Raw genomic sequence first — 71144 nt, forward strand, 5'->3', positions numbered from 1 at the left:
TATACTTGTTCCTTTTGTGAAAATCTTTAGAGAGGGCCAAGGTAGACGAGGCTTCTTTTCAGTCTTTTTCTATGAAGTCTCTGTCCTTCTCTCTCCTTGCCCTCTGGCTCTATCCTGTGAGTGGTTTGTCCTAGACTTGTAGGCATTGGCAAGGCAGAGGTGTGCCCACCCTTGAAGGCAGCAGAATCCTGATGCCCAGATCTATGACAGTCCCACAAGACTGAATGTTAGGACTTTAGGATCATTGACTAAAAACGATAAGTCTTGGGAAAAGGTCCAGGGTGACCTTGATGAGCACCTTGCAATGGAGGTGCTCAGTGGACAGAGCCCAGGGCTGGGGGCCATGTGAACTGAGTTCTTGCGCCAGCTCTGCTCCTAACTCTGGGCCAAGTCACTTTCCCCGGAGCTGGCTCCAGCTCACAAAAAAAAAAAAAAAAAAGTGATACATGCATCTGTTAACTCTGAGGTCCCTGATATTATTTGGTAGCTTGAAATGGGCCATGGTGGGAATATTTACACCACAAGAATTGACGATGCTACAAATCAGGGTTTTATTTCCTCTAGAGAACAAATCACAGATCAGGGCTGTTTTTCTTTTCTTTCTTTTTTTTTTTGGAGGACTAGCTTACCAGCACACTACCACCTCTAGGCCTCAGTTTCTTTGGCTATAAAATGGGGGGTGGGGGGGGACTATGGTTTACATTGGTTGTTTGTAACTGTTCTCCTTAGGTCCTCAGGAATCAGTGGGGGGTCTCAGAGGCCACCTTGATTAGGAGAAACAGGAAGGGGCGGCAGGTAGGTCCCTGAACATCCTTCTCCAACTTCAGTCATAGCAGCTGTTTCTCTGTTTATATATCAGTTTCTTGTAAACTTTTTGTCTGAACAAAATTTTTTTTAAAAAGTTGAAAACCATGGACATCTCTATTGGCCTCCTGGTTCTGACAGCTACTCTGGTCGTAATTACCAAGCCCCTGCCTGGGGTCAGGGCTGGGACTAGGGTCTGGCAAGTGAAGCACTCATCTCAAATGCAAAATTTAAGGGGGTGCTGAAGAGCTCAGTGATCAAGATAGTATAATTAAACACCATATTTAAAAAAAAGAACAAAAATAATGTCAAAAAATTCATAATGAGAGGTGGGGCCGAGATGGTAGAGTAGTAAGACGCTTTCTGTAGCCCATCTTACAACAAAGACCTGAAAAAACAAGTGAATTGATTATATATGACAATCTAGGAGCCCTGAACATCAAAGACAAAGTTGAGGAGTCAGACTAAGCAGAAGGGGGAGGGAGAGACAGTTCAGAAGCACCGAGGATTTGCTAGACCTGACCTGGCCAGCACCCTGCAGGCTGGATTGGCTGGCACGCGAGGGCTGAGGCAAGCGGTAGCACTCGGGACGGTTTTTCCACATCGGGAGAAACCAAGCAGCAGAAAGTCAGCTAAAACCTCCAAAACCCAGGAAAAGTGGCACTGAATCAGCGAAAGACAAGTACAAGCATCTAACCTACTGCACAGATCAAAAAACCTCTTTTCCCCCCTTGGGAAATGCTTCTTTCCCATTTACCTGCCCCCTCCCTGCTCTGCTCCAGGTCCCAATCCAGCTTCAGCAATGGCTGCACCCCCGGGGGCCAGAGGTAGGACTAGTCACGTGCTCCGAGCCATTCTCCCCGCTTTGGAGAGGGAACAAATTAACAAACAGAAAAAATAATCTGCCAGCTTCCCTAAACTGGGAACTCAGGGCAGGCACAGCCCCCTTGCGTACACACAGACATAAGAGGTACATGACCTTTGAAAGCCATTCACCCCTGCCTAGACCTGTGTGGGCCCATTTCAACAGTGTAGACCCTCATTAGCACCGTACAACAGGGTATACACCTGAAGCCTATTTTCAACTGCAACAGCTAAGGGGAAGTGGCAGATTCATGACATTTGACACTGTCCTGCCCATTAAGCAGGGTCCTCACCTACTCACATCAGGGGCCTAAGGACTGGTGGCTCCACCCACTCCACCTAGCCACCCCCAACAGGGATCTGAGAATAAGTGGTGCCTCCCGGTCCTTACAGCCAACAGCACTGAGTGCCCAAAATCTGGCTGAAATACCCACCCACCTATGCACTCTAGGGACAAGGGACACATCTTCCACCCAGGCACTCAGGGGCAGCTGTCAGCCCCCTGCCTTGCTCAGCACATGACCCCCTACTGCAGCAGATACCTGTGCCTACTCCTATCACCCCTGCCCATCTAGGACTGTAGGTGAGAGCCTGCACCACACACTTGGTGACCAACCACTTGGACACCTGAGCTGAATCCACACAAGAAAAGTAAATGGACTCCTGGGCTTATGCCTAGTAACAGCTCTAACCACCTGGTGACAGGATATGAGAGCTTCAAAGACACCAATAATCAACACAGCTCACACAACCAGCCTATTTGGGTGTATCAAATCAAAACAAAATAAGAAGCTAGGACACAGTAACAAACATAAAATTAAATATGATAACTTATTGATGGCTCAGAGACAACGGCCAATACCAAATCACATAAAGAGGCAGATCATGATGGCTTCAGCAAGAAACCTCCCAGAGGAAGATAATTTCTTGGAATTACCAGAGGTAGAATTCAAAAGATTAATATACAGAGCTCTGCAAGAGCTCAGGAAGGAGATCATACAAGATGCAGACCAAGCCAAGGAACACACAGACAAAGCAAGAGAGGAACTTAAGAAAGTTATACAAGAGCATAATGACAAATTTAACAGGCTGCAAGAATCCATAGAGAGACAGCAAACAGAAATCCAAAAGATTAACAATAAAATTTTCAGAATTAGACAACTCAATAGAAAGTCATAGGAGCAGAATTGAGGCAATGGAAGTCAGAATTAGTGAGATTGAAGAAAAAGCACTTGACACCAACTTATTTGAAGAAAAATCAGATAAAAGAATTTAAAAAATTGAAGAAACTCTGAGAATTGTGTGGAACTCTATAAAGGGGAATAACCTACAAGTGATTGGAGTACCAGAATGGGGGGATAATGAAAATACAGAGAGCACTATTGAAGATTTGTTGGCAGAAAACTTCCCTGATATCGTGAAAGATGAGAAGATATCTATCCAAGAAGCTCATCAAATCCCACACAGGATAGATCCCAAAAGAAAGTCACCAAGACACTATAATCAAACTTGCCAAAACCAAAGATAAAGAATTTTAACAGCGGCCAGGGATAAATGAAAAGACATCTACAAAGGGGAGTCAATAAAACTAAGCTCTGACTACTCAGCAGAAATCATGAGGGCAAGAAGGCAATAGGATGACATATATAAAGCCTTGAAGGAAAATTACCCATCAAGAATTATATATCCAGCAAAACTGTCTCTCAAATATGATGGCGAAATTAGGGCATTTCCAGATAAACAGGAGTCTAGGAAATTTGTAAAAACCAAACCAAAATTACAATAAATACGAAAAGAAGTCCTCTGGTTAGAAAATCGATAACATCAGATAAAAACCCAAGACTAGAACACAGGGCAGAAAAAACAAGTGAACAACAACCAGATATCAACCCAGATAGAGAAGTCACAAAAGAGAATCAAAGCTAAAACACTGAAAATAGGGAAACAGACATCAATATGTAAAAGATGACAACACTAAAACAAAAAAGAAAGACTAAATAATGTAGTCATAGAACTTTCATATGGAGAGGAAGTCAAGGCGATATCAAGAAACAAAAGATTGGTTTAAACTTAGAAAAATAGGGGTACATATTAAGGCAACCACAAAGGAAACTAAAAATCCTACACATCAAAACAAAAAAGAAGAAAAACATAAAGACTCAGCAAATACAGAATCAAAAAGATGAAAAGAAAATACATGAAGAAAAATGAATCAGCACAGAAAATTATATGGAAAAAAGAAACTGTCAACAACAACAACAAAAAAAATACATGAAAATGGCAGCACTAAACTCCTATCAGTAATTACACTGAATGTAAATGGACTAACTGCACCAATAAAGAGACAGAGTAGAAGAATGGATTAAAAAAAATATTATCCATCTATATACTGCCTACAAGAGACACACTTTAGACTCAAAGACGTAAACAAACTAAAACTCAAAGGATGGAAAAAAATATATATCAAGCAAACGGCAATCAAAAAAGAGCAGGAGTGCAATACTAATCTCTGACAAAATAGACTTTAAAGCAAAATCCACCACAAAGGATAAGGAAGGACACTACATAATGATTAAAGGGTCATTACACCAGGAGGATATAACTGTAATAAATATTTACACAATAGAGCTCCAAAATACACAAAACAAACTCTAACAGTATTGAAAGAAAAATAGCTCCACAATAATAGTAGGAGACTTCAACACACCACTTTTGGTGAAGGACAGAATATACAGAAAGAAGCTCAATAAAGACACAGAAGATCTAAATATCACAATCAACCAATTTGATCTCATAGACATATACAGAACACTCCACCCAACAGCTGTCAAGTATACTTTCTTTTCCAATGCACGTGGAACATTCTCCAGAGTAGACTACATATTAGGCCACGAAGAAAGCCTTAACAGAATCCAAAACATCGAAATATTACAAAGCATCTTTTCTGACCATTAAGCCATAAAATTAGAAATCAATAACAGAAAAAACAAAGGAAAAAATCGAATACATAGAAACTGAACAATACCTTGCTCAGAAACTACTGGGTTATAGAAGAAGTTAAGGATGGAATAAAGAAATGCACAGGATCAAATGAGAAGGAAAACACATCCTACCAGAACCTTTGAGACAGCAAAAGCAGGGCTCGAAGGTCAATTTATGTCAATAAATGCACACATCCAAAAAGAAGAAAGGGCCAAAATCAAAACATTAACCCTACAACTCAAACAAATAGAAAAAAGCCCTCAGGAACCAGAAGAAAGGAAATAATAAAAATTAGAGCTGAATTAAATGAAATAGAGAATAGAAAACAATTGAAAGAGTTAACAAGACCAACAGCTGGTTCTTTGAAAAGATCAACAAAATCGATAAACCATTGGCCAAACTGACAGATAAAAAACAGAAGAGGAAGCAAGTAACCCAAATAAGAAATAAGATGGGCAATATCACAACAGACACAACTGACATTAAAAGAATCATAACAGAATACTATGAAAAATTATACTCTTACAAATGTGAAAACCTAGAGGAAATGGACAAATTTCTAGAAACACACTACCTACCTAAATTAAAACAAACAGAGGTAGAACAATTGAATACACCTGTAACAAAAGAGGAGATTGAAGTGGTAATTAAAAATTCCCAAGAACAACAAAAAAGCCCTGGCCCTGACAGCTTCACTGGAGAATTCTACCAAACTTTCAGAGAAGAGTTAACATTACTACTCCTAAAGAGATTTCAGAGCATAGAAAAGGATGGAATACTCCCTACCTCATTCTATGAAGCCAGCATAACCCTGATACCAAAACCAGGTGGAGACAACACAAAAAAAGAAAATTACAGACCAATATCCCTCATGAACATAGATGCAAAATCCTCAACAAAATTCTAGCCAATAGAATTCAACAACATATCAAAAAATAGTTCACCATGACCAAGTGGGATTCATACCAGGTATGCAGGGATGGTTCAACACTAGAAAAACGATCAATGTAATCCATCACATAAATAAAAAAAAAAGACAAGAACCACATGATCTTATCAATTGATGCAGAAAAAGTATTTGACAAAGTCCAACACCCATTCATGATTTTAAAAAACTCTCAGTAAAATAGGAATAGAAGGCAAATTCCTCAACATTTTTTTTTTTTTAATAAAGGACATTTATACAAAGTCAACAGCCAATATCATCCTTAATGGAGAGAGTCCCCCTTGAAAATGGGAAGCAGACAAGCATGCCCTTTATCACTACTCTTATTCAACATTGCACTGGAGGTCCTAGCCAGAGCAATTAGGCAAGAAACAGAAAAAAGAGGCATCCAAACTGATAAGGAACTGGGCAGTGTTTCATTCTGTTGTGCATAGGGTCACTATGAGCCAAAACTATGACTCAACAGTACCTAACAACAACAAAAAATTGGTAAGGAAGAAGTAAAAATATCCCTATTTGCAAATGATACGATCTTATACACAGAAAACCCCAAAGAATCCACAAGAAAACTACTGGAACTATTAGAAGATTTCAGCAAAGTATCAGGATACAAGATAAACATACAAAAATCCGTTGGATTCCTCTACACCAGCAAAGAAAACTTTTAAGATGAAATCACCAAATCAATACCATTTACAATAGCCCCCAAGAAGATAAAAGACTTCAAAATAAATCTAACCAGAAACATAAAATGCCTATACAAAGAAAACTACAAGAAACCAAAAGAAACCTACATTAGTGGAAAAACATACCTTGTTCATGGATAGGAAGACTCATCATTGTGAAAATGTCGATTCTACCCAAAGTGGTCTACAGATACAATGCAATCCTGATCCAAATTCCAACGACAGTTTTTAAAGAGATGGAGAAACAAATCACTAGCTTCATATGGAAGGGATGAGGCCCTGGATAAGTAAAAGCATTACTGAAGAAGAAGAACAAAACGGGAGGGCTCACACTACCTGATTTTAGAACCTATTGTACCACGACAGTAGTCAAAACAGCCTGGTACTGGTACAACAGATACATCAACCAATGGAAGAGCACTGAGAATCCAGACGTAAATTCATCCACCTATGAACTGCTGATACTTGAAAAAGACCCAAAGTCCATTAAATAGGGAAAAGACGTCTCTTTAACAAATGGTGGAAACCCTGGTGGGGTAGTGTTAAGAGCTGTGGCTGCTAACAAAAAGGTTGGCAGTTTGAATCCACCAGGCACTCCCTGGAAACTCTATGGGGCAGTTCTACTCTTTAGGATTTTTTTTTGGGGGGGAGGGGGTGGGTTTAACAGACTGTGCTGGCATAACTGGATATCCTTTTGCAAAAAAAATGAAACAAGACCCATACCTCACACCATGCACAAAAACGAACTCAAAATAGGTCAAAGACCTAAATATAAAATCTAAAACAATAAAGACCATGGAAGAAAAGATAGGGAAAATGCTAGGAGCCCTAATACATGGTATAAACAGAATATAAAACATAACAATGCACAAACACCATAAGAGAAACTAGATAACTGGGAGCCCCTAAAAATCAAACACTTACGCTCATCCAAAGACTTCACCAAAAGAGTAAAAAGACAACCTACAGGCTGGGAAAAAAATTTTTGGCTATGACATGTCTGATCAGGGTCTAATCTCTAAAACCTACAAGATACTGCAAAACTTCAACAACAAAAAGACAAATAACCCAATTAAAAAAATGGGCAAAGGATATGAACAGGCACTTCACTGAAGAAGACATTCAGGTGGCTAACAGATACATGAGGAAATGCTCACCATCATTAGCCATTAGAGAAATGCAAATCAAAAATACAATGAGATACCATCTTATCCCAACGAGACTAGCATTAATCCAAAAAACACGAAATAATAAATGTTGGAGAGGTTATGGAGAGACTGGAACACTTATACCCTGCTGGTGGGAATGTAAAATGGTATAATCACTTTGGAAATCAATTTGGCACTTCCTTAAAAAGCTAGGAATAGAAGTACCATACGATCCAGCAATCCCATTCCTTGGAATATATCCTAGAGAAATAAGAGCCCTCACATGAGTAGATATATGCACACCCATGTTCACTGCAGCACCGTTCACAATAGCAAAAAGATGGAAACAACCTAGGTGCCCATCAATGGATGAATGGATGGATAAACAAATTATGGTATATTCGCACAATGGAATACTATGCAACGATAAAGAACAATGACGAATCCGTGAAACATCTCACAACATGGATGAATCTGGAAGGCATTATGCTGAGTGAAATTAGACAGTCTCAAAAGGACAAATATTGTATGAGACCATTATTATAAGAACTCAAGAAACGGCTTAAACACCAAACAAAACATTCTTCGATGGTTACAAGAGTGGGGAGGGAGGGAGAGGGGAATTCACTAACTAGACAGTAGACAAGAAGTATCTTAGGTGAAGGGATGGACAATACATAATACAAGGGAAATCAGCACAACTGGACTAAACCAAAAGCTAAGAAGTTTCCTGAAAACCACCAAACACTTCAAGAGACAGAGTAGCAGAGGTGGGGGTCTGGGTACCTTGGTTTCGGGGGACATCTAGGTCAATTGGTATAACAAAGTTTACTAAGGAAACGTTCTGCATCCCACTTTGGTGAGTGGTGTCTGGGATCTTAAAAGCTTGTGAGCAGCCATCTAAGATGCATCAATTGGTCCCAACCCACCTGGAGCAAAGGAGAATGAAGAACGCCAAAAACACAAGGAAAATATTAGCCCAAGAGACAAAACGGGCCACATAAACCAGAGATTCCATCAGCTTGAGACCAGAAGAACGATACGGTACCTGGCTACCACCAATGACCACCCTGACAGGGAACACAACAGAGAGTCCCTGATGCTTCAGGATAAAAGTGGGGTGCAGAACCCAAATTCGTGTAAAAAGACCAGACTTAATGGCCTGACTGCAACTAGAGGAACCCCAGAAGACATGGCCCCCTGACTCTCTGTTAACCCAGGACTAAAACCATTCCTGAAACCAACTCTTCAGACAAAGAGTAGATTGGACCATAAAACATTAAATAATACTCATGAGGAGTGTGCTTCTTCATTCAAGTAGATACATGAGGCTAAATGGGCAGCTCCTGTTCAGAGGTGAGATGTGAAGGCAGAAACAGACAGGAGCTGGTTGGATGGACATGGGAAATCCAGGGTGGAAAGGAGGAATATGCTGTCACATTATAGGCAGAGCAACTAGGGTTACATAACAATATGTGCATAAATTTTTGATGAGAAACTAACTTGAGCCGTAAACTTTCACCTAAAGCGCACACACACACACACACACACACACACACACACAAAATGACCTGGCTTCTTGGCCTGACAGAGATTAGACAAACCACTGAGAGTATGGTCCCTGGACCCCTGCTAACTCAGACCTGAAGACACTCCCAAATCCCCTTTCAGCCAAAGATTAGACAAGTCTATAAAGCAAACAATAACGTATGTGAGGAACATGCTTCTTAGTTCAATCAAGTATAAGAGACCAAATGGGCAACACATGCCCAAAAGCAAAGATGAGATGGTAGAAAGGGACAGGAAAACTGGATAAATGGACAGGAAAACCAGGAGTGTAAAGGGAAAGGGGGAGAGTGCTGACACAATGGGGGATTACAACCCATGTCACAAAAAACTTGTGTATAAATTTTTGAATGAGAACTAATTTGCTTTGTAAACTTTCACCTAAAGCACAATAAAATAATAATAATAATAAAATTTGTAATGAACAAAAAATACCAAGATTTTAAAGACAGGATCAGTGTTATTAGTATTTCCTTTTGCTTCAGCCTCCAACATGGCTTTCCCAACATGGCCTGGAGGGACCCTGTGGAGCATCCAGAGTTACTCTGCCCACCCAAGCCATCACTGCTACAGCGATATCACCTGAGATGCCAGGGCAAGCTCATATTGTTCTTGTTAGGTGCTGTCGAGTCAGTTCCAACTCACAGGGACCCTATAACAACAGAACGAAATACTGCCTGGTCCTGAGCCATCCTAATGATCATTGCTATGCTTGAGCTCATTGTTGCAGCCACTGTGTCAATCCATCTTATTGAGGACCTTCTTCTTTTTTGCTGACCCTCTACTTTACCTAGCATGATGTCCTTCTGTAGGGACTGGTCCCTTCTGATGACATGTCCAAAGTACATGAGATGAAGTCTCACCATTCTTACTTCTAAGGAGCATTCTGGCTGTACTTCTTCCAAGAGAGATTTGTTCGTTCTTCTGGCAGTCCATAGTATATATGATATTCTTCACCAACACCATAATTCAAAGGCATTGATTCTTCTTTGGTCTTCCTCATTCATTGTCTAGCCTTCATATACATATGTGGCAACTAAAAGCACCACGGCTTGGATCAGGCACGCCTTCGTCGTTAAAGTGACATCTTTGTTTTTTAATACTTTAAAGAGGTCTTTGGAAGCAGATTTGCCCAATGCAAAGTGTCGGCTGATTTCCTGACTGCTGCTTCCATGGGAATTGATTATGGATCCAAGTAAAACGAAGTCCTTGACAACTTCAATCTTTTCTCCTTTTATTATGATGTTGCTATCTGGTCCAGTTGTGAGGACTTTTGTTTTCTTTATGTTGAGGTGTAATCCATACTGAAGGCTGTGGTATTTGATTTTCATCAGTAAGTGCTTCAAGTCCTCTTCACATTTAGCAAGCGAATTTCTATCATCTGCATAACGCAGGTTGTTAATGAGTCTTCCACCAATCCTGATACCCATTCTTCTTCACATAGTCCAGCTTCTCAGATTATTTGCTCAGTATACAGATGGAAATACGGCCTTGGTGATAGAAACAATGCCAGAGATCGAATGACAGAATTTTGCAAGACCAACGACTTCCTCATTGCAAGTACCTTCTTTCACCAACATAAATGGCGACTATACATATGGACCTCGCCAGATGGAACATACAGGAATCAAACTGACTACATCTGGGGAAAGAAATGATGGAAAAGCTCAATATCATCAGTCAGAACAAGGCCAGGGGCTGACTGTGGAACAGACCATCAACTGCTCACAAGCAAGTTCAAGCTGAAACTGAAGAAAACCAGAGCAAGTCCATGAGAGCCAAAATATGACCTTGAGTATATCCCACCTGAATTTAGAGACCATCTGAAGAATAGATTTGACACATTGAACACTAGTGAATGAAGACCAGACGAGTTGTGGAATGACATCAAGGACATCATACGTGAAGAAAGCAAGAGGCCATTGAAAAGACAGGAAAGGAAGAAAAGACCAAGATGGATGTCAGAGGAGACTCTGAAACTTGTTCATGAATGTCGAGCAGCTAAAGCAAAAGGAAGAAATAATGAAGTAAATGAGCTGAACAGAAGATTTCAAAGGGTGGCTCAAGAAGACAAAGTTTTATAATGACATGTTAAAAGAGCTGGAGATAGAAAACCAAAAGGGAAGAACACGCTCAGAGTGTCTCAAGCTGAAAGACTGAAGAAAAAATTCAAGCCTCGAGTTGCAGTACTGAAGGATTCTATGGGGAAAAATATTAAATGATGGAGGAAGCATCAAAAGAAGATGGAAAGAATACACAGAGTCATTATACCAAAAAGAATTAGTTGATGTTCAACCATTTCAAGAGGTGGCATATGATCAGGAACTGATGGTACTGAAGGAAGAAGTCCAAGCTGCTCTGAAGGCATTGGCGAAAAACGAGGCTCAGGAATTGACCGAATACCAGTTGAGATGTTTTAACAAACAGATGCAGCACTGGAGGTGCTCACTCGTCTATGCCAAGAAATATGGAAGACAGCTTCCTGGCCAACTGACTGGAAGAGATCCATATTTATGCCTATTCCCAAGAAAGGTGATCCAACCGAATGAGGAAATTATAGAACAATATCATTAATATCACACGGAAGCAAAATTTTGCTGATGATCATTCAAAAACGGCTGCAGCAGTATATCGACAGGGAACTGCCAGAAATTCAGGCTGGTTTCAGATGAGCACGTGGAACCAGGGATGTCATTGCTGATGTCAGATGGATTCCGGCTGAAAGCAGAGAGTACCAGAAGGATGTTTACCTGTGTTTTATTGACTACGCAAAGGCATTTGACTGTGTGGATCATAACAAATTATGGATAACTTTGCAAAGAATGGGAATTCCAGAACACTTAGTTGTGCTCATGAGGGAACTTTATATAGATCAAGAGGCAGTTGTTCGAACAGAACAAGGGGATACTGATTGGCTTAAGTCAGGAAAGGTGTGCGTCAGGGTTGTATCCTTTCACTATACCTGTTCAATCTGTATGCTGAGCAAATAATCCAAGAAGCTGGGCTATATGAAGAAGAATGAGGCGAAACTTATTAACAACCTGTGTTATGCAGATGACACAATCTTGCTTGCTGAAAGTGAAAAAGACTTGAAACACTTATTAGTGAAGATCAAAGACCACAGCCTTCAGTATGGATTGCGCCTCAACATAAAGAAAACAAAAATCCTCACAACTGGACCAATGAGCAACATCATGATAAATGGAGAATAGATTGAAGTTGTCAAGAATTTCATTTTACTTGGATCCACAATCAACAGCCATGGAAGCAGCAGTCAAGAAATTAAAAGATGCATTGCATTGGGTAAACCTGCTGCAAAGGACCTCTTTAAAGTTTTGAAAAGCAAAGAGGTCACCTTGAAGACTAAGGTACACCTGACCCAAGCCACGGTATTTTCAATTGCATCATATGCATGTGAAAGCTGGACTTGAATAAGGAAGACCGAAGAAGAATTGACGCCTTTGAATTGTGGTGTTGGCAAAGAATATTGAATATACCATGGACTGCCAAAAGAACGAACAAATCTGTCTTGGAAGAAGTACAACTGGAATGCTCCTTAGCAGCAAGGATGGTGAGACTGTGTCTTATATGCTTTGGACATGTTGTCAGGAGGGATCAGTCCCTGGAGAAGGACATCATGCTTGGCAAAGTAGGGGGTCAGCGGAAAAGAGGAAGACCCTCAATGAGGTGGACTGACACAGTGGCTGCAACAATGAGCTCAAGCATAACAACAATTGTAAGGATGGCACAGGACAGGGCAGTGTTTCACTCTGTTGTGTATAGGGTTGCTATCAGTTGGAATCGACTCAACGACACCTAACAACAACAACAAATACAGACTGAATAAGTATGGTGAAAGGATACAACTCTGACACACACGTTTCCTGATTTTAAATCACATAGTATCCCCTTATTCTGTTCAAACAACTGCCTCTTGATCTATCTGTAGGCTCTGCATGAGCGTGATTAAGTGTTCTGGAATTCCCATTCTTCGCAGTATTTTCCATAATTTGTTATGATCAACACAGTCGAATGTTTTTCCATAGTCAATAAAACACAAGTAAACACTTTCTGGTATTATCTGCTTTCAGCCAGGATCCATCTGACATTAGCAATGATATCCCTGGTTCCACATTCTTTTCTGAATTTGGCTTGAATTTCTGGCAGTTCCCTGTGGATATACTGCTGCAGCCACTTCTGCGTGATCTTCAGCAAAAATTTCCACATTCGGTTGGATCACCTTTCTTTGGAACAGGCACAAGTATGGATCTCTTCCAGTTGGTTGGCCAAGTAGCTGTTTTCCAAATTTCTTGGCATAGATGAGTGAACACCTCTAGCCCTGCATCTGTTTGTTGAAATATCTCAGTTGGTATTCTATCAATTCCTGGAGCCTTGTTTATCGCCAGTGCTTTCAGTGTGCATTGTACTTCTTCCTTCAGTACCAATGGTTCCTGCTCATAGGCTACCTCCTGAAATAACTGAATGTCAACCAATTCTTTTTGGTACAGTGGCTCTGTGTATTTCTTCCATCTTCTTTTGATGCTTCCTGCATCGTTTCATATTTTCCCCTAGAATCCTTCAATATTACAACTCGAGGCTTGAATTTTTTCTGCAGGTCTTTCAGTGTGAGAAATTTCCAGAGTGTTCTTCCCTTTTGGTTTTCTAACTCCAGGTCATTGCACTTTTCATTATAATACTTTACTATTTATAATACTTAACTTCTTGAACTGCCCTTTGAAATCTTCTGTTCAGCTTTTTACTTCATCATTTCTTCTGTTTGCTTTAGCAACTCGATGTCCAAGAGCAAGTTTCAGAGTCTCTTCTGATATCCATTTTGGTCTTTTCTTTCTTTCCTGTCTTTTTAATGACCTGTTGCTTTCTTCTTGTATGATGTCCTTGATGTCATTCCGCAACTTGTCTGGTCTTCGGTCATTCGTGTTCAATGCGTCAAATCTATTCTTGAGATGGTCTCTAAATTTGGGTGGGATATTCTCAAGGTCGTACTTTGGCTCTCATGGACATGTTCTAATTTTCTTCAGCTTCAACTTGAAACTGCATATGAGCAATTGATGGTCTGTTCCATCATCTCTTTCCACAGATACAGTCGATTTGATTCCTGTGTATTTTATCTGGCAAGGTCCACATGTATTTACAGTTGCTGTTTATCTTGTTGAAAAAACATATTTGCAATGGAGAAGCTGCAAGCTCGTGAGTGAGTGTTAAATGACAGGTTATGGACAGTACCAGGTACACAGTAGGTGCTACAACAGCATGTGTTAACTTCCTTCTTCTGAGCCTCTAGCCCTGCTCCCCCCGCCCCCCAGAGCCAGCTGGAAAAGGGGGAAGGCAAAGCTCCTCAACCTTGATTGCAGGTTGTTATCACCAGGCAGCTTTTACCCACTCTACCCCCCACCCCACCCCCTGAGACTCTACCCTGGAGCAATTAAATCAGAATTTCTGTAGGTGGGGCCCAGGCAACAAACAGTACTTTTTAAAGCTCCCCAGGTGGTTACAATGTACAATCAAGGCTGAGAACCAGGGCTCTAAAAAAGAGGCCATAATTACTATACAGGCCTTGAAGCCTTTGTGCTCTATCAGTGCTGGGCTGGATTAACCCACATGAGGAATTGTCAGCGTCAGTGCACACCCTGTCCAAAAGCTCAGGACCAGAAGAGCAGCTCCCTTGGCACCCCTGCCCCCCCCACACACGCGCACATGCACGCACATCTGGGCAGCTCCAGCAAAGCCCCCCAGGGCACATTTCTCTTTCCCCTTCACATAAAGAGAGAGGGCTGCCGATCCCTAGTAAAGGCCACTTGGACCCCAAGCAGAGCCCCGCAAACCTTGAGGAACCTGATTCTGTCCTCAGAGAAAGCCAAGGGGAAAGGGGGCAACTCCTGAGCTGACAACTGCCATTTTGAGATTATCTCCCACTCTGAAAAAGATCAGATGGTGAGAGGAGTAAAGATAAGTAAAGCCCTTTCCAAACCGGGGCTCACTGCAGAAACGTAGCTCTGTTGCTCTATGAAAACATCATCCGACTGCAGATAGTGCTCCATGTTGGAGGCTGAGGCAAAAGGTAACACCGGTAATACTGAACCTATCTTTAAAACCATGATTTTTTTAATCACCAGTAAACCTAGACCAAGTGAGTGATGGAGAAAAGGAGTGAATGAGGAAAGCAGGAATGAGGGAATGAATGAATGAGAGAATGAGGGGAAGAAATGAAGGAAAGAGGGAAGGAAGAAGTGAGGGAAGGAAAGAGGATAAACACATGAACCTACAGACGAAGAGCTGAACAACTAAGTGTATCAGACCCATGTGTGGTCCGTGGACTAGCAGCATAAGCTTCACCTGAGGGTTTGTTAAAAATGTAGAATCTCAGTCTCCTCCCCTGAATCTGCATTTTAACAAGATTTCTGAGTGATTTGCATACACATTAAAATTGGGGAAGGACTTTATTAAACCATCATTTATCCTAACCCTAGCTAGATGCGTATTACCATCACACCGAGAACTTTAAAACAAGATACCAGTGTCTAGACCACACCTCAGAGCAAATGACCAGAAATTCTGAGGGCTGGGGCCTGGGCAGACTATCTCTGTCACAGCTCCTGAAAAAAACCTAGTATCCATCCAGGGTTGAGAGTCACGGGGCTAGATGCAGCAAAAACTAAGAAGAGTCTGGATGAAGCTGTAGGGCTGGAAACAATCAAGACAGACTGTCTTACTTAGCTCAGGGCCTCGGCTCTAGCCATATCTTTTGCAGACCTGGATTCTGATTTGAGTCCATACCTGTGTGGACAAAAGCTCCCTACCTGGTGGTGGCTGGCTGTTCAGGGGCAAGAAGAGGCCTGTCACTGTCTCCTGATGGATCACCACCAGCCTCTGCCTGTTGTGGCCCGGGGCCTGGCTGCCTCCAGCCCATGGACTGCTAAGGTTCCCCAGGGTCGGAACAACCTAAAAACCAAGGCTTCAGGATCTGACCCCATTGGCAAGAAGTCTGGGGCCAAAGAATGGGACAGCTTCAACTGTCAGTTTCAGAGGGTCTCCAGAACTTCCAGCACCAAGGTGGCCAACTGATGGCCCATAGGAGGGTCTCATTTGGCTGAAACAGCAACAACAACAAAATTAATTGAAATATTAGTTGTCATCATTTTAAATCAGGAGATTTCACATTAAATTTTTTTCCCAGATCATACTGCAAAAACCTGCAGGCCTGGCAACAATTAGTCGGAGTGATGCTGGAAGGGCCCTGGAAATGGCAGCAGCCCCATCTTCTCAGAACGTCCCTCCCCGCCTGGCCTGTTTCGCTCCATGCATTGCCCACCCAGCCCCTGGAACTATTTGACCTTGGGGCCCCTGGATTCTAATCCAAGTCTTCACAGAGAAGCTAAGGTCCCATGAGGATAGAAACACAAGTGTTTCTGCTTTAAATCCAGGGCTTAGTGAGAGGACACAGTGGGCTCTCCAGGTCCCCGGCTGCAGTGAGCGCTCAGATTTGACCCACTGCTCCTTGCGCAGTGCTCCAGACTGCCTCTTATTTCATCCCAGATCAATAGGGCCCTTTAGGGAATCTGAAGACGACAAAAAGCCTAGCTTTTGTGAGAATTCAGTTTAATGGGTTATGTTATTCCATGTTCTTCCCTCCCTCTTCCTCACCGTGGCTTCCTCAAAGAGGGAGCCAATCAGGAGTCAGTTCTGACCTGAAGGCCCAGGATAAAACGTCATAGCAAAAAGTAAAAGGAGAGAGCCAAGGGGAAGTGAGAGGCCTTGTGGGGGGGCAGGGAGGGGACACGGGGGAGAGGAGAGGGATCTAGATGGCGGAGAGGAGGGGTGGGAGAGACCACACAAGAGACTCATAAGAGTGAAAAATTGCATCAATATTTGGGAAACAGGGGCATGTGGTTACTTCTACATCCTCTCGGTTATTTGGGAATCTCCTCCTCTTGCCAAGGGGAAACGATTCAGCAGGCCAGAAAAGATCCTTTAAAGATTGAGTCAAACTTGGTCAGCAAGACTCTCCCTGGTGTGACATTGGAGCACTAGGTCAGGCAGGGGACAGAGCCCCAGGCCAGCGAAAGGGAAAGAAAGGTCAGGGGAAAGGAAGAACCGGCACGCTTGCACAGAGCACAGCTTCTCTGAACCTTAGAACCACTATGTCCAGGGCTCTGGTTCCGACAGGGCCCTGTCCATGTCTGCTGTTGAATGCAGAGCCTGTAAGCTGATGGGGTAGCCTCTGCAGAAGGTGGGTGTTGAGTACAAGTGACCATGGAGACTAGCTTCTACAGCATCTGTATTGTTCTGAAGGCAAGATATGAAGGCTTAGCTGGGGGAAGGCACCCAGACAACCTTTGTGTCTCGGTCACAGGTACCTCTGGGCCTTCCCTGCTCCTAGAACTCAAGAAAGAGTCTGGAAGCCAAGGCCAGAAGAGTAGGGTAATGCCTGTCCCCAGCTTTCGGCTGTACACTCTGTGGGTAAACTGTAGGTGCCAGAGCCCTGACTCAGCCGCCAGTCTTCCATGCTGGGAATCCGCCATGGTTGGCTTTGTGGTGGATTGGTTTTCCTCCCTGGAGTCCATGGTGGGGAGGCACACCAGAAGCCAGACTGGTGCATGGTGCAGTAACCAAGGGAAGCTCTGCCCACTCAGGAAACCACTGGAGTCTGTGGAGTAATCCCAGATATAACACCAGGCTGAGATGGGACAGCTGTCCCCAGGTCATCAAGTGTCACACGGGAAATACAGATTCTCTTTATGAATGTCATGGGGAAGCTGGGTGGGGTAGGCTGGAGCCAGGGTTCTCCCTGAGCTCATGTGACGTCACTACAACACCGGGATCCACTTGTTGTCCTCGTTGTAGAGGAAGGACTGCTTTCCTGGGAATTCTGGCTTGTACGTGGCTGCAAGGAGAGAGAGACAGCATTGTGAGAGCAAAGCCAGCTGCTGGAGTGACTGACTCTCTAGCATTCTACATCAGAACTGAAAAGGCCAGCAGGGTGCCTGTTCCAGCTCCCACATCTGACATGCAGGGAGACAAAGCCACAGGGCTCTTGATTGGCTGAGGCAGGACTTGAACTCTACCCTGCTTTCTTTAAACCCACAGCAGATAATTTGCAAAAATACTGAGGAAAGCAGTATTCTTAAAAAGCAAGGTGTTAACTTGGTGGGATTTTGTTATTACAGAAATTTCCAGAAAAGTGGAAGCAACGACAATTGCAGACACAGTTCTCTAGGAGATGAGCAGCCATGACAAAGCAGGGCTGGGAACCAAAACTTTGAGGAGACTGGAGTCTCCCATGTTGACACTGATTCGGTTAACGAGAGTCCTGTGAACGGCTTCCCTGTTGGTGTGCCTGGGAAGCTGCCAATGGGAGCACATGGGAGCCCAGGTATATCTGTGCCCACTGGGAGCCAAGAGGGCAGATGCCTGCATGTGGGTATGCCCAGGAGGTCCGTCAGGGAAGCCCACCTGGGCCTAGGAGGGCAGAGTAGCAGGAACTGTCTTGCACCTGTCTTCTGGGATCCTAGCACCAGGCATGGGATGGAGAAGGCACTCCAAAAAAGCCCTAGTGTACGGGGCTGAACAGGGTTAAACAAGGGTGCTCAGCCTGTCCCCAGGCCTCCTGGAGCTCACCACTCATGCGGAGCGTGATCGAAATTGAGTTCTCCCTGGACTGACCAGGTACCCCAAGGTCAAGCCTCTGTAGTCTTATTTGTTTGATTATCACTTCATTTCCAAGGCCAAAGCTATGAGAGTGACATTCACCCTATTTGTTCTACCTTTACTTTCGTGTGTGTCAGGGAGCATGTCTCTTCACCAGACTTAGGCTCTGGGCAGCAAACCCCAGGTCTAATTCATCTTCGTCTGCCCTGGGTGGAAGCATCCTCAATGCTCAGTGAAATGCAGAATTCAGTGGACACAGCAGCAGCCATCTCAGACCTGTCTTCCTCCTCCCATGCCACCTGCATAGCTGTCAGTCCCCAATGCCACCCACTCTGGACATTGTAGGGGAGTGGTAAATAGCTAAGGGACTCTTTAGAGAGCTACAGATAGGTAGGTAAGTACAGAGACCACTCACCAGGGTGAGTTAGCCCTCAGGTAGATCCCAAAGGTAACAGGATGTCATTGTTTAAGCTCATTTGTGAAAAGGGAATTGAACTAGATGGCTTAAAAGAAGTGTTCCATTGAATCTTCTCTGGTTTATTTCATAACAAACAAGGCAGAGAGGGGAAACACGCCTGGCTCTCTGCCCTGCCACTAACTCTCAGAGGCTCTGTGGGGAACTTGCTCCCCAGGTCTTCCACCTCTGTAAAATGGTTTGACCAGATTAGACCAGCAGGGTAAACACTTGTGAGAACATGGACCCGTAAACTGTACACCTGAAAATTTTTAACTGGCAAATGTCATGTTATATATACTTTTTGATAACAGCAAAAAAAAAAAAAAAAAAAAGAGCATGAACCTTTTTGAGGATTTGAAAAAGCTCTGGCCCCTTTCCTCCTCAGAAAATGAATATATGTTCCAAATCTGCATGAAATGTTAAGGCCGGATTCCCCAGAGCCCATCTTTGAGCCTCTTGGAGGTTCATGGTCATCGGCTGTGAATCTCTGGTTTCAGTTATCTAGAAAATCCCTTTCAATTTAAAAAAAACAGTGTACTCTGAGAATGTGAACTGATAACTCTTCTCAATCTACTCTAACCCCTGTAACCTGCTGGGCAAACAGCCTATAAATCAGTGGCATCTGATTGCCCAGGAATGACAAACAATTCTAGAATATTTGGTTTTTACAATCATTTAAAACAATCACTGACCTGGACCGGGTAGTCCCGGCTGGGACGGATCCGCTGTCCATCTGCTGGTGTTGGACACAAACGACGCACTTGAGATGAAATGCTTGGGGGGCCCTGTGTAGTCCACGATGTCATACTGACCAGGGCCTGGGAAAGGCGGCTTTGGCGGGAGAGGCAAAGGCTGGGCAGAGAAGTTCAGGATGGGGTTTTTCCTTCAGAAAAGACAATGTGAAGATGTCACGAGAGCAATCTATTGCGGAAATGCCAGCTTTTAGAACATAGCCATGGGGACAGAGCCAAGTCCAGTCTGGACACGGCACCAGGAGACCTTGGACACAGCCCTGACTCCATTGCTAGTGAGCAGGGGGCCTCTGGATTTCCTGCCTCCGTTTCCCTGTCTGCACATTGGTGGTCATAACAGTATCTACCTCATAGGCTTGTTATCAAGATTAAATGAGATGATACACCTAAACCACAGTACTCAGGACAGGGCCTGACACACAGCGAGAGAGTACACATTCCTTGTTGTAGATGTTGCTGTTGAGTTTATCAGGAATGGCAGACAGCATTTATCTCACGTGCCAGCTCTGATCGACTGGTGGTGTCTGGCTGGAGCTCTGTGTCAAGAACTCTGAGGCATCACATAGGCTCAACGGGAAGAGGCATAGGTGATCCACTTGTGATGTCTGCCATGGGTCAGGGAAGGGAAGAAGGCAACTCACATTCCAGGAACTTGCCATCTCAAGACTAGAAGATCCCTAGAGGCCATTCCAGCTTTGAAGTTTCAGAATTCTACTAAAAACCTTCCTGTCGAGGCAGGATGCCAGAGTGTAAACACATTGGGTTGGAAATCAAGAGAATTCTGCATAACACTCATGACTTGTAATTGTCTGTTTTCAGGTCTGTCTCCCCCTTCTTCAGGAAAAGGAGTCTATCTTTTATCTCTGGTATTGAGGGAACAAATGGAAGAATGAATAAATAGAATGTGTACTCGAGCTCTAGCTCTGTCACTAATTCATGTCACTAGTTCAGTATCCCCATCTGTAAAATGAAGGGGTTGGACAAGATGACCTGAGATCCCTTTGAGCCGTGACCTTTTGTCAGACCTTGATTCCAAAGGTTCCACTGGGCTGGCCCAGGGAATTCTGGGATTGCTGTGGGAGTCATGCTACTCCCTGGACTGTGCAATAGAAAGGCTGCCTACTTTTGCCTCAGGCCTGGATCTTCCTCTAAGGTATCTCACTGAAAGGGAAGGGAAGGTTCTTACAGCACTGAATGGCTAAGGGAGCCTTATCCCATCTAGAAGCAGTCTATCCATGGACAAGAAGGGCCCAGGATTCCTGGTCACTGGGACTCTCTGCTGCCCTTTGGGCAACACCTCCTAAGACAAAGGTATTCCTAAACTCAGAGAACTAAGAGAGACCTAGAGATGTCTCCTCCAACCTCCCTATTTTGCCAAAGAATTTGGTGCCCAGAGAGAGAAAGTAATTCACCTAAAGTCACACAGCAAGTTGGTGGTAATTCCTTTTCTAGAACTCAAGTCTCCTGGTGCCTAACAATTTGAGGAAGGCATCATTACAGAGGAGAGTGAGTTTTGGAGCCACGCAGACCTTGGTCTGAATTCCAGTCATGCCACTTATTGGCTATGTGACCTCAGACAAATCCCCTGACCTCTCTGTACTTTGTATCAGTGTCTGTGGTAAGGTGAAATACCACCCACTTTTTATGAGAGAGTTATGATAAAAACAGAAAGGTATGTAAAGTACCTAGCATAGTGCCAGTACATAGTAGGTGCTCAATAAAAGCTGTTATTTTTAGTATTACTATCCCTGCAGCTATGGGCCGGAATTGACTCCACGGCAGTGGGTTTGTTTTTTTTTGGTTTTATCCCTGCAGCACCACCACCTGCGGCTTGGTTGCAGGGAGCAACCGAGCCTCAGGAATGGGAGTTTTAGGGGCCACTCACACCAGAGTTGCCCCGGGGAAGCCGTTGAAAGCCGTCGTAAATATCCTTGAGGCTCACGTCTTGTGATGGGATAAACTAGCATGGATACATTTATTTATTTATGCTTTTTCATCTCTTTTTTTTAAAATTGTGCTTTAGATGAAGGTTTACAGTGCAAATTAGTTTCTCATTAAACACTTAATATGCATATTGTTTTGTGATATTGGTTGCCAACCCCGTAATGTGTCAACACTCTCCCCTTCTCAACCTCGTGTGGCTTGGCTGCATCTAGAAGAAAGGTATCTACAGGAAAAGGGAAAATAAGTCACCTCCTTTCTTCCCCTCCAGTATGCATGGAAGAACTGGTTATTGTGTGTGATCAACAGCCTCTCCACCTTCTAACTAAAAGCTGACTTCTCCTTGTTCTGGCTTGTGGCTCCCCCTTCAAAGCACCCCCAGAAATCTGCTGAGTGTGTGACTGGCATCATCGAGATGGGTTTGACTCCTGGAAACTAGGGCTGGATGAGCCAACCATTGGATGAGGTCACCTTGTTTAGCCCTGTTGGCCTGGGTCATCCCCAAGCCCGAGATTCCCACCCTATTTTTTGAGAAGACCTTGAGGTGGCTCCCTCCCAAAGCAGGAGGCTGGGGCAGGATGAGTCAGCATCTCACCAAAGTTACTGGTGAGAATGGGTTAGACCCTCCCCCTCCACTCCATCAACACAGCCAGGAAAGCTTGGCACCTTCAGCCCAGCTCTGTGGATCTTCAGTGAGTACCAACAATGTGTGCGGCCCTGTGCCAGGCACTCAGGGGAGTCCAGACTATTCGGTACTGAACGCCCCCGAGGGTACTTGACAGTCCACTGCAAGAGGAGGACAAGACCATGACTAGTGATAACCCAAGGCAGTCATTGGAGTGGACAAAAGCGCAGGCTTTGCAGTCAGACTCGGGTTTGAATCTCTGTTTCCCCGTTCAATAGCTGTGTCCTTAGAAAAGTCTCTTAGCCTCCCTAAGCCCCAGTTCTTCATCTGTAAAAGGGTGGGTAATAATACGGCCACCCAGGGTTGTTAAGGAGGTTAAAAGTAAAGCACCAGTATTATTTTTAGAAGACATGATATGTTAGAATAAAGGTAAAAATTCTGTGCATTGAGAGTGCAGCTCCTCCCCCCCAAAAAAGACTAATTCCAACAGGTGAATCCATAAATCCCTCCTGGAAGAGGCGACATTTGCCCTGAAAGGTGAACAGGAATTCTTCAAGCAGAAAAGGTGGGAATGGCGTTGCCAGCAGAGGGAACGCAAGGGCAATAGCTTCATCTCCCATGTTCCCCTGGACCCATTTTACCTTCCAGAACCAGCCAGCACAACACTGCTCAGCAACTTCGTGTCTTTGCTATGCTGTTCCTGCTGCCAGAAACACCTACTTTCCCTGCCAACTCTTACTCATTCTTCACCTCCTTCAGGGAAATTTCTCTGGCTACGCCCCCTTCCCCGTCTGCCTGACTGGGTTAGGTGTTCCCCTCTGTGATTCAAATCCCAGCTCCACTACCACCTTGGCAAGTCACCACTTTACCCATGAAGTAAAAATAAGAACACTGATCAGCAGGGGAGTTGGAAGGATGATGATAGATGATGACCTCTGTAAAAGCTCTTAGCTCAGTGCATCCAGGCCTTCGACACATTCTGGCTATGATTGTTACTCTTCTTTTTTTGCACATAACACTTAGATTTTCCGTGCTGAGGGGATTGGACTTTACCTATCTTTGAGTGCTCCAGCCCTGTTCCAGGAACATAGGGATTGCAGAGAAAAGCAGCAGGTTGATAACAAGCAGGTAAGTGAGCCCCAACATCCTGACCCCCACCAGACAGTCTGTCATCATCCAGGGCTGGTGCCACCACGTCAGGTGGGGCTGGGCGAATCACAAAAGTCAAACCAGATCAAGCCCAGGGTGGCCCTCAGTGCATTGTGACCAGGCTTTTATGAGCCTCACTGCTCAGTTATAAAAGCCACCTGGTCCTGCCCCGTGGAAAGAACACATCTATCAAAGGCTCTGAGTTGGCCACAACCGGATTAAGTGTGTTTGCAGCTTCCAATGTGAGTTGTTTGCAAATCGCCCGAGAATAATGAAGGTCTCAGAGGACTCAGCAGGTCACCCAGGGAAGGCATCTGAGACCCTCGGGACACTCCCAGGCACAGATCCTCTCTGCCTCAGGGATTCCCAGGGTAGGGAGGGAGAAAGGAGCAATTTTTTTCCCATCATTAAAGGGCAGCCGATTGCCTCTGGGGTGGAATGTAGTATCTGTTTAACAGGGTAGCGGGTGACAGATGACAGGCGCTCAGGAAGAAGTTATCCCATAGCTAATTGAAAATCCCAGGGGAACCTTAGGTGGGTCGAATGTAATTACGCAAATTGGATCGGGGCCAACGGGGCTGGATTCTTGGGCTCTGGCTCTGACAGGGTGGCATGTCTGTGCAAAACCAATGGCTTAAAAACTCCAGGAAGTAGACCCAGGGTTAGAGAGATGTCGCTGGGTGGTTCACCTCCTGGCTGGCAAGCGTGAGTTGGGAGGCAGCCCCTAGGAGGAACTATTTTGATCTCCAAAAACCCTCCTCCTGACTCACCCGAACCCACTGAGTCACTGCTGTGACGGATACTGAAGCCGTCAGGAAGTGAAACCGTGGCTGACACTTTCTTCTCTTCTAAAGACAGCCTGGAAGCTGATAAATCCTTTAGCTGTTGCACCAGCAAGGTGGCCATAGCACAGATACACCCCACGACGTGTTCTTCAACTAAGAGCCCAGATGCGCTGGTACAAACACACCCCAACCCCTAGCAGGTCATCTGTCCCACAGGGACCACTCAAGAAATATCAGCTGAGTGCAGGGTAGCCACTCACACACTTTGATGAAAATACGAGATACCATTTATCAAAACCAAAAACCAAGTCCCCTGCCATCGAGTTGATTCAGACTGACGGCGACCCCACGTGTTACAGAGTAGAACTGCCCCATAGGGTTTTCTTGGCGGTAATCTTTTCAGAAGCAGATCACCAGGCTTTTCTCCCAGGGCGTTGCTGGGTGGGTTTTAAACCGCCAAACTTTAGGCTAGTAGATGAGCACAAACCGTTTGTGCCACCTGGGGACCCTTACCATTTATCGAAAGCTTACCACATGCCAGACCTGCTGAGTTATGTGGGTATTCTTATTTTACCCTGCAAACCTCATTATGAGAATGACTTTGGTCGGAGGCTTGGCTGGAAGTCTGACTAGCCTGTGCTATACCTACCAGGTGACCCTGCCTCCACAGTCTCCCCAGGAGACACCACCAGCCCATCCCCAGCTCTGCCACTGCTTCCTGAGTGCTTCTGTCATATCATTCAACCTCTCACCTCTCTGTGCTTTGAATCAGTAACGTGGGGATAACAACTCCAGGGATACTGAACACCTCCTGTTTCCTCCTGGCTTCTGAGGAAGGCAGAGCCAGAATTTTATTTTGAAGCTGTAAGCTGACCCAAAAATTCCAAGCAATTCCAGTGGAGGACAACAAAGGCAGGGCCCACGTCATGTCGCATACACAGGTGAAGCCAGGTACCCCAGGCTGTGTGGACTTCAGAAAAAGAAACAACACGGGCAGTTGTTGGATTGCCCCACCCCCGCCCCACGCTGCCCTGGAGATCTGAATATGACCAAGTCAGGCTTGACGTGGACAAAATCTCGACGAAAATCACATGTAGATGAGGAGGAAACAACACAGATACTCTCAGGGGCCTGACAACCCCAGTACGTGCCTCCTCCCCCAGCTACTTCTGCCTCTCTTGAGCCTCCAGGGAGCCAACACTTGGATTTGAGGGACAGAGTTCGGAGTCTCCCTCAAGACACCAATATTCAGTTGTGTTTTTTTCTTTATATTATATCAGTTTCTTCATCACTCAACATAAACCGATGGGTGCTTTTTAGGATATAGCCCAAAACACACTTCAGTTTTATCTTCTTGCTTTTTTAGTGAAATCGTAGATTTCTCAGCTTCGTCTTTTCCACGTCAAATCAAGTGTATATATTCTGGACCTCCTCTGAGGGTCCAGGCTGGCTCCACGTTTACTGACCCCTATTTGCTCTCCTGAGCGACAGGGCAAGCAAACCTGGGGTCATGAAGTGTCAGGAATAGGAAGTCCCCCTCTTTCTACACATAGAGAAATGAACGCCCAGAGAGGTGCCGAGAGCAAACCCAAACCACAGAAAAAGTTAATGTCCTGCCGTGAAGCCCAGGTTCTATCCACTCACAAGGGTGAACTCAAGTTTGGAGGCACTGGATTTAACAGCTTCCTGTACTGCAGACCTTCTCAGAGCCTTTAATAAGCCTGTGTGCACTGCAATGCTCCGAGGGGCAGGGGGTTAGTGTGCAGTGCTCCCCAGACTTACTAGCCAAGGATCCTTCATTCACAAAGCCTTATACAGGGCCAGCGACCCCCAGGCAGCCCCAGACAGGTGGCTCCACAGCACTGCCCCCAACTGGAAGGACTGCCCTTGGGGACATGTGTGGCCATGCAACATGAGGCCCGCACAGTCCAGCACTTTCTTGCACACTCCTCTGCCTCGCTCTGGCGTTGTGCTCAGGTGAGCCTGGCTGGAGGTACAGTCTTCTATTCACTTGAGCACCCCCACAGTATTCAGCACAGAACCAGAAAGCTACTGAGCCTGTTGACTGGCAGATGCAAATATCATAAAATGAGAACCATTTCAAAGTGCTCATCCAAACTTGACCAAAAGCCAAATGACACTTCTCCAAGTAAAGCAGTTAAAAACTGAGTGTTCTCCTCCTCCTGTCCTATTTTGCCATTTTCCTTAAGAAGCTTCCAGACTCAGGCTCGACTCTTGAACTACTGTGCCCATGAGTAATAGTAGCTCTAACCCGTAATACCTATTTTCAAGTACTTTCTCATTTAATCCTCACAGACTCCCTGTGAGATTAGATTCTTATCCCCACTTAATAACATGGAAACTGAGGCTCAAAGAGAAGTCAATCTGAAAGGGACAAAGCTGGGCTTCATACTCAGGTCTGCCTAATTCCAAAAGCCATACCCTTACCCACTCCCTCCTGGCCCAGAAACAGGAAGTTCCTGACGTCTGGAGAGATCCTGTTTCTGGTGACTTTCCCGCCCCAGTCCCCAACCCTGGAGCCGGTGAAGGGTCAACCTGCAGAACCCAAGAGCCGAAGGGCAGATCGGGCTTACCTAGTGGACTCTATCTGGTTTCTGAATCTCTTCTACAGACCTTAAGTTTGACTTGGTAGACTCATAACTTCCCCAACTCCCATCTCCTTCCCCTGGGCTGATGGTCAGATTGTGCCCAATGCTGCCAGCCTTCCACTGTGGCTGTGGTTCCACCTGACTGTCCTCTCTGGAGGTGCCCAGGTGTCTATTCGCTCAATCCTGGCCTGCTAGTCAGCCCTCCCAACAACCAGCCCTGCCTGCAGAGGACTACACAGGAGTGAGGGCTCAGATGGGGACAGGGCTGACGTTGTTAGGCGTTGTCGAGTTAGTTTGGACTCATAGCAACCCTATGCACAATAGAACAAAACACTGCTTAGTCCTGCACCATCCTCATAATCGTTGCTATGGATGAGTGCATTGTTGCAGCCACTGCGCCAATTCATCTCATTGAGGGTCTTCCTCTTTTTCGCTGACCCTCTACTGAACATGTTGTCCTTCTACAGGGGCTGGTCCCTCTTGATTACATGCCCGAAGTATGTGAGACAAAGTCGAGCCATCCTCACTTCTAAGGAGCATTCTAGTTGTACTTCTTCCAAGACAGATTTGTTCATTCTTCTGGCAGTCCATGGTATATTCAATGTTCTTCGCCAACACCATAATTCAAAGGCATCAATTCTACTTTGGTGTTCCTTGTTCATTGTCCAGTTTTCACGTGCATAAGAGGTGATTGAAAATACCATGGCTTGGGTCAGGCGCACCTTAGTCCTCAAAGTGATATGTTTGCTCTTAAACACTTTATAAAGAGGTCTTTTGCGGCAGATTTGCCCAGTGCAATATGTCATTTGATTTCTTGGCTGCTGCTTCACCAGGAATTGATCGTGGATCCAACTTTAATCTTTTCTCCTTTTATCATGATGTTGCTTATTGGTCCAGTCATGAGGATTTTTGTTTTCTTTATGTGGAAGTGCAATCCATACTGAAGACAGTAGTCTTTGATCTTCATCAGTAAGTGCATCAAGTCCTCTTCACTTTCAGCAAGCAAGGTTTTGTCATCTGCATAACACAGGCTGTTAATGAGTCTTCCTCCAATTCCGAGGCCACGTTCTTCTTCATATAGTTCAGCTCCTCAGATTATTTGCTCAGCATACAGACTGAATAAGACTGAAAGGATGTAACCTTGATGCATACCCTTCCTAATTTTAAACCATGCAGTACCCCCTTGTTCTGTTTGAATGACTGCTTCTTGCTCTATGTACGGGTTCCTCATGAGCACAATTAAGTGTTCTGGAATTTCCACTCTTTGCAGTGTTATCCACAATGTGTAATGAGCCACCCAGTTGAATGCCTTTGCATAGTCAATAAAATACAGGTAAACATCTTTCTGGTATTCTCTGCTTTCAGGCAAGATCCATCTGACATCAGCAATGATATCCCTGGTTCCATATCCTCTTCTGAATCTGGCTTGAATTTCTGGTAGTTCCCTGTTGAATTATCTTTAGCAAAATTTTACTTGTGTGTGATATTAATGATATTGTTTGATAATTTCCACATTCTGTTGAATCATTTTTCTTTGGAATGGGCATAAATATGGATCTCTTCCAGTTGGTTGGCCAGGTAGGTGTCTTCCAAATTTCTTGGCATAGATAAGTGAGCGCTTCCAGCATTGCATCCACTTGTTGAAACATCTCAGTTGGTATTCTGTCAATTCCTGGAGCCTTGTTTTTTGCCAATACCTTTGGTGTAGCTTGGACCTCTTCCTTGAATACCACTGGTTCTCGATCATACCTTCTGAAATGGCTGAATGTCAATCAATTTTTTCTGGTACAGTGACTCTGTGTATTCCTTCCATCTTCTTTTGATGCCTCCTGCGTCATTCAATATTTTGCCCATAGAATTCTTTAATATTGCAACTCGAGGCTTGAATTTATTCTTCAGTTCTTTCAGCCTGAGAAATGCCGAGCGTGTTCTTCCCTTTCGGTTTTCTAACTCCAGGTATCGCACATTTCATTATGATACTTTGTTTTCTTGAACTGCCCTTTGAAATCTTCTGTTCACCTCTTTTACTTCATCATTTCTTCTATTCGTTTTAGCTACCCTACATTCAAGAGCAAGTTTCAGAGTCTCTTCTGACATCCATTTTGGTCTTTTCTTTCTTTCCTGTTTAATGACCTTTTACTTTCTTCATCTATGATGTTCTTGATGCCATTCCACAGCTTGTCTGGTTTTTGGTCATTAGTGTTCAATGCATAAATTTATTCTCGAGATAGTCTCTAAATTTCGGCTGACCTTAACCTCAGTTAATTCTAGAAGTTCTAGAAGGCACCCTTCTTAACCATTTGAGCACAGTGAGTTTTTGAACCTCAAATGAAAGTAACATTAAATGTGCAGGATATTAAAAATGGTAACACAAATCCCTATCTCTACTTTTTAAATCTGTGCTAATATCAAGTCATCTTTTGCATCTACCACATGCCAGACATATATTTTTAATCCTAAAAGCAACCGTATAAGGCATGAATTAGCTCCACTATACAGATGAGGGTATGGAGGCTCAGAGAGGTTAATATCCTGCCCAAGGTCACACAGCATGAAAGCAGAAGAGCAGGAATTCAAATCCTTTTGGAGCAGGTATGACCAACTCCAAAGTCTGAGCTTTTAATCCCTATCAATGCAAAAGTTATACAAGCTTCACTGTTTCTGTATGTCCTACCACCCCAGTGGCAACTTTATGTTATAAAAATAGAATAATTTCAGCACCCAGACAGTGTAGTATCATGGGGAATGTAGAAAGATCTAGACAGTTCTGAGCCTGATTCCCAGTGCCACCTCAAGTTAGCTTTTGTAGACTTACGTAAATCTCTCAGCCTCACCGGAGTCCAGCTCCCTCTTCTATAAAGTGAGAATAATAATTCCTAGAACAGTGTTGTTGTGATAATTCAGTAAGACTTCAAATTTCTGGCACATAGTAGTTGTGCAATAAATATTAGTATTCAGCAAGTTTTCTTGTGTATGTGTTGATCGTGTGTCCACAGGGGCCCCTGGAGAGTGACCTGGCACTGTGTCTGTCAAGCTGTGATACCCCTGCCTTTTCTGCAATATTGGGGCCCTTCCTCAGCACCACCTTTCAGAAGAAAGATCAGAATTAGCAGCACTCACGGGATAAGAGACTTCTTAGGAACTTTGGTGTGGTCATTAGGGTTGTAAGAACCGGGTCCTGGGCCTGTTGACATCAGTTTTAATCCGCGGCCAGTTTTTGATTTAAAACAAGACATTAATATCTTTGGTGACTGCTTCACAAGGGATTCGTTGACATTATAATGCCCTAAAGCAAAGAGAAATTTTAGAACAAAATAAGGAACTCTTCTCAAATAAATAAAAAGTGGTACCTTATACCTAAGAATACACTTAACAAGTATAAGGCAATATCACTCCAGGATGGTCAGATGGAAGGGCTGCTTGAACAAACTAAAAACAATCCCATTTAGAGAACACGTGCCACGTGCATTACCTACTAGCTCATTTAAGCACACAGCACCCCAGCAAGATGGGTATTAGTGCCTCCAATCTACACACCAGGAGACTGAGACTTGGAGACAACTTGCCAAAGGACACCCAGCTAACCAGGGACTTAGACAAATCTCTCAGCCTCACTGAAGCCCAGCATTCTCCTCTATAAAGTAAGGATATTAATTCTTACAACAACAGGGTTATTATGACAGTTGAATATGATTTTAAGGTCCCAGCATATAGTGGTTGTTCAATAAATATTGTACAATCAACATGTATTTATTGAGCACCTACTACATGGAGACAGGACTGCCTATCTCCAAAGCCCATGCTTTTTCCACCATGCCAGAAGGCCTTGTCTCTAGAAACTGTGACAGAATAAAATTAATTTGATTATGTGCAAAGTGTCAAGGAAGAAGAGAACGGCCTGAGCTGGGGTAAAGAGGAAGCAGTCTCACCCCTAAACTGTGGGAGTCTTGTAAATGGGTACAGGGGTTTTGGAGGGCAAATTGGCAGTACTGAGCAAAAGTCACTGAGATGTCTGAACACTTTGACCAGGCTTTCCACTACTCAGAAGTTAATTATTCAACAGAACAGAAAAGCTATAAGCACAAAGATGTGCATAAAGCAATACCCACAATAGTAACAAAGTATATTGTTTTGTTCAGGTGCTGTCAGTTGACTTTCAACTCATAGCAGCCCCATGTGACAGAGTAGAACTGCTCCATACGGTTTTCTAGGCTGTAATCTTTATGGGAGCAGATCTCCAGGTTTTTTTCCCCACAGAGCTGCTGGGTGAGTTCATATCAACTAACCTTTTGGTTAGTAGCTGAGTGCTTAACCACTGTGCCACCAGGACTACTTGTAACAAAGTATAAATAGCCTAAAAGTCCAAGAACCAGGGCAGAGTTATAAGAAACACAACCCAGTCTCAGAATATCAGTCCTGACAAAATCAAAGATCATAAAGACACCTGAAAATTTGTTCTTTTAAATAAAGGTAATGAAAAAAGTAAAATAAGACATAAAATTCCACATATGCTATGACGATGTCTGTGTACAAATGAATGTATCTGAAGAAAGAGAGGGTGGGAGCCCAGAGAAATGGAAATCGTTACATAAGGGTGGTGGTGGTGTGGGTGGGAAAAATCTTTCAGATTTTCTTAACACTGTAAAGTTGATTTTAATTGTTTTAAATAACACTTATTTTTCCATTGCAAAAGTACCAAAACCAATGACAAGGTACATATTAGCAAAATTTTTCTTTAAATGATATTACACAGTGATAGTGAAGGTGAAGGAAACAGGCCCCTCACCCAAGCAAAAAAACACCTGTTACTGTGGAGTCGGTTCCGACCCATAGTGACCCTGTAGGACAGAGTAGAACTCCCCATAGGGTTTCCAAGGAGTGCCTGGTGGATTTGAACTGCCGACTTTTTGTTTAGCAGCTATAGCTCTTAACCACTATACCACCAGGGTTTATCACTGGGTTAAAGGGGAGTTTGGCCCCAAATATCAAAAGCCTTAAATATTTTATATACCTCTCGACTTAGCAATTTCACTTTAAGCAATTTATATAAGAAAACGACCTCCACAAATCGTTGGCTACAAGAGTGTTCACTGCCCCTCTGTTTATATTAGTCACAAATTGAAAACAACCAAAATTTTCAACAAGAGATCATTTGTTCATTAATAACTCACGGTCCTACCATACTATGGAATACTATAGATCCATTAAAAATTACATTCTAGAAGAACTTTTAATAACATGGAAAAATGTTCCTAGCATGTACTTAAGTTTAAAAGAGCAAATGTGTGATTAACAGATTCACAATAGCATTTGGAGCCCAGAGTGGTGCAGTGGTTAAGAGCTTGGCTATTAACCCAAAAGTCAGCAGTTTGAATCCACTAGCTGCTCTTTGGAAACCCTATGGGGCAGTTCTAGTCTGTCCTATGAGTTGGAATCGACTCAATGGCAGTGGATTTTTTTTTTCTTTCAGTATAATAGCATTTATAATATCCTCGTTATGGTAGAAATATATATATCTATGAGTGAAAGAAACAGAAAGATAATATGATACACACTAAGATGTTAACATGCCACCTTGCTTTGAATGCTGGATTTACCATAATTTGTTAAAAATCTGTTTTCAAAAGATCTGAAATGCTGCTACTTTCATAAAATGGAAAAAGCCTTTTTTTTTTTTTCTTTTTAAAGATTAAAGCAACACTTAAATGATAAAATTTGGAAAATACTGAAAAGCAGAACAAGGAAAGAAAAAAAAGAGGTCATTCATAGCCCCACAGCCCAGAGAGAACCACTGCTGAGGTTTCGGTGTATCCACTGTCTGTCTTTCCTCAGTGTAGCTGGATTCTCTTCCAGTGTCAGGCTCATAGTATGGGCTCAATCTTCACCCTGTGTCTTTAAGTGACACTTTGACACAGGCATTTCCCCGTGTTTTAATCATCTTTTTTGCAGGGGAAATAAAGGGGGCATTTGTAAGGTGGCTAGAATTGTGCTTGGCACATCTAAACTTCAGAAAATTCAACTCACAAAGGTGTAAAAGGTGAGAGTTTTGTTCATAACTGCAGGTAGATGGGACACAAGCCAGTGTTATCCTCTCCAGAGAGCCGAAAGGATTGGCCGAAGGTCAAAGGGGTGGATTCCCCAGGCTCTGGGCCCTGGCAGTTCCCAGGAAAGTAGGGGAAGGGGGCCTCTGAAGAGTACCAGGCTTCAGACCCAGTGGGCCAGGAATCAAATCCAGCGGTAGGGCCCTGGACTAGTCACTCACTTTCTGTGTATCACTTTCCTCGTCTGTAAAATGGGGATAAAATAATAATACTAGCTCATACTGTCTGAGTCCCAGGTGCATGCTCCATAGGATTTTGAGAGCATATGATGAAATAGTGAACCTAAAGCTCCTAGCACACCTGTATCTGTTGCCGTTGAGTCGATTCCAACTCATAGCGACCCTATAGGACAGAGCAGAACTGCCCCATAGAGTTTTCAAGGAGCACCTGGTGGATTCAAACTGCCAATCTTTTGGTTAGGAGCCATAGCACTTAACCACCACGCCACCAGGGTTTCCTCCTAGCACACAGTAGGGCCTTAATAGATGCTAGGCCCCACCTCTCCCTCCTGCTCTGTGTTAAAAAGGGGCCAGGGACCCTCCAGGACAGAGTGGGCACGTGTGGCCAGCTGTGAGGGTGCCCACACTCTTGGCACTGACAGGGACTCTGGCCAAGATCACGGATGCCATCTTTGTCTCCTGTATAAACAAACAAGGTGGGGTTCTGCTCCATGGGTGATCCAAGGCAGGGGAGTTTTAAGCAGGGTTGAGCCTCCTAATTAGGGCTGATTTTGTTATTCAGCTTCAGCTTGATCTTCTTAGCTTTAATCTGGATTTGCTGAAATTTGACAAGCAAAGCAATTTAATCCACACCCCCCTCCAAGAGGAGATTGCTGGAGCAAACCTTCCTGCTCCTCTCATCTGGGTCAGGGGCCATGGCTCCTGTGGGGGAGGATCTCCGGGACCCACTTGGGAAGGTCTAATACAACGAGTGGATTTCATTTTACTTGGATCCACAATCAACACCCATGGAAGCAACAGTCAAGAAATCAAATGATGCGTTGCATTGGGCAACTCTGCTGCAAAAGATCTCTTTAAAGTGTTAAAAAGTAAAGATGTCACCTTGAGGACTAATGTGTACCTGACTCAAGCCATGGTGTTTTCAATCGCCTCATATACATGCAAAAGCTGGACAATGAATAAGGAAGACTGAAGAAGAATCGATGCCTTTGAATTATGGTGCTGGTGAAGAATTTTGAATGGATTCCTAGAAGAACGAACAAATCCGTCTTGGAAGAAGTACAGCCAGAATACCCATTGGCAGCAAGGATGGCGAGACTTGGCCTCACATACTTTGGGCACATTATCGAGAGGGACTGGTCCCTGGAGAAGGACATCCTTCTTGGTAAAGTAGAGGGTCAGTGAAAAAGAGGAAGACTCTCAATGAGATAAATTGACACAGTGGCTGCTACAAGGGGCTCAAGCATAGTAATGATCATGAGGATGGTGCAGGACTGGGCAGTGTTTTGTTCTGTTGTGAACAGGGTTGCTATGAGCCAGAACTGACTCAACGGCACCAAATAATGACAAGAATACAAGTGAGATACCCTGTATGGTGCAAATGGTTAAGCACTTGACTATTAACCAGAAGGTTGATGGTTCAAACCCAAAAGGTCAGAGCCTTTAAAACCCTGTGGAGTGCAGTTCTCTTCTGCAAGCAACACTTGGGATCACCATGAGTTGAATCCACTCGACAGCCAACTGGTTTGGGTGTTTTGTTTGTTTGTTTGTTTTAATATAGTGAGTGCCTCTGGATTGTAGGCTGCTGCAGAACCAGACCTCTCTGGAAACTTTTCACTCAGGCTGGCAGGGGGCAGTAGGAGGTCTGAGAGCAATGCCTTTGCCCATGCCCAGTGGGCATGCAGGCAAGCTCTTGTGTATTCCTAAGACCTGGAGGTTTCAAAAGGCACAGTGGAATGATGGGGGGAAACAGGCTCTTCAGCCAGACACCTTGGGGCTTAGGTCTGCTGTTTACTAGCTGTGAGATGCTGGGCAAGTCATTTCAACTCTCTGAGCCTCGGTTTCCTCATCTGAATAGCAGGGCTAGGAGTCTGAGCCTGTGAGGACAAGCATGTGAAGACTGAATGGAAAATACTTAGCTCAGTAAATGGTTTTATGACTAGATGATGAAGTCACCTCTAGGCACAGGAGAAAAGGAATACTGCAGCTGAGCCTCACACAATCTGGATGTATGGCCATCTCCCCCACCCTCTCTCCCTTTCCACCCTCCAGTGGCCTGTGACGGCACCTGGGGTATGTGAGTTTGCACACCTCTGAGGTGAGAAGCCACTTTCTGACCTGGCTGCCCAGAGCAGGTGTACCCAGTTAGGAAAAGACAAGGCCAACAAGACTGCTTTGGGGAACCATTTCCAGAGCGCTGCCAGTCATTTTCCCCAAAAGGAGAAAGCTGGTCTTATCCTTACTCTGCTCCTCTTTGTTCAATACCAGCCTCCCTGCCACCCACTCCCCAAAAGCCTAGCTCCTTCCAAAGAGACTCTCTGTGAAGGAATGGGTGCCCTACCAATCACACCAGTGCATGAATTCTTGGGTCAAAGCCAGGCCAAGACAGCTGGTTACCTGGAGCAGGTCCTGTTTCAGTAATAGTGAAAATTCCTCTTTGGGTTTTTGACATAAACCCGGCTCGGGCACAGACGTTGTTTTTCAGCTTGCAGCAAGAGATAGAGGCCTGCGGGGAGAAAATACCCACAATGTGCTGAGTGCCTTCCCTTCCTTGGTCTCTGCCATCATTCCTGGACAAGTGGCAAATTTTGGGGGAAAAAACACAAATTTTAACCTGTTCTCAGAAAATGAATTGACATGAGCTGAAAAGGTCCCACTGCCTGTGCCTTCATCATAGCCCCAGTTCGAATGGTCTGGGAGTTTGTAATCACCAGCAAATGCCTGTTAGCCCAACATGGTACAGGGACAGTGGCACAGTGGAAGAGAAAAAAAGTAGAAGAGACAGCCTAAAGACCCAGCTTCTAGGCTTGCTTCTGCCACGCACAGGCTGTGTAATCCTGCACAAATTGTTTAACCTCTCTGAGCCTGAGTTTTCTCATCTGTAAAACGAATCAAATAACCCTTACTCTATTTGCCGCAGAGGGTCGTTGAGGGTGGGGGAGAGTCAACAGAAATAATTTACAGGGAAGTTGTTGGAAAGACATGTAATGCTACACATGAAAATTATTTTTATCATTTTTTTCTATTCTTATTATTCTTTTCAGGGCTTCCCTGAGTGGAGCAATTGGTTTGCGCTTGACTATTAGCCAAAAGGTTGATGGTTTGAACACACCCAGGGGTGCCTTAGAAAACAGGCCTGGCGAACTGCTTCCGAAGGTCACAGCCTTGGAAGCCCTGTGGAGCAGTTCTACTCTGTACGTGTGGGGTCGTCGATGGCAACTAACAATTATTTTTTTCAGGACACTTAGTCCTGCCTACCCCCACCCTGGTCCCTAGGGTGCATTCCTCACTGTTCAAACAGCCCTTCTATAAATGCAGGATTTGGGGCATACAAGCGAATTGTATAATTTAAGGTTATGATCAGCACTCTCTGTCTTGGCTTTTCTGGACTAACCAGAAATAAAGAATTTTGTCGAATCCATGCAATATACATTTGAAAATGTCCGATGTGTTCAGAAATCTAAAAAGGATAGCAAAAATAAGAACCCTGAGATCATTCTTACATTACACATGAATCATAAATATTTTAGATGCCAGTTTGCAGGTCTTTCCCCTGTATTCAGTAGATAAAAGGTGCAATAAAAACTGTACCAGCAAGCGCTGAGAATGTTTACTGAACGAGGGCAACTATTTGCTGGGGCCAGGATGGTTTGATTTTCTGTGATACTCCTTTGTCAAAAAAAAAAAAGTTTCTCAAGAAACACAGATGGCATTTTGATTTTGTGTTTACAAAGGCGGAGGAATTTAGCTTTTCCCAGGGTCCTAATGGCGAGACTGCAGGCAGAGAAGACAAACAAAAAGATCAGATGGAGCAGGCTAATTACTGGACACAGGCAGAGGAGCCAGGTTGCTGAGAGGAGATAATAACACGGTACCAAGGAAAAGGATTCAAACAGAGAAGTAGGGGATCACGGCAAGCAGAGGGAAAGAAAGCCCAGCAGACCCCCACGCACGGTGTGGCTAACAGGATTATCCCATTTCTACTCCTCGCCAGTTGACTCAACCATTGTTCTCCCGGTTTGTAAAAAGCCTGCTGTAGACAAAACAGTCCTTCAGCTTTATTCCTCGCCCAGACAGAAAGCAACTGACAAGGGAGGCATTTTTGTCCACGCTGAGTGTGTGTCACTGCAAGATTTTTCTTATTAGACTAGGAAAACATTCAACCCTACTGGTGGGTTAAAAAAAAAAAAAAATGAAATGGATTTCTTATATTACCACAAGTGGAAATCCAAAACACAGTTAAGTGGGAAATGCACAGAACACAATCCTGATACTGGAGGGAAGGAGAGAATATGGAAGAAATTGCCTCTGGTTTTTGATGGTGGCTTGCTTTGGGGAATAGCATTATGAGGGACTTTCGAATTCACACATTTCCGGAATGTTTTCATATTTTATGATGAGCAAGTATTATTTCTAGAGTCACATTAAAACAATAATGAACAAAAAGCACGCACCTAAAAATGATCCAAAACTCTGACTTCGGTAACAGTCATTTCTAGATTAACAACCATCTACTCCTGGGAAATTATTCCTTTGATTTCATAAACATTTATTGCATGCTTTCTGCATACCATGACCCGTGGTGGGCATTGAAGAGATGAAGCTGGGTGGAGGGACAGGCAGTGGGGTTGGGGAGGCAGACACATGAAACGCTAATTATGGAACCCACACTGCAATCCATTCCCCATACAACAGCTAGAGGGAGCTTTTAAAAAGTACATCAGATGACTGCCCTGAACACAACAGAGAACCCCTGAAGGAGCAGGAGAACAGTGGGACGCAGACCTCAAATTCTTGTAAAAACACCAGACCTAATGGTCTGAGACCAGAAGGACCCCAGAAGTCATGGTCCCCAGACCTTCTGTTAGCCCAAGACAGGAACCATTCCCAAAGCCAACTCTTCAGACAGGAATTGGACTGGATTATAAGATAGAAAATGATACAGGTGAGGAGTGAGCTGCTCGGCTCACATAGATACATGAGACTATGTGGGCAGTGCCTGTCTAGAGGGGAGATGAGAAGGTAGACGGGGACAGAAGCTGTCTGAATGGACATGGAAATAGAGGGTGGAGAGATGGAGTGTACTGTTTCATTGGGGGAGAGCAACTAGGACTATATAGCAAGGTGTATATAAATCTTTGTATGAGAGACTGACTTGATTTGTAAACTTGCACTTAAAGCACAATAAAAGTTAAAAAAAAAAAAGTACATCTGATCACATGGCTCCACACCTTCCACCCCGCTTCAAAGACTTCTTAGTACGGACAACAAAATTCAAACTTCCTCCCAGGTCCTTAAACCAAAAAACCAAACTCGTTGCCATTAAGTCAATTCCAACTCACAGTGACCCTACAGGACCAAGTAGAACTGCACCATAGGGTTTCCAAGGAGCAGCTGGTGGATTCCAACTCCTGACCTTTTTGTTAGCAGCCGAGCTCTTAACCTCTGCACTACCAGGGCTCCTCCCAGGTTTTTAGGGCACTGCATAAACTGGCCCCTGCCTACCTGCCCAGCCTCACCTCTTCCCCTCTCCTCCTAGGTCACATGACTCTAGCCATTTGGCCTTCTTGGAGTTCCCCATGGGATTTGCTGTCCCAGGACTTTTGCACATGCTATTCCCTCTGCTCCCTAACTCTGGCACCTTCAGTTTTTGAGTCTCAACCTCAGAGCCTTTCTGACCACTCAGTCTAGAGGAAGTGGTACTGCAATACTCTTCTCCCCCAGCATTCTCTCTCTCAAGCTCTGGTTTATCTCCCTCACATCTGATCATAGTTTGTAATTATTTTGTTTGTCTGTGTACAGGTTCTTGTCTGTGTCCTCCACTGGAATTTGCACTCAGGAGGACACCTCTGTGTCACCCACCTGGCACAGAGTAACCACAGAACTCATGAAGAGTTGGAACAGGGTGACTCCCAACACTGCCCAGCTTTCTGCCTCTCTATCCACCTGTGTTCGGTGATGGCACCTATGCAAATGGTGCCTTCAAGCTGGGTAACTTTGAGCAAGTCCCTTCGCCTCTCTGACCCTTAGCTTCCTCTTCTGTAACTGGGAATAAGATAATCCACCTCATTATATGTGAGTATTGCATAAGATGACGAATAAATAACTCTTAGACCAGAACACTGCCCATGAAAAGTGCTTTATCAATGTCATCATTATTATTCTCAGGTTCCCGATTACGCCAGGGAAAGGCTACCTAGAGCTGTGCTGTTCTATACGGTACCACATGTGGCTGTCCAGCACTGGCTGGCCCAAATTAAAATGCACTACAGGTGTAAAATACATACTGGAGTTTGAAGACTCAGTATTAAGAAAAGAATGTAAAATATCAAATGAATAAGTTTTATAATGATTAGTTGGGAAATGATAATATTTTTGATATATTGAGTTAAAGATATATTGTTAAAATTCACGTGTTCCTTTTTACTTTTTAAATGTGGCTACTTTTTTTTTACTAGGACATTTTAAATTACATACGTGGACTGCGCTGGTCGAGTAGGCACCAATATTGCTTTGAGCGTAACCAATTGAATCAATCAAAGAAGGTGGGCAGAGTCTTTGTAGTCATAAAAATAAATATAACTTCTAGATATTATAAAATAAAAAAGGCAATTGAAAATGAAGTATTCTAAAGCCAAAATATTTTGAAATATGGCATAATAATATTAATACCTTATGTACAATTCATATCTTATGCAGTGCAGGTGCTTTCATATTGATTATCTCATTTACTTCTTACAATGACCCTGCAGGGCGAGTATTATTAACTCCATTTTATAATCGACTTAGCCTGGCATTGCTGGCACAAAACAGAAAATAACAAATGTTGGAGAAGCTGCAGAGAGATTGAAACGCTTATGCACTGCTGGTGGGAATACAGAATGGTACAACCATTTTGGAAAATAATATGGCACTTCCTTAGAAAGCTAGAACTAGAAATACCATATGATCTAGCAATCCCACTCCTAGGAATATATCCTAGAGAAATAAGAGCTGTCACACAAATAGACGTACGCACACCCATGTTCACTGCAGCATTATTCACAATAGCAAAAAGATGGAAAGAACTTAGATGCCCATCAACAGAAGAATGGATAAACAAGCTATGGTACATACACACAATTGAGTACTACGCAACAATAAGGAACAATGATGAATCTTCAAAGTATTTAACAACACAGATGAATCTGGAAGGCATTATGCTGAGTGAAATAAGTCAATCACAAAAGGACAAATATTGTACCGCTACTATAAAAACTCGTGAAAAGGTTTAAACACAAAAAGAAATAACCTTTGATGGTTGCCAGGGAGGGGAGGGTGGGAATGGAAAAAACACTAAATAGACAATAGATAAAAGGTAACTTTGGTGAAGAGTAAGACAGTACATAATACTGGGGAAGCCAGTACAACTTGTACAAGGCAAGGTCATGTAAGTTTGGACATATCCAAACTCCCTGAGGGACCGAATTACTAGACTGAGAGCTGTGGGGACCATGGTCTCAGGAAACATCTAGCTCAATTGGCATAACAGAGTTTATAAAGAAAATGTTCTACATTCTACTTTGGTGAGTAGCGTCTGGGGTCTTAAAAGCTTGTGAGCGGCCATCTAAGATACTCCACTGGTTTCACCCCATTGGGAGCAAGAAGAAAACCAAAGACACAGGGAAAGATTAGTCCAAAGGACTAATGGGTCACAACTACCACAGCTTCCACCAGCCTGAGTCCAGTACAACTAGATGGTACCCGGCTACCACCACTGATAGTTCCGACAGGGATCACAATAGAGGGTTCCAGACAGAGCTAGAGAAAAATGTAGAAAATTCTAACTCACAGAAAAAGACCAGACTTAGTGGCCTGACAGAGACTGGAGAAACCCCAAGAATATGGCCCCTGGACACCCTTTTAGCTCAGTAATGAAGTCACTCCTGAGGTTCACCCTTCAGCCAAAGATTAGGCAGGCCCATTAAACTAAAGGAGATTAAAGGGGCACATCAGCCCAGGGGCAAGGACAAGAAGGCAGGAGAGGACAGGAAAACTGGTAACAGGGAACCCAAGGTGGAGAAAGGAGAGTGTTGACATGTCTTGGGGTTGGTAACCAATGTCACAAAACAATATGTGTACTGTTTAATGAGAAGCTAGCTTGTTCGGTAAGACTTCAATTAAAATACAATTAAAAGAAAAAAAAAAAGAGAGATAACATGATTTGCTCAAAGGCAGCCCTATCAACCTCCCTTTATTTGTCTAGTTCTTGTGTGCCAGTAGCTGTGCTAAGCACTCAGCTTAGATGATCTCATTTAATATTTGCCTTAACACCGGGGGGTAGACATGTAACCCCATTTTACAGATCAAAAAACTGAGTTCTGAAAAGGTTAAGGGACTTACCCAAGGCCACACAGAAAGTGGCAGAGCCAAGATTTGAATCAAACCTCCCCGAATCCATCTCTTAACCATTAATTATACTATTCTGCTTCAGTGGAAACAACGCAATTATTAATTGGCAGAGCACTACTGTTAAAAAAAAAAAAAATACAATTTTCTGACATGGAAAGATGAAGTTTATTTTCTCCATAAGAACCTAAAAAGTAAATGAATAGTGTCTGCAGATAGTCATATGCCCTTATTACAGATGAGAAAACTGTGTCCCAGAAAGGTTCTATGACAGAAGTGACTAGGATAAGCATTTCCCAGGGTAATGGTCTTCCCACTACTCCATAGTGGACTTCATGTTGCCATATTTCTCTCTGGGTTCTGCAGACTCTCTCTAAGAATCTTGCATAGCTTCATGCACCCACTGGGTAGTTAACAAATGCTAACTACTTTACCAATTGCCTTAAAATGTTATTTCCCAACCCTCTCCTTCCTTACTTTTCTTTTAGTAAACCATTCCTTCAATATATATTTAGTGAGCACATGCAATGTTCTTACATTGTAATGGTTTGGTGCAGGAGTTTCAAATTTGAGAGCTTTGGCAAAGCTTGGCAACTGGAACATGCTGGAACAGGAATTACTGAAGTCTTTCTTTGAAAAAATATATGATGGGATAGAATATGCATTCGCTGCAGGATATTTAGGAATGATGGTGTCCCATCGGGCACGCTGTGAGTAGAAAGACAAAGGAATCAGCGTTGTCACATAATCTCGTGGCTCTGAAGGACAGATATTAAAAAAATGGAGCCCAACACCAGGTCTAAAAACATTTTATAAAATGGGAAATTCTAGCAGGTAACACTGATACACTGGCTTCGGGCTTTGAGGGTTTGCTCTTGGAAAAAGCAAGTTCAGACCTGCTCTAACTTCTGTAAACTAACTCCAATTATTCATTTTATACTTGGGACTTGGCAAAAATATTTTCACCATAAATGCTTTTCTACCCTATCCCTTTCCAGGCCACCTACACCTGACTCACCAGCTGTTTGGTAAGTTACGTGATGGGAAGCTTTAGACATTTTTCTCTCAACCTAGGTTTTTCTTCTGAGTAAAGCCTCACGTCTTGTTCCTAAGGTCAAATGATCTGAATGCCCGGGACAGCCAGTTTGGTCCAAACATCTTCAAGGGTACGAGGGTCCACAGGGTTTACTGTCCACCCATGCCTCTCACCTCCCACCTAATTTACTGTTTTCATAAAACCCTAGAATACTTTTTGCTGTTCAACAGAGCCAACCCCACTCCTTCCAGGAAGCCACGATAAAGTATTTCCAGTTAAAAAACAAACAGAATCAATGTTTGCCAAGTGAAAAGGGACAAAAGCTATAGAAACTAGTGATAACATCATTTTACCCTAGGATAGTATGGCCAGTTTAGATTCAGATTAAAAAAAAAAAAAAAAATTCCCATTATTTTATGGTCGAAAGCTTGAGAATATTGCCCTGAGTTTCGTCTGCTTGAAAGGCCCATCAGGGCTCCCCCACTTCACTCTACACTTGGTGGTGATGGTTTTCAACACATGGTTTATGGGCCACTGCTGGTATGTGGGTGGGTGCAACATCAGAAGCAGTAGTGCTCTTGGGCAGAGCTTCAGTTGTTCAGAGTCTAATCTGGGTTCAAGCCCCACCTCTGCCTGCTTCTAATTATAAGGAGTCACTGATATTCCCAGGAGTAAGGTCACCCCAGCCTCACACACACTTTGACTTTGCATTTTGGCCAATAGTGAACCAAGTGCTTTTCATGGGATGGTGCATTTAATCCTTATGACAACCCTGAGTGGTGGATATTATTGTTATCCCACTTTACAGATGAGGAAACTTAACTTCCTCAGCTCGTTAAGTGGTGGAGCCAGAATTCCAACCCAGGCAGTCTGCCTCCACTATATGAAATGAGGGTATCAGATACCCCATTCTAAAGAGGACTGTGTCGAGAGACATGGCCCCCAGTAATAGCAACATGTGCTTTGATTTACAAGACGAGCACCTGATAAATGACTGTGGGAGGCTTTCATTCAGTAAGAACCACTACCCTACATCTCCTTTGCCTAATAGTAAAGGCCACACCTGTGCTCTTGCCTTTTAACTTCCAGGGAAGAAAGGTGGCAAGGTCAACCCTTCCTTGGGAGAGTTGTTTATTGCATGTCTATCCTGAGTCATACAATAGAGTGGGCAAACATGTTTTTCTAAAGCACTGTTTCCCAAAGTCTGTGCCTTGGCATACCAGTTCTGTAATGTGCTAGGGTTGTAGTGGTGGTGGTGGCAGCAAAGAAAATCCCAGAGTCCAATAAATTTGGGAAACCCTCATACCGTGTCCTCATTTTGAAGATTCGTAATACATATTAGCATATTAAATTATCCAAGTTCTAAGTAAAGAAATCTGTTTAATTTTGTTTAACCAGCCTTTCCTAAACTTATTAGATCATGGAATCCTTTTGGCCTAGAATGCCTGTTAACGTAATAGATTTTGGGCAACATTGTTCTGAAAAAATTCCACTACGGGCAAAGGTTCATAGAGCGCTGCTATCACAACAGAATTACCCTCAGGGTATAGCTGCAGGGAGCTTTGTCCGCCACCCCTCATCCCCCTGGCCCCCTTGGCTTTCTTTCAGTTGCCAAGTCCATGGTCTCCAACCTGGCCACATGGTGGCATTTATGAGCCTGTCTCCAGCACATACGAACTGTTCTAGAACAATTTCCGTCACCGTGCAAATATAGAAAGGCCATCAAAGTCTCCTCCCCGCTGCCCCCACTTAACTTCCCAGTCAGTCCTTGTGCATAACTCTGGAGCAAAAAGTTGGGTGACATTAACGAAGCTCTTCATATCATTTGGACTTAGAGAGATGACAGGTCCTCTCAAAAGGTTGGGTGTAGCTGTTCCGGCAATCGACAGGAAGTTTCTAACATATATAGACCCACCCACAATCACATGTCTCCTGGGCACAGCAGTGTCAGTAAGGCAGAGGTCTCCAATCTTCCTCTGATGGGGGCTACTTCTGACTCCCTCAGAGGCGTGGCGCCTAGAGTGAGGGAGGTGCTAAATGTGAAAGTCACTAAAAGAGTAAAGATATGGAATTCACATCCAATGCAGAAAGGAACTAGGTAAGATGTGGGAGTCTCCAGACAGATTTCCATCAACCACTTATGGCCCCTGCCCAAGGATATAGGAACCTAAGTGTTCCTATGACTAGAAGTATAAACCCCCATATTAATAAAAGGAGGAAAAGAGGAAGCCTGAAGAACTCATTGTCTACCTTCTCTTTGGCTCGGTCTGAATGTTTAAGACCTAGAAGGCCTGATTAGATTCTGTAACACTCAGATCTTTCCTTGGGGCTCTTCTCTTCCAGGCGTCCGGCCTCATCTCAGAGACAGGCATTTGGAAAGTTACCATACATAAAGTTTAGTAGTGAATTGATTGTGTCCTGTGATTCAGTCCCTTCTTTGGCACCAAGCAGGAATGGGCAGTGCCAGTATTTGGCAAAGAAGTTCTCGAAGAGAAAACCTAGGTGTTGCAGGAAGTATTACGTATGACTCAGGTGGTAACAATCATAATATTTCGAATGTATATAATGCTATGCAGTTTCAAAGACTATTTCACCCATTGCAATGTTAATTTGCCCAGCGCCTCTAGGGAGTCTCCACGTTTTATGAGGCAACTAGGACACAGAAGGGTGACGTGCTTGAGGTCATACCGAGAATCTACAGCTGAGTCAGGATTAGGTCTTAGTTCTTGTCTGCAGTGCCAAGATGTGGTGAGACGGCACTTCTTTTGACAACTGCTTTTGAGTCTCTTTACTAGCAGTGCTTGGGGCAGAAAAATAGGTAGAGGTGTGGTTGTTTTGTGAATTTATTTGGGCATGTGCAATCTCAACTTCTTTGGTGATGGAGAGTTAACGCCAAGGTTGGTTTCTTCCTTGTGTATTCAGCTCTGCCAAACTCGAATTCCAACTAGAAGTGGTTGCAATCAGTGTGTCTTAAATAGTCCCTTTGTGTAGTTTTTTTGAAAAAATCAATTCCGATGTCAGGGATCATAATAAATCTTTACAAGAGATCGCAACAACTTTTAAAGGAACAGAAAAGCGTATGTGTTTTGTTAATGCTAGAGTCTGGGTGTGCTTTTTTTTTTCCTTCACTTTTCTACCACAGCTACCCCTACCCTAAAAAAAAAAAAAGCTAACCCATTGCCATCAAGTAGATTCCGACTCATAGTGACCCTATAGCACAGAGTAGAACTGCCCCATAGAGTTTCCAAGGAGCACCTGGTGGGTTTGAACTGCCGACCTTTTGGTTTGCAGCTGTAGCACTTAACCACTACGCCACCAGGGTTACCCTAGTTGGGTTCTTTTCCTATGCTGTATCTCTTTTTCTTGCCAATTTATAAATATTCACATAAAGAATATCCTTACCCCAAGTCTGGTCATGGTCATGGCTGTTTTATTGTTAGAGCACTCCACAAAAATACATTCCTACATCATACAAAAAAGAGGAATAAAAGAGGAAATCACTAATTTTCAGGCACACTGCCTGCTTTTCTTTTGGTCCAGTCATATGTCTCAATAATTTGAATAACCAGGTTAGATTAAGCAGTGTAAGGATCATATCAGGGTGAGATGTATAAGACTAGCATTCATTTCCTGGTTTGCCTAAAAATCTCAGGAAAACATTTGCTTAGTCCATTCAGTGATGCCAAAGTTGGTTTTGCATGATCAAGTTCTAAATATTCTTCTAGCTTCATTTCCCACTCTGGTAATAGGTGGCAGTAAGAAAAAATTACTTAAAGACACAGGTTCCAATTTACCTGTAAGAAATTTGAGGAGGTGGTTACTCTCCTAATTAGAACTACAGGCCTTTGGAGAGAAAGGACCAGATGGCCACTATGTGATTACTCAATGAATGAAGGCAATTACTGGCCAGGTAACATCCTGCCTCAAGAGAAGGAGTCCTCACCATAGAAGGAAAAGTGCATGTTCCTTTCGTAGACAATGAGACGCTGTTGGACACTGGAGATTGGTGAATGACGTTGTAGAACCCAGGACCTGGGATATCATCCTGAAAGGGAAAAGAACGTGGCATCATTGGGATACGTTCAATTCCATTGTGCTTTTCTGCAAGCTTTACATTCATTAACACTAAGCCTCACTGCAATCCTATAGGATGGGCACCATCTCCACTTCACGGATGTCAGCCTGACTCCACCACTTCTTAACTTGCTCAATCACGGTCTCAGTTACAAAGCACTAGGCTGAATTCCAACCCAGCTCTGAGATTGCTGAGGCCTAAGTTCTTTACACTATGCAGTACCGCCTTCCACAAGGAGGCTGTTTTTTCATGCCATTAGAGAAATGAGCATAATTTGGGATACTAAACGTGGCCGATATGCAAGTCAAAGTATATTGATTGGGTAAGCCAAACCCACAGTAAGGGAAGGGTGACGGATTTCATGTCAACCGCGCCCCACCTGACTCAGCTTTCTCCTCAGCCTTTCAGACCAGAAATCAGGGAGTGTTTCTGTTTATAAAGCAAAATGAAACAAAAACAACCTTCATCCCAAACAAGACCATTTCTAACTCTCAGACAAAAAGAGGCAGGCTCATGGGCTCAAGTGCTAAACGATGCAGGGATGTTAGAGTAGAATAAACCAAAGCGTGACTTCTAAGCTCATCTCTGCTGTTGCAGTTAATCAAGATTTCATCTCATTTCCCATGCCAGTTACCAGGGGGAAGTAAACGTTGACACGAGTTGGTCAAGCAAGTAGCATGAAATGCTGAGGATGATTCACCGTCTTAGGAGTTTACTGGGAGCTTTTCAAAGGTTCTTGTTTAATCCTCACCCTCGCCCCATGAGAAGGAAATGACTGTACCCGTTTTGTAGATGGAGACAATGAGGCACAGGAAGATGAATTTTTCCAAGGTCTCACTGCTTTGCAAGTGGCAGTACGCAAATTCAGTGCTAAGGCCATGGTGTGTACTCTCTCCCTTACTCCTCACACAGGCCCTTTGCAGTGGGACTATTAGTAGATCCAGGAAAGTGAGGCCCAGAGACTTTGGGGCTGTAGTAGTAAGTGGCAAAGCCCAGATTTAAACCCAGGCAGTCTGACTCCTGAGCTTGCTGTCTCCAATGGCCATCGCCCAGGCTCATCCTCTCTCCGCCATCTCTACTGCCTTCCTTAGGACAGACAGAAAGCTTAAGACACTATCAGTGCTGCCTTCAAGAACTTGCCAGTCTGGCTGTTGCAGTGTGATTACAGTTAAACATAAGGGGTAGGGTCCTAAGTGTTATTAACAGGTTCTTCTGTGCTGAGTTTTAAATGCAGTAATCCTTTGAGCCTGATTAAAGCTGATTCCTGCATTATAGTTGATGATGACGCCTTGTGAACAGAGGGGGAGCCGACTGGCAGGGAGACTGAGGCAGACTTCGAGAGACACAGCAGGACCAAGTCCAGGAGCACCTGACGACAAGAGTTCAGAAAAACCCTGGCACGTGGGGGCAGATTCAAAAGGCAATGGGGAAACAAGAGAGAGGTATTTCTAGAGGCAGGGAAAGTGTACATTTATTGAGTGTTCATGATGTGCCAGGTACTGTTTTGGGCAGGGCGAGGGAGAAGGGAAAAGAATTCATATTTATCAGTGCTGTATTGAGCACCAGCCACTGTTGGGCACTATGCCTGTTGCCTCCTTGCCTGCCTCACGTTGTGAGCATCGTGTGAGTCAACACACGTGAAAGGGCTACAATGGTGCCGATGCATGGCACCATTATTATCAGCATTATAACTCTCTGCATCGTCCACAACAACCTCAGTGGAGCCAGGAACCTCTCTTAGGACCTTTGAGTACTTTACATGTAGTACTAATTTATTTAATCTCCATTTTTAAAGATGAAAAGATAAGGCCCAGCATCAAAGAACTAGTAAATGGCAGAGTCAGAATTTGAACCAAGGCAGTCTGGCAACAGAATCTACTTCTAACCACAAAACCAAACTAACTCTCAAATGAGATTGTATAGGATAAAGAAGAAACAAACTCCACTGAGTTTTGAACCTGGAATTCCAGTCTCAGTGCTGCTACTAGCTGAATGACCTTGAAAAAGTTGCCTCTTTGGGCCTCAGTCTCCTCATTCGTCACATGAAAATGTTAGACTAATGCCTTGGGGTGCCTTTTAGTTTCCAGAGTCTCAGAATCTACAGAAAGCCAAAACAGTAAATGCAACCACTACTTTTCTAGTTTAAACAGTGGACAGTAAGGACACACATCTCTAGCTGCCGGTCCATCGCCACCCTCTCATCATCGCCAGCGAATTTCCTAGGCACCCACATGTGTCTGGGGAGCTAGGATTGCCAGATAAAATGCAAGAATCTGAGTTAAAGTTGAATTTCAGATGAACAACAAATAATTATTTTAGTACAAACACATCCCATGCAACATTTGGGGCATACTAAAAAAAAAAAAAATTTTTTTTTTAATTTATGTTAAAATTATTTAAAATTCAAATGTAACTGGTGTTCTTGTTTTTATTATTTGCGAAATCTAGCAACCCTTCTGGGGCCTTAGTCATGTTTTATTTCTGTTTATTTTTTATTCCACGTTTGGGTCCAGGGCAAATAGGAAGGAACTTGGTGAATGGTCACCTCTTAGCCTGGAGGGGTGGAGTGCTGCCTGTTTGCTCTTAATGAATGTCCAAGGAGAGGTCCTCCAGACAGTAGCAGACTGAAGATGGCCAATGCCAGCTTGCAAGGGTGATTGTTAACGTTCATAAATTTTGCTAGTCTGTTGTTAAACCATTTGTAGCTTGAAATCAGCCAGAGTGGGAGTATATACACCATGGAAATTGGCAAGTGCTATAAATCAGGGCTTTCTTGTCGGAGGGAGAGCTGGTTTACCAGTATACCACTGCCTCCAGGTGACACAGGGGAAACAGGAACAGGAGAGGCAGCGGCCTCAGCTAGCAGTTGCTTCGCCACATTTGACAGGCAGGCTTCAGCATGAGACGCTGTCACAGGAAGGGCCTCTCTGTTGAGCCAGGGACTCAGGGGTCTCCCAGGTCTTTCTGGTTAAAACTGGCTGTGTCTCTGGGGTGTACTCCTTCTAAGATGCCCCTCCTCCTTTCTGCTTTCTCCCCTCCGAGGTGCCTCCTCCCACCCCCTTGTCCTCACCCCATACACTTATATCATACCATTTCCACACCTCTGATGACTATTGAAAAAGGAAAGCAAGCAACTGTACTCTGAGAGAGAAAATACAACTTTTTGTTCGGAATGGGGTGCAGAAGAGGAATGCCAGCTACCGAAGGTCCCTGGGAGCGCTAAGGGAGCAATTATGAAAATGAGAATGAGGTCTATGGAGGAGATCATTTCCTCAAAGAGTATTTCTTAGTCTCCCAGGTGAAGGGAAGGTGTGGGAAAGCAGGGGCAGCTGTGACACTGGGCACCTGAGCAGATGAGGATGGGGACCCCTCACTGGCCTCGCTACAGTGGAAACACAGTCAGACAAGAGAAGCGAAACGCATATCTTTAAGGCATCGGAGAAAATCAGTGCAGTCCTCGAGAATACCTACAGCTCCCTTTTCCAGTGCCCTCCTTGTTTCTTAAGTCTGGTACCAATTCAACAAACACTTATTGAAGCCTACTATGTGCCGTGTGCTAAAGACTGAAGATACAGGCACAGCCTGTTAGTGGCTCACAAGTTCTAGTAATGGGACAAAGGAGACACGTCAAAACCACATAAAATGGCTGAGATGTGTTCCTGTAATTTGATGAAAATGCAGAGACTTGAGTTGGGGTCATTCATTCAATCCCTTTTTGAAGGGTTTAAAGGGTCTGGAAAGGGTGTGGGGCTGGGAGCTCCAAGGACTCGGCCCCAGGAGTCCCCCATGGGTATGCCCTCACAAAAAAGGGTAGTGACAATGGTGGCCCAACAAGAAGACTGTAATTATGTCGCTGAATTAAACATGTAGAAATTGGTGAATGTTTTGCTGAATATATTTTCACAACAATTAAGAGAAAAAGAAACGGTAAAGCAACTATGGTGGAAAAATGTGCTCACACGTTATGGTAATGCCAGGCAGAAAGCAGTCAATGGTATAAGGTAAGACAAGCCTGCAGGAGCTCAAAGGAGGACATGCTCCCTTCCCCTCGGTGGGGGAGACACTGGCCACGCTGTGCGGACCAGCCGCAGGGCAGCAGTGTCTGGGAACCAGGAGCTGCTGTCTGGGTTCAACCTTGCTCTGCTGGGCAAGTTACTTAGCCCTCTTTTTGTCTCAGGGTCCTTATCTGAAAAGTGGGGATAATAATGGGACTTAGCTCCCAGGATCATTATGGGGATTAAATGAGCTAATAAAGGTAAAGGTCTTCGAGGGGTGCTGCTGCACTGTCAGTGCCAGGCAAGTGTTGGTTATTTCCAGGAATGTGTCCTGCAGACCCTTTAGGAAGGGGGACTGGGGACTGACACAGAGAATCAGGCTTCACAGAGCAGCCTGGTTGGGCAGACCCCATCGTGGTTCAAATATGCTGCTGAGTGCACACCTGGGTACCTGTTCCCTTGAACATGCTAAGCTCTGTGAACTGAATTTGCTTTCATTTAAAGATCCCTGACACTTGGAATATCCCTGCTCCGGTGTTTTATCAAGTTAATAAGTGAACAGTATTAACTTTGTACAGTTTCATTACAAATTAAATACTGGCCTGACTACCACATGGGAAGGTGGACTTACTGTAAGGACTATGTATGAAATTAACATGAGTTTAAAATTGTGCCCCATCAAGAGGACATGGTGCCCGGGTTCCACCAGTGTTGGTTCTTTGGAGCCTGGAAGGGATCCAGTTTAGAATCACAGAATCGTAATCCCTGGCAAGGGCCTACCTGTTGTAACACCCTTATTTTTAAGATGGGGAAACGGAGGTACAAAGACATTAGTGGGTCCTTAGGGTTACACAGCTTGGGAAACAGTGGCCACAACTCAGGTGGCATGGGGGCGGAAGAGGGTATGGGGGAAGAAAATGTCTGAAGGGCCACTGGGCTATGTCCTGTCACGGGCTAGGCGTGTCACTTCATGTATGCAAAGTCACCTACACAACCGTAAGTAATTGTACAACGTGCAGCAGACTTCATCTCTAGAACCAAAATTGCCAGTCCAGGCACTGAGCTCTGTGAAGGATTCCTCGGACCCAGCAGTCCAACTCTTCCAGGGAACATGAGCTGGGCAACGAGGCCCTGACGGTTCACTATAGAGTTGGACTGCTCAGGTAAGTACACGTTTCAGAGAGCACTGGTTCTCTGTCACAGATGTGCTAAGTGGGTCACAGAATGAATGTGAGGACACAACCACGCTATGAGAACAGGCGCAAGGGTGTGTATGATTAATGTTTTAAGAAGGGTGGTGAGGTACTGGAGTTTTAAAATCTGTTTTTAATTTGTATTGCCTCACTAAATTATCGGGTGATGTTAAACAAGATACTTAACTTCTCAGTGCCCTTTTCCCTCAGGAAAAATGAGAACAATGAGCATGGAATAGGAAGGGTTTTCTCTGTTTTTGTTTTTTTTTAGCTTGAAGAGACCTCAAAAATGACATAATCTAAAGTTGATGTTTCAGATGAGGAAACTGGAGCCCAGAAAAGTTAAATGACTAGTTTAAAGTAACATAGCTAGGAACAGGAAAGAGGATAGGGAACCTGATTTATGGATCCCATGCCCTTTCCATAAAATTCTGCACTGATTTACAAAATGCTTTCAGATATGTAGATGAAAGTTCTCGCACTGACAAACCAATGTGATCACCTTCAAAAAGTTGGAATCCAATTTCTCAGCTATTTCTCTCTCTATTTGATGCTGTCTGTAGTTTGGGCTGGCCACGGCTGTGGCTCCTTGAGCAAAAAACTTTCTGAAAATCCATAGCTTTTTTAAATGCTAACTTTAGCACTCAGCCCATTTAGTGTCTGGATTTGAGTCTTCAGAACCAGATCATATTTCTACAGTGCCGACGCACATTAGTTGACATCTTCCCCTGTTATCAAGTTTGGTCTGTTTTGCTTAGGCCCTTTCGGAAACACGCTGACTTTCATAAACCAAATTTATAGCTTTGCAGGCCACTGAGGGAGGTGTGGTGCAGCGTGTGGAAATAAGACGAGGCTTTGGAGTGAGCTAGACCTGAGTTTGAGGCCTAATTCTTTCAACATTAATTCAGCAAATATTTATTGAGGGCCTCTTATGTGCCAAACCTTGTGTTAGACATTGTGTGACCTTGGGCAGCCTCGGTTTCCTCTTCTATTAAATTAAGGCAATAAACCCTTCCTTTTAGGGTTTTTTAGGGTTGTTCTGAGAATTAGAGATATGGTCCAAAAATGACTTGGCACATCGTAGAGGACCAGTGAATGGTGGTTGCTATTATTTTTATTGGAACCTGGGCTGCAAATATGAGCCCTGGTGGTGCAGTGATTAAAGCACTCAGTGGGGGTCGGCTTTGGAAACCCTATGGGGCAGTCTACTCTGTCCTACAGGATTGTTGTGAGTCAGAATCAACTCTTCGGCAGAGGGTTTGGTTTTTTTGGTTGGGGCTACAAGTATCCTGGAGAAGGAATATATTATCATTAAATGGACATATGAGAAACCAGTCAGAAAAGAGACACAGAGGCAAAAAGACAGTTAAGACATAGCCGGAGAGACAAGAGAGAGAAGAGAGAAAACTGAGGAAATGTCTTATTTATTATCTTTGCGGAAACCTACAAGAAATTATATATATATGTGTGTATATATACATACATATATATGTGTGAGGGAAACCCTGGTGGCATAGTGGTTAAGTGCTGTGGCTGCTAACCAAGAGGTCGACAGAATGCTCCAGGTCGTCCTTGGAAACTCTATCGGGCAGTTCTACTCTGTCCTATAGGGTCGCTATGAGTTGGAATCGACTTGACAGCATTGGGTTTTATATATACGTGAATCCACGGCTGTTGAGTTGATTCTGACTCACAGCGACCCTATAGGACAGAGTAGAACTGCCGCATAAGCTTCCCAAGGAGTGGTTAGTGAATCTGAATTACCAACCTTTGGTTAGCAGCTGTAGATCTTAACCACTGCACCACCAGGGTTTTTAATTTGCTATCTTAGAATTCTAAAATATCAGAAGTGGAAGGAACTTAGACATTCTCTAGTTCAGCGTTCTCATTTACAAAGGAGGGGCCAAAGGGCTGCTTGCCTTCGTGACTCACCTGCATTCAGAACCCAGACCTCTTCCTTCCATCTCCGCCATCTCGGCAAGGCGGTAGCATAAAAAACCACATTTTTAGAATGCAGCAAAAGGTTACTGAGATACTGACTTCTCCAAAAGAATGTTTATTCTAAAGGTCTTGGATAAATGAGTGAAGGAATAAAAATTTTAAAGAAGACTCTGAGGACTTCTGTGGGTCGCCTCAGCCCCCTGCCGGTGAGAGAGGAGAAGGTCATACTCCAGGGGCCTGGATCCATGAAATCCCAAAGATTAAAGCAAGGGCCCGCCAGGAGCCAAGTGGAACTTTGCAGATGGGAGAAGAAAGAAACAGAAATTTAGGGGAGAGGTGGGGGTGGAGAGAATACAGGACTAGTGATAACAAATTGTTGAAAGAAGTTTAAAAAAGAGCCTCAAGTCCAAGGCAATTCTAAACTTACTAGACTCTGGCTTATCTGAAAAGGAAGTGGTTGTTTTAGGGAGGAAGGCTGGTGAAGGCTGGTGAAGGGGGAGAAAAGAATTTTACAGTCTTTGGATTGTTCATTTTTATCATAGTTTTTCCAAATACACCTTCTTATTAAAAATTTTTTTGGTTCAATGTGGTACTATATGGTAAGTCCAGACATGGTTGTTTTAGTCCAGACACGGATTTAGGATTTTCAAGCTCATTAGTACACATCGGCGAGGATGCTGTGACTCCTTAGATAACACTGCCCTCTACTGTTCACAAGGACAAATGTACCAACCAAACTAAAAAGTCCTATGGGGCCAAATACAATGAGGTTAAAAGTCAGACTAAAAGAATCTCTAAGACAATGTCATTACCTTTTTATAACAAAATCTCTTGGTTTGACTATTAAATCCTTTTCTTTCTGAACTTGGAATTTCCAAAGTCTGAAATCTAAAAGGAATGGAGGATTGCGTTGGATATGCAGCAGTAAAACCTATAAACAACAAAAATAAAATAAAAATCAGCACAAAACAATGCCTTGGGACATTGAGTAGTATATTAAACACACAGTGGTATATTAAAGTTTCATTTTAAATACAATAAAAGAGAAACATGCCTTTTGACAGGAGGTGAATATGAAACTGGAATTTTTTAAGTATTCCTTTATTTTTTCACTTGGTTTATTCATTGGGTTCCCCCCTCCTCTAGCTTTTGAACTAATGTGAGACTTGGTCACATGACTAAAGTGTATTGTCCCAGGAAAGAGGAAGGATATGACAGGGGAGATGTTCTTGCCAGTCAGGAGGGCTCTCCGAAAATCATTCTAGAACTCGAGGGAACAGCCCCCCAGGAGAGGAGAGGGACAGGGGAACACAGCAAGAGCCCTCACGCCCCGTCGGCCAGGTCAGACATCAGTAGAGTGCCATAAAGACGCAGCAAGGTTAGGGAAATCCCAGTCTGGGACTTACTTTTCAAGGCGATTTTTACAAGTTTAAATTCCTGCTTTGAGTAGATAAGGGGTTAAAAAGCAGGAGGGGATCATTTATAGAAAGTCAAGTTAAATTTTTTATGTCTGGGTTGTGACGTATACACGTATAAATGATATGTAAATTCACCTCCCAGCACCCTCCTCCCACTCTTTCCACATGTGGGACTGTCCAGGATTGCTAAGACTCCACAGGCAGCACCTATCTGCATAGTGGCTGATTACATACTGTAAACTGTGAGTGTAATAGAGTCTGACTCCATTTTTTGATGTCTGACTGCTGACAGCTTTTAAGCTTCACCCCTCCCTTTTTGCCTCCTGCCCCACATCTGAGTGAGCTTATGAGAAAGCCCATATGCTCCCGCCTTTTGTGTCATTTGGTAGGTCAAACCATGTAGGCCTCTGCCCTTGCCACAATAAAAACCCCACACCAGTCTCCTTTCCCTGCTCTCTCAAGTCATTTTTGGACCAGGGAAGCCTGGTTCCGCTTTCCCCAGAAAGCCTCATTATGTGAGTAATGCCTGCCACCCGTTGCCGTCGACTCAATTCCAACTCATAGTGACCCTTTAAGACAGAGTGGAACTGCCTCATAGAGTTTCCTAGGAGCACGTGGTGGATTTGAACTGTCGACCTTTTGGTTAGCAGCCATAGCTCTTACCCACTACACCACCAGGGTTTCCATGTGAGTAATAAACCCTTTTATGTCCTCCTGGGGTATGTGTGGCATCATCAGCCTCAAACCAAATTTTGGGTGGGGGTCCATCCAGACTCTGTGGATGACTACAACGGTATGCCAAGTTATCACGGGATAAGAGTCCTAATTCTGAGAGAGAAAATGTGTGCATAAATTGGAAAAACAATGGTCAAGCGAAAGAAAAAAAAAAAAGACAAGGTTATTGCATGGAAACGATCTTTAAGGCCCATTTCTTAGTCTCTAAATTTTTTTTTAAATCAAAACTGCTTTTCATAGAGGGAAGCCTCATGCCAACAAGGGCCTTTCAAACTGAGGGGATACTATTACGAACCATTTTTACAGAGGAGGAAACTGAGGCTTACAGGGATTAAATTACTCATTCAAATCGCACAGCTAGTATCTGGGGTTTGAACCCAATTTGTCTAATGAGTAAAGTTCTTAAGCTCTAAACTGTGCTTCTTTTCCATGGGCCTGGTTCATAGTAAGTACTCAATAAACGAATGAATGAAATTACAGGGAGAAGGACGACCTAGTCTGATTTGCCTGAGTTGAAGATGTACCAAGTAAAAGAAGCTAAATATATGTTTGGTTAGAAAATACTTGGGAGATATCTATACATGGTATATTTATCTTTTTTCCTCACCTTCACACCCCTGCCCCCCATCCCCACTCCATTTAGGTAGGTGGCTGGCTATGCATTTTTTGCTTTAGGGGAGGTATATAGCAAAGCAGAAAGCCAAAATAGCCACAGAGCTTCCTAGCTTTTACTTCTAAAAGCCCAAGTCAATAGAACTGAAAGAGTTTGTAACGGAGGCAGAAAAGAAGAGGGTTATAAAGAAGGACATTTCCCTGGGGGAAGGGAAGGTTTCTCCTGGACTGAAAAAGAGATCATATGCTTTGGCTATGGTTTAAGTGGAATGGTATGTATCAGAACAACCCTTTTGATGATGTTCTTTTGATGAGAACAACCAGAATAATAGGATTTATAAAACAAAAACTCTGGCTAATTTGCTTTCCACTTTCAGCCAAGATGGAGTAACAGGGACTAGAATCATCCTCCTACCTGAAAAAAACTTAAAAGATGAACCCAAACCAAAAACAAACCCACGGCCATTGGGTTGATTCTAACTCATAGCAACACTATAGGATGAAGTAGAACTGCCCCATAGGGCTTCCAAGGCTGTAAATCTTTATGGAAGCAGACTGCTACATCTTCTCCCATGGAGCAGCTGGTGGGTTTGAACCACTGACTTTTTAGTTAGCAGCTGAGTATTTTAACAACTGTACCACCAAGGCTCCAAAAAAGATGAACAAAATATATGAAACAATGGCTTTCAAGATATTGGACATCAGTCAGAAAAGGAGCAGAACCCCTGAGAGATGGAAAATCAATGAAGTTAGTAGCAAAATTGCCCTCAGCTTACTGCCTGGAAAAAAGGTTCTAGGCTAAAGAACAGGAAGAGGGAATCCAGATGGATCCTGGTAGTCTCCTTGAGTCAAATAAATGGATCAGGGTGTCCAGAAAGGCCAGGAGGCTAGAGTTCACAGAGCAGAGTACCAGAGAACAGACAGCTACACAGAAAAATAGCTCTAGAGATCTGCACAGCGTTCCCCTCAAGCAGTTACTTGAGTACTGATCAGTGTATTCATGTGAGAAAACTACCCAACGCTAAGGAAAGAACCATCTGAAAGGATCAGAGTGAACAATACCTGAGGCTCACACAGGGCCAGAAATATGTCCTATTCCCACAAGTCAGAGTGAAAAAATCTCATAATTTATGGAACATCAGTTTCTTGTTGTTAGATGCCATTGAGTCAGTTCTGACTCATAGCAACCCTATGTATAACAGAACGAAACATCAGACAGAGCACACAAAGTATTTTTGCCTCAGTAATACGGCAAAATTATCCCTAGACTAACTACTGCTGTGGTCCCACCTAACAAAGCTTGAAAACCAAGATCCAAAAGGATCAAACTGTTTCCAAGTAATTTAATTGCCTCCCAGAGTAAAGCACAAGAATATTTATATGAATGCAAAAATATAGCACCCAATAAGGTAAAATTCAAAATATCTGCTTGCCAATAAAAATTAATAGACATGCAAAGAAGGAAGAAAATCCAATTCATAATGAGGAGAAAATAATCAATCAAAATAGACCTAGAAATGACACAGGTGATAGAATTAATGGCCAAGAATATTATAATAGCTAATGTAACTATTCCATATGTTCACGAAACTAGAAAGAAAATTAAACATTTTAAGAAGAGACTTGAAAGATATAAAAAAAAATCAACATAAAACTTCTAAAGATGAAAACTAGGATGTCAGAGCTAAAAACACACTAGATGGAGTTAACAGCAGATTAGACACTACAAAAAAAGACTAGTGAACTTGAAGACATAGCAATAGAAAGTATCCAAAATAGAGCACAGAGAGAAAAGGACTAAAAAATACAGAGTATCAGTGAGCTGTGAGAAAACTTCAAGCAGCCTAACATACATGTAATTGGACTTCCCAGCAAAGAAGAGCGAGGAGAGGGGGAACGGAAAAATTTTTCAATAAAAATTGGCTGAAGAGGCGGGGCCAAGATGGCGGACTAGGTAGACGCTACCTCGGATCCCTCTTGCAACAAAGACTCGGAAAAACAAGTGAATCGATCACATACATAACAATCTACGAACTCTGAACAACAAACACAGATTTAGAGACAGAAAACGAACAAATACGGGGAAGCAGCGATTGTTTTCGGAGCCTGGAGCCAGCGTCCCAGTCAGGTAACTTTTGGCGCCCGATTTAGGGCAGGGCCCAGGGGAGCTGACGGCGCAAACAAGGGGTGCAGCCCTACCCCCCTGAACTCACCCCGGGAGGGGGCCCAGCCGGTCCGCGGAAGTGGCGCAACGATGCGGCCGGCGGGAGGAGAAGTCCCCAGGAGGCAGCAACTGATTTTGGAGTCGGGAGAGCACCGTCCCAGCAGGGGAACCTTGACGTTGGGCGTGGGACTGGCAGTGGAGGATCTGACCGCGGCTAGAGTGGGCCAGATCCCCGGGGGCAATCTCCACACAGCCAGCACACATAGGTGACACGCCCCTCAGGAATCTCAGATAAAATAGTCATTCCAAGCAAGACAAGCAACTCTGGCTATGTTCTGAGGTGCTACTCTCCTATCTATCTGATCCCTCCCCCACCCTCCCCAGAAGGCTTCATTAACATTGGAATTTCCTGAGCCAGAGGGAGAAAGGCTCCGGCTCCACGGCGGCTTTGCTTTTCCCCCACCTTTTTTTTTTTTTCTTTTGGTCTTTTCCTAACCGACTCTTCTGGCCTGAGAGAAGGAGACACAAAAAACCCTGGGACCAAAAATCCACCCCTAGTTGGACTAAAAACACAGAGCCAGCTACAGCCGAGCATATATGATCCAAATCTCAGACTTTCATCCTTACAGGGAACAAGGTGGCGGTTATAATCCAAAGGCAGTTCTGATAGGGATCTGAATGCATTTTTTTTTTAGTGGATTTTCTGGAAAAACTAGTTTCCCAGTGATGGCTCGGAGACAGCAGTCCATATCAAACCACATAAAGAAGCAGACCATGACAGCTTCTACAACCCCCCAAACAAAAGAATCAAAATCTTTCCTAAATGAAGATACAATTCTGGAATTATCAGATACAAAATATAAAAAATTAATTTACAGAATGCTTCAAGACATCAGAAATGAAATAAGGCAAACTGCAGAAAAAGCCAAGGAACACACTGATAAAACTGTTGAAGAACTCAAAAAGATTATTCAAGAACATAGTGGAAAAATTAATAAGTTGCAAGAATCCACAGAGAGACAGCATGTAGAAATCCAAAAGATTAACAATAAAATTACAGAATTAGACAACGCAATAGGAAGTCAGAGGAGCAGACTCGAGCAATTAGAATGCACACTGGGACATCTGGAGGATCAGGGAATTAACACCAACATAGCTGAAAAAAAAATCAGATAAAAGAATTAAAAAAAATGAAGAAACCCTAAGAATCATGTGGGACTCTATCAAGAAGGATAACTTGCATGTGATTGGAGTCCCAGAACAGGGAGGGAGGACAGAAAACACAGAGAAAATAGTTGAAGATCTCCTGACAGAAAACTTCCCTGACATCATGAAAGACGAAAGGATATCTATCCAAGATGCTCATCGAACCCCATTTAAGATTGATCCAAAAAGAAAAACACCAAGACATGTTATCATCAAACTCACCAAAACCAAAGATAAAGAGAAAATTTTAAAAGCAGCCAGGGGGAAAAGAAAGGTTTCCTTCAAGGGAGAATCAATAAGAATAAGTTCAGACTACTCAGCAGAAACCATGCAGGCAGGAAGGGAATGGGACGACATATACAGAGCACTGAAGGAGAAAAACTGCCAGCCAAGGATCATATATCCAGCAAAACTCTCTCTGAAATATGAAGGCGAAATTAAGATATTTACAGATAAACACAAGTTTAGAGAATTTGCAAAAACCAAACCAAAGCTACAAGAAATACTAAAGGATATTGTTTGGTCAGAAAACCAATAACATCAGATACCAGCACAACACAAGGTCACGAAACAGAACATCCTGATATCAACTCAAATAGGGAAATCATAAAAACAAATTAAGATTAATTAAAAAAAAAATGCTCATAACAGGGAATCACTGAAGTCAATATGTAATAGATCACAATAATCAAAAAGAGGGACTAAATACAGGAGGCATAGAACTGCTATATGCAGAGTGATACAAGGCAACATAGAATAATACAAGTTAGGTTTTTACTTAGAAAAATAGAGGTAAATAATAAGGTAACCACAAAGAGGTATAACAACTCCATAACTCAAGATAAAAGCCAAGAAAAATGTAACGACTCAACAAACATAAAGTCAAACACTACGAAAATGAGGTTCTCACAATTTACTAAGAAAAATGTCTCAGCACAAAAAAGTATGTGGAAAAATGAAATTGTCAACAACACACATAAAAAGGCATCAAAATGACAACACTAAACACTTATTTATCTATAATTACGCTGAATGTAAATGGACTAAATGCACCAATAAAGAGACAGAGAGTCTCGGACTGGATAAAGAAACACGATCCGTCTATATGCTGCCTACAAGAGACACACCTTAGACTTAGAGACACAAACAAACTAAAACTCAAAGGATGGAAAAAAATATATCAAGCAAACAATAAGCAAAAAAGAAGAGGAGTAGCAATATTAATTTCTGACAAAATAGACTTTAGACTTAAATCCACCACAAAGGATAAAGAAGGACACTACATAATGATAAAAGGGACAATTGATCAGGAAGACATAACCATATTAAATATTTATGCACCCAATGACAGGGCTGCAAGATACATAAATCAAATTTTAACAGAACTGAAAAGTGAGATAGACAACTCCACAATTATAGTAGGAGACTTCAACACACCACTTTCGGAGAAGGACAGGACATCCAGTAAGAAGCTCGATAGAGACACAGAAGACCTACTTACAACAATCAACCAACTTGACCTCATTGACTTATACAGAGCTCTCCACCCAACTGCTGCAAAGTATACTTTTTTTTCTAGCGCACATGGAACATTCTCTAGAATAGACCACATATTAGGTCATAAAACAAACCTTTGCAGAATCCAAAACATCGAAATATTACAAAGCATCTTCTCAGACCACAAGGCCGTAAAAGTGGAAATCAATAACAGAAAAACTAGGGAAAAGAAATCAAATACTTGGAAACTGAACAATACCCTCCTGAAAAAAGACTGGGTTATAGAAGACATCAAGGAGGGAATAAGGAAATTGATAGAATGCAACGAGAATGAAAATACTCCCTGTCAAAACCTCTGGGACACAGCAAAAGCAGTGCTCAGAGACCAATTTATATCGATAAATGCACACATACAAAAAGAAGAAAGAGCCAAAATCAGAGAACTGTCCCTACAACTTGAACAAATAGAAAGTGAGCAACAAAAGAATTCATCAGACACCAGAAGAAAACAAATAATAAAAATTAGAGCTGAACTAAATGAATTAGAGAACAGAAAAACGATTGAAAGAATTAACAAAACCAAAAGCTGGTTCTTTGAAAAAATTAACAAAATTGATAAACAATTGGCTAGACTGACTAAAGAAATACAGGAAAGGAAACAAATAATCCGAATGAGAAACGAGAAGGACCACATCACAACAGAACCAACTGAAATTAAAAGAATCGTATCAGATTATTATGAAAAATTGTACTCTAACAAATTTGCAAACCTAGAAGAAATGGATGAATTCCTGGAAAAACACTACCTACCTAAACTAACACATTCAGAAGTAGAACAACTAAATAGACCTATAACAAAAAAAGGGATTGAAACGGTAATCAAAAAACTCCCAACAAAAAAAAGCCCTGGCCCGGATGGCTTCACTGCAGAGTTCTACCAAACTTTCAGAGAAGAGTTAACACCACTACTACTAAAGGTATTTCAAAGCATAGAAAATGACGGGATACTACCCAACTCATTCTATGAAGCCACCATCTCCCTGATACCAAAACCAGGTAGAGACATTACAAAAAAAGAAAATTACAGATCTATATTCCTCATGAACATAGATGCAAAAATCCTCAACAAAATTCTAGCCAATAGAATTCAACAACATATCAAAAAAATAATTCACCACGATCAAGTGGGATTTATACCAGGTTAAAAAAAAAATTTTTTTTTTTTGTTTTTTTTTTATGCAAGGCTGGTTTAATATCAGAAAAACCATTAATGTAATCCACCACATAAATAAAACAAAAGACAAAAACCACATGATCTTATCAATTGATGCAGAAAAGGCATTTGACAAAGTTCAACACCCATTTATGATAAAAACTCTCACCAAAATAGGAACTGAAGGAAAATTCCTCAACATAATAACGGGCATCTATGCAAAGCCAACAGCCAACATCACTCTAAATGGAGAGAACCTGAAAGCATTTCCCTTGAGAACGGGAACCAGACAAGGATGCCCTTTATCACCGCTCTTATTCAACATCGTGCTAGAAGTCCTAGCCACGGCAATTAGGCTAGACAAAGAAATAAAAGGCATCCGGATCGGCAAGGAGGAAGTAAAATTATCTCTATTTGCAGATGACATGATCTTATACACAGAAAACCCTAAGGAATCCTCCAGAAAACTACTGAAACTAATAGAAGAGTTTGGCAGAGTCTCAGGTTATAAAATAAACATACAAAAATCACTTGGATTCCTCTACATTAACAAAAAGAACATCGAAGAGGAAATAACCAAATCAATACCATTCACAGTAGCCCCCAAGAAGATAAAATACTTAGGAATAAATCTTACCAAGGATGTAAAAGACCTATACAAAGAAAACTACAAAGCTCTACTACAAGAAATTCAAAAGGACTTACTTAAGTGGAAAAACATACCTTGCTCATGGATAGGAAGACTTAACATAGTAAAAATGTCTATTCTACCAAAAGCCATCTATACATACAATGCACTTCCGATCCAAATTCCAATGTCATTTTTTAAGGTGATAGAGAAACAAATCACCAGTTTCATATGGAAGGGAAAGAAGCCTCGGATAAGCAAAGCATTACTGAAAAAGAAGAAGAAAGTGGGAGGCCTCACTCTACCTGATTTCAGAAGCTATTCTACAGCCACAGTAGTCAAAACAGCCTGGTACTGGTACAACAACAGTAGTCAAAACAGCCTGGTACTGGCACATAGACCAATGGAACAGAATTGAGAACCCAGATATAAATCCATCCACATATGAGCAGCTGATATTTGACAAAGGCCCAGTGTCAGTTAATTGGGGAGAAGATAGTCTTTTTAACAAATGGTGCTGGCATAACTGGATATCCATTTGCAAAAAAATGAAACAGGACCCATACCTCACTCCATGCACAAAAACTAACTCCAAGTGGATCAAAGACCTAAACATAAAGACTAAAACGATAAAGATCATGGAAGAAAAAATAGGGACAACCTTAGGAGCCCTAATACAAGGCATAAACAGAATACAAAACATTACCAAAAATGACGAAGAGAAACCAGATAACTGGGAGCTCCTAAAAATCAAACACCTATGCTCATCTAAAGACTTCACCAAAAGAGTAAAAAGACCACCTACAGATTGGGAAAGAATTTTCAGCTATGACATCTCCGACCAGCACCTGATCTCTAAAATCTACATGATTCTGTCAAAACTCAACCACAAAAAGACAAACAACCCAATCAAGAAGTGGGCAAAGGATATGAACACACATTTCACTAAAGAAGATATTCAGGCAGCTAACAGATACATGAGAAAATGCTCTCGATCATTAGCCATTAGAGAAATGCAGATTAAAACCACGATGAGATTCCATCTCGCTCCAACAAGGCTGGCATTAATCCAAAAAACACAAAGTAATAAATATTGGAGAGGCTGCGGAGAGATTGGAACTCTTATACACTGCTGGTGGGAATGTAAAATGGTACAACCACTTTGGAAATCTATCTGGTGTCATCTTAAACAGTTAGAAATAGAACTACCATACAACCCAGAAATCCCACTCCTCGGAATATACCCTAGAGATACAAGAGCCTTCACACAAACAGATATATGCACACCCATGTTTATTGCAGCTCTGTTTACAATAGCAAAAAGCTGGAAGCAACCAAGGTGTCCATCAATGGATGAATGGGTAAATAAATTGTGGTATATTCACACAATGGAATACTACGCATCGATAAAGAACAGTGACGAATCTGTGAAACATTTCATAACATGGAGGAACCTGGAAGGCATTATGCTGAGCAAAATTAGTCAGAGGCAAAAGGACAAATATTGTATAAGACCACTATTATAAGATCTTGAGAAATAGTAAAAAATGAGAAGAACACATACTTTTGTGGTTACGAAGTGGGGAGGGAGGGAGGGAGGGAGAGGGTTTTTTATTGATTAATCAGTAGATAAGAACTGCTTTGGGTGAAGGGAAAGACAACACTCAATACATGGAAGGTCAGCTCAATTGGACTGGACCAAAAGCAAAGAAGTTTCCGGGATAAAATGAATGCTTCAAAGGTCAGCGGAGCAAGGGCGGGGGTCTGGGGAACATGGTTTGAGGGGACTTCTAAGTCAATTGGCAAAATAATTCTATTATGAAAACATTCTGCGTCCGACTTTGAAATGTGGCGTCTGGAGTCTTAAATGCTAACAAGCGGCCATCTAAGATGCATCAATTGGTCTCAACCCACCTGGAGCAAAGGAAAATGAAGAACACCAAGGCCACACGACAACTAAGAGCCCAAGAGACAGAGAGGGCCACATGAACCAGAGACCTACATCATCCTAAGACCAGAAAAACTAGTTGGTGCCCAGCCACAATCGATGACTGCCCTGACAGGGAGCACAGCAGAGGGCCCCTGAGGGAGCAGGAGATCAGTGGGATGCAGGCCCCAAATTCCCATAAAAAGACCATACTTGATGGTCTGACTGAGACTAGAGGAATACCGGTGGCAATGCTCCCCATACCTTCTGTTGGCCCAGGACAGGAACCATCCCCGAAGACAACTCATCAGACATGAAAGGGACTGGTCAGTAGGGGGGAGAGAGATGCTGATGAAGAGTGAGCTAATTATATCAGGTGGACACTTGAGACTGTGTTGGCATCTCCTGTCTGGAGAGGGGATGGGAGGATAGAGAGAGAGGGAAGCTGGCAAAATTGTCACGAAAGGAGAGACTGAAAGGGTTGACTCAATAGGGGGAGAGCAAGTGGGAGTAGGGAGTAAGATGTATGTAAACTTATATGTGACAGACTGATTGGATTTGTAAACGTTCACTTGAAGCTTAATAAAAGTTAATTAAAAAAAAAAAAAAAAACACTGCAGAAAATTCCTTCTAAAAGAGCCTGTATGGCACAAGCAGTTTGCAATCAGCTGCTCACTTACAGTTTGGTGATCTGAACACACACAGTGGCTCCAGGGAAGAAAGTCCTGTTTTTATAAAGCCAAGAAAACCCTATAGAGCAGTTCTACTCTGTGATACGTGGGGTCACCATGAGTCAGGGGCTGGCTGGACAGCAACTAACAGCAATAACAACAAGATCCTTCTACTATATACGAAGTAGTATAATATCACTCGATGGTAGACTGTGACAAGTTAAAGATGTGCAGTATAAACTCTGAAGTTGGAGTCAGAACACTTTTATGATAGAGAGTCAGACAGTAAATATTTCAGGCTTTTCAGACTATACAATCTCTGTCGGAACTACTCAATTCTTCCACGATAGAATGAAAGCAGCCATAGACAATACATAAACAAATGAGACTATGTTCCAATAAAACTTTATTTATAAAACAAGGCAGTGGGTAAGATTTGGTCCAAGGGTTGAAGTTTACTGACCACTACTCTAAAGTACACTACTCTAAAGTACAACCCTGAGTATATCCCTCCTGACTTTTGAGACCGTCTCAAGAATAGATTTGATGCATTGAACACTAATGACCAAAGACCAGCCAAATTGTGGGAAGACATCAAGGACATCATACATGAAGAAAGCAAAAGGTCACAAAAAGGCAGGAAAGAAACAATAGACCAAAATGGATGTCCGAAGAGACTCTGAAACTCACTCTTGAATGTAAAATAGCTAAAGTAAATGGAAGAAATGATGAAGTAAGAGTTGAATGGAAGATTTCAAAGGGCGACTAGAGAACACATAGTATTATAATGAAATGTACAAAGGCCTGGAGTTAGAAAATCAAAAGGGAAAAACACACGCAAAATGCAAATGACACAAATTTTTTCTCTACCTAATTAAAAAAATTTGTAATCACATTTTAAAAGTAATTTAATTATGATGTGCCTTAATGTGATTTTCTCCATGTTTCTCATGCTTCAGCTTCATTGAACCTATAGGATCTGGGAATCTATAGTTTTTATCAAATTTGGAAAATTTTCAGTTTGTTGAAATCAAAGAGGATTTGAAGCACTTACTGATGAAAATCAAAGACTATAGTCATCAGTATGGATTACACCTCAACATAAAGAAGACAACTGGACCAATAAGCAACATCGTGACAAACGGAGAAAAGATAGACGTTGTCAAGGATTTCATTTTACTTGGATTCACAATCAACACCCAGGGAAGCAGGAGTCAAGAAATCAAATGATATATTCCATTGGGCAAACCTGCTGCAAAAGACATCTTTAAAGTGTTGAAAAGCAAAGATATCACTTTGAGAACTAAGGTGAGCATGACCCAAGCCATGTTTCATGGATTGAATTGTGTCCCCCAAAATACCTGTCAACATGGCTAGGCTATGATTCCCAGTATTGGGTAATTGTCCACCATTTTGTTACCTGATACGATTTTCCTATATGTTGTAAATTCTACCTCTATAAAAAAAAAAAAAAATGTTAATGAGGTGAGATTAGGGGCAGTTACGTTAATGAGGCAGGACTCAATCTACAAGGTTAGGTTGAGTCTTAAATCAATTTCTTTTGAGGTATAAAAGAGAGAAGCAAGCAGAGAGACATGGGGCCCTCATACCACCAAGAAAGCAGCGCCGGGAGCAGAGCGTGTCCTTTGGATCTGGGGTCCCTGCAACTGAGAAACTCCTAGTCCAGGGGAAGAGTGATGACAAGGACCTTTCTCCAAAGCCGACACAGAGAGAAAGCCTTTCCCCTGAAGCTGACGGCCTGAATTTGGACTTGTAGCCTCCTAGAGAATATAAACTTCTGCTTGTTGATGTCATCCACTTGTAGTATTTCTGCTATAGCAGTACTAGATAACTAAGACACCACAGTATTTTCAATCACCTTATATGCACGCAAAGGCTGGACAATGAATAAGTAAGACCAAAGAAGAACTGATGCCTTCGAATTGTGGTGTTGGCAAAGAATATTGAATATACCATGGACTGCCAAAAGACTGAACAAATCTGTCTTGAAGAAGTACAATCAGAATGCTCCTTAGAAACAAGGACGGTGAACCTACATCTCACATACTTTGGACATGTTATCAGGAAGGATCAGTCCTGGAGAAGGACATCATGCTTGGTAAATAGAGGGTCAATGAAAAAGAGGAAGACCCTCAACAAGGTGGATTGACACAGTGGCTGCAACAATGAGCTCAAGCACAACAATTGTGAGGATGGTGCAGGACCAGGCTGTGTTTTGTTCTATTGTACATAGGGTTGCTGTGAGTTGGAACTGACTTGACGGCACCTAACAACAACAAATCTTTACAGAAGTGGACTGTCAAATCTTTCTCCATCGGAGCAGCTTGAGGGTTTAAGCCACCACCCCTTCATCAGCAGCTGAACACTTAACCACTGCACCACCAGGGCTCTCTAATCAAAGGAAACCTACATATTAACAACAAAGTAGGTTCAGAGCAAAAAAAAAAAACCTGTAATAAAGGTCTTTTCATAATGATAACAGGATCAATTCCTCAAGAGAACACAATAATCCTAAATGCTGATGCACCCAATAACAGAGATTCTAAATACATGAAGCAAAAACTGATAGAACTGCAAGAAGAAATAGAAATGTCCAATATTATAATCAGATTTCAAAACCCCTCTCTGAATTTAAATAACAAGTAAACAGATGATCAGTAGGGCTATACAAGATGTGAACAACACTTTCACCTAACTTGACCTAACTGACATTTATAGAACACTCCACCTAACAGTCATACACAACCTCTTCCAGAGAAATGCAGAGGAAAAAACATTTCCCTACTCATTCTATGAGGCCAGGGATACCCTAATACCAAAACCAGATAAACCCTGCTAACTACAAATTGGAGCCCTGCTGGTGAAGTGGTTAAGAGCTCAGGCCGCTAACCAAAAGGTCGGCAGTTCGAATCCACCAGCCGTTCCTTGGAAACCCTATGGGACAGTTCTACCCTGTCCTATAGGGTTACTATGAGTCAGAATCAACTCGATGGCACACAACAACAACAAACTACAAATCAGTAGCCTTCATATAGACGGAGACAGAAATTCTTTAAAAAATGTTTAGCAGAGGAATCCCACAATATATAAAAAGATAATACATCATGATGGAGTGATATTATCCCAGGAATGCAAAGACAGTTTAACATTCAAAAATCAATCAGTGTAACTCACCATGTTAAAAACTGAAAAAGAAAAACCATGTGATCATCTCAATAGACACAGAATGAAATCATAGAATACAAACTCTTTTTTGTCTGGCTTCTTTAACTCAGAGTAATTGTTTTGAGATTTGTATATGTTGTTTGAGTATCAATACTTCATTGCTTTTCCTTGCTAAGTAGTATTCCATTGTAGAGATATATGACAGTTTTTTATCCATTGCTGCTAGAAATTTGAGCTGTAGTCAGTTTTGGGCTATTACAGAGAAAGCTTCTATGAATATTTGAGCACAATACCTACGAGCGAAATGGCTGGATCATTTCTTTAACTTTTTAAGAAACTGTCTGTTTTCCAAAGTTGTAATTTTTTAGCTCTCCACTAGTAGTATATGAGAATTCTAGTTGCTCCACATCCTTATCAACACTTGGTATAGAAAATCTTTTTAATTTCAGTCATCCCATTATGTGTGTAGTGGTATGCCACTGTGGTTTTAATTTGCATTTTTGTAATGACTAATGATGCTGAGCATCTTTTCATATGCTTTATTTGCTATAAGGCCGCTGTGAGTCAGCATCAACTTGACACCAATGGGTTTGGTTTGGGTTTGGTATTTGTTATCTACATATCTTTTTTTATGACGTGTCTTTTAAATATAGTGAAAGAGCATTTCATAAAATCCAGTATTTCTTTATGATTAAAAAAAAAAAAACTGCTAGCAAACTGGGAATAGAAGCAAACTTCCAAAATCTGATAAAAGGTATCCATAACAAAACCCTATAGCAAACATGACACTGAATAGTGAAATACTAAAAGCTTTTTTCCTGAGATAGGGAATGAAACTAGGATGACTGCTCTCATCCTTCTATTCAACATTGTACTGAAGGTCCCTAGTCAGTACAAAAGTCAAGAAAAACAAATAATACATGGATTAGAAAGGAAGAAACAAAGCTCTCATTATTCCCAAATCACAAGATTATGCATGGAGAAATTTCAGAAAGAATCTATAGATAACCTATTAGAGGTAATAACTGAATTTAGCAAGGTCACTGGAATCAAAGTCAATATATCAGCAATAATTAGAAAATGAAATAAAAATATTACCATTTATCCATTTATAACAGGATAAAAAAATCAAATGCCTAGAATAAATATAATGAAGCAAAAAAAAATTTTTTTTTATGCAAGATCTCTACATAAAAAACTACAAAACATCATTGAGAAAAGATTAAAAACCTCAAATAAAGAATATACATAGATCGGTGAACTTAACATTGTAAAGATATATAAGTTGCCCCTAAATTCATTTCTAGAATGAATGTAACCAAATAAAAAATGACAGTAGGTTTTTTTGTTTTTGCTTTTTAGGACATTAATAAGCTGATTCTAAAATTTATATGGACTTGCAAAGAGCCAAGAAGCACCAAGATAAATTTCAATAAGTACAAAGTTGAAGAACTTATATTATTTTATTTGAAGAAAAACTTATTATAAAGTTACAATAAGTAACATAGCATGGCATTTGAACAGGATAAAGAATCAAGAAGCAGACCTGCATGGACATGGATACTTGATTTATAACAAAGATAGCACTGTAAAGTAGTAGAGAAAGAACAGCCTTTTCCATAAACGGTACTAGGCCAATTGAGTATGCCTATTGAAAACAACAGACTTTGACATCCCAAGTGAACTGTAGATCTAAATGTGAAAGGTTAAATAATAAAAAAATAATCATGAGGTGGGCAAAGATTTCTTAAATAGGACACACTAACCATAAAGGAAAAGATTGATAAACTAGGCTATATTAAAATAAAGAACTCCTGTTCATAACACACCATTCCATTAAGATAGTAAAAAAGGAAGTCACAGCCTGGGAGAAAATATTTTATAGCCCACATATGATTCCTTTCTAGAATAATTAAAGAACTCCTATAAATAATAAAGGAGCAGAAAGAAATGGACAAAATACTTAAACAATCACATCTCCAAAGAGAATATCCAAATA

General features: G+C 42.6%; 1 protein-coding gene across 2 annotated transcripts; it reads right to left on the bottom strand.

Moving 5' to 3' along the window:
* Positions 1 to 17735: 17735 nt before the first annotated feature.
* On the bottom strand, positions 17736 to 47009 carry STPG1 (sperm tail PG-rich repeat containing 1). Of its 2 annotated transcripts, XM_010595086.3 has the most exons (6): positions 46628 to 47009; positions 42186 to 42356; positions 35658 to 35766; positions 30101 to 30266; positions 19812 to 20002; positions 17736 to 17898 (listed from the first exon to the last, which is right to left on the bottom strand). In XM_010595086.3, the coding sequence occupies exons 1-6, from the start codon at positions 46802 to 46804 to the stop codon at positions 17822 to 17824; spliced, it is 891 nt and encodes a 296-aa protein (XP_010593388.2). In that variant the 5' UTR covers positions 46805 to 47009; the 3' UTR covers positions 17736 to 17821. The 2 variants fall into 2 exon arrangements, with proteins under 2 accessions (XP_010593388.2, XP_064137543.1); XM_064281473.1 differs by lacking the exon at positions 46628 to 47009 and having other exon boundaries at positions 42186 to 42266.
* Between the last annotated feature and the right edge of the window lie 24135 nt (positions 47010 to 71144).

This window comes from Loxodonta africana, chromosome 3 (genome assembly GCF_030014295.1).
Source record: "Loxodonta africana isolate mLoxAfr1 chromosome 3, mLoxAfr1.hap2, whole genome shotgun sequence".
NCBI lineage: Eukaryota > Metazoa > Chordata > Mammalia > Proboscidea > Elephantidae > Loxodonta > Loxodonta africana.

Bases quoted from the DNA above. Each gene is read 5' to 3' on its own strand.
- STPG1 (XM_010595086.3), bottom strand. From the start codon at position 46,804: ATGAATGTAAAGCTTGCAGAAAAGCACAATGGAATTGAACGTATCCCA. The intron at 30,267-35,657 runs GTAACCAGCTGT...TCTTTGCTTTAG, and splicing joins TGAAACAGGACCTGCTCCAG to GGCATTATAATGTCAACGAA. The intron at 20,003-30,100 runs GTGAGTGCTGCT...TCTTTTCTGAAG, and splicing joins CCTAAGAAGTCTCTTATCCC to GAAAAACCCCATCCTGAACT.